This window comes from Agelaius phoeniceus, chromosome 1 (genome assembly GCF_051311805.1).
Source record: "Agelaius phoeniceus isolate bAgePho1 chromosome 1, bAgePho1.hap1, whole genome shotgun sequence".
In the NCBI taxonomy this organism is placed as follows: domain Eukaryota; kingdom Metazoa; phylum Chordata; class Aves; order Passeriformes; family Icteridae; genus Agelaius; species Agelaius phoeniceus.
Window position 1 is genome coordinate 5,527,298 of NC_135265.1, and position 66,131 is coordinate 5,593,428.

Consider the following 66,131-nt stretch of genomic DNA (forward strand, 5'->3'; position numbering starts at 1 on the left):
AAGATCTGTGTTATAACGAATTATTGCCCTATGAAAATCAGCTGTGAATTCCTTGTCTACATAAAGCAAGGTGGGGATGCAAAAACAAAGACCATTAGACACCAATGATTTTGAGTATTTGAGAAGGCCCCAGGTGCTCACAAGCTGTTTTGGTAGGAAATGATCCATCCTGTTAAATACTGGTGCCATTTTACTGGTCTGCATTGACTAGTTTTAACTTCAACTTGAAAAGCCATCCAATATTAAAGCTCTCATTCATCTGCAAGTCTTTATGATTTTCTGTTGAGAAATTCTGTCTGTCACAAAATCACTTGTTCAGGTTTACAGCATTTAAATAGTTCCTCCTCTTTAATGCAACTTTCTGATTTTTACCTCTTAAGTTACTTGGAAATATTTTTTCCTTGCATTTTGTAAGGAGACAAAAATAACAACTGATTTTTGTTAATAAAAGCTTTTTACTATGATTATGATTTTCATTATGCCCAAAAAAGACAACTTCTATTCCTGTGGTGGATCTATCTTTAACAAAACTCAGAATCTGCCTGTGCTCGCTCTGACTTGACTTCCATTCCCTGCTCTCCAGAGTCTGAGATTTTGCTTTCAGGAGACTATTTTGGTGTCTGTGTTCACACCTCTTTGCTTTTATGTGCACAGCTGAATTTTCTGTGTTTTGAGGGGTTTTCTGTGTGAAGAGTGATTTCCATTTGCTGATTCTAATGGAGATCATTGGCATCATTGTGTTTGTCTCAGACTCACTTGTGGTTGGTGCTGGCTAATGGACAGTGAACCATAACCATAAACTCATAACCATAAACTGTAATTAACAGTTGTGATTTGCCTCTGTGAGAATCTTGACCTAAATTAAAACACTCAAAATGATACTTTATATCAAATATAATAGCATTCTTTGTCAATGGATGACATGATCTAGTTATGGATTGTATGATTTTGTTTTGCAGGAGCCATTTCTTCAAAATATGAAATATGTTTCTCAGGCTTTATTAGTTTTCCTTCCAACTGTTATGGTCAGTTACTGGATGTTTTTAACTTGCAAGTGAAGGAATGTTGATTTCTCCATTAAATCTTTGGTAAATGTATTTATTTTGTCTCTGTAAAACACTTCTTTACTCAAACTTTCTGTGCTTGTATGAATCATACAAAGAGACTATTGGAAAGGTCAGTGCACACATTTCAGGATTAGGTTTACAGATACATCAACTGACGGCAATGATTTGTTTGTTTGAAATTCTTGTTCCATTCCCTCTTTTATCCATCTGGGATCTTGTGTCCAGCTTGTGATTTTAGCCAATTTGAGACAGAGTATCTTAATAATACAGATATATCTTGGAGGATAATGTAGTGATAAAGAGATTTTTGATGATCTGAATTTCAGGTGTCCCACAGCAGGGGTCCCATGGTCAGCAAGCTATTGAGGGAAAGTCTCAAACACACAGGAAAAATGATGGAGGTGGTTGGATGGAACCTGAGGATGAGAGGGTCATGAAGTGTGCATGAGCTGTCAGATGCCTTGAAATCTTTCATGACTGCATTTCTGATCCATAATTTAAAGTAGCAACTAATGTTTAGAGTTATGGCACAGTTACAAGATACATTTAATTATGCAAAAATCTGGTTTATTCAGCTCTTGACATCTGTACCCTCTTAGTCATTAAGCTAATGGTAGTGTGCTAATGCTACCAACAAGAAATATTTGTCTTGTGCTCTGGCAATAAAAAGGAACAAGAAAAGTGCTGTACTTTGCAGTTAATGGAGGAAACAGATCCACGTCAAGAGCATGGTGAATAAATTAACAGTAATTTCTGTAATGAATTTAATTTTAGTAACTTATATGACAAACATTATCTTTTTGTTGTTAAACGTCAGCTTTTTTATTTCCTCAATTTTCCTCCTCCTATTTCCACAGGAATAATGAATGAAAAAGGGAAGAACAGAGTGTTGTTACTCTGAGGCTGGTTTTCTGCCCTCTCCCACTGTAAGAAACTGTCTTCCTAATGGGAGAAAGGAAATTTTCCACTGTAGCACAAGAGAAGTAACTTGTCTGAGTGTTTTGTGGTTAGCTCCAAGTCCTAAGCTGCTGCAGATAAAAAATCTTCTTCTCTGAGCTCTCACTTTTTGGATTTTAAACATTACAGTGTCCAGAAGGAGTGGAATCCTTTTTGCTGTGCTGAGGTCTGTGTTGATCCCCTGTGCCCCATTTTTCACAGGGCCAGATGGATGGAGAAGATACAGCAGAATAAATACATGCAGGTAGGGATCTTTATTGCATTTAGTGGTACAGCATTGTAAATGTAGTACCTTTTATAGAGTGATGCTTGAGTGATCTTGAAAATTTTGCTCTCTTAATTGAACTTGTCTTGAGAACATAATCTTGCTTTCTAGAAAAACAACTTACACTGGCACTTAAAATGTCCTAATGCTGCTTGCACCACAGAACACTTGGAGTTTTATTTCTTTTAAAACTATCTGCAGTTGTACTTATCCAGAAAAGTGTTTAATCACTGTTTGTTTCTTTGCATGCATTAGTGCTGCCTGGCTTTTAAGGACAGCGTAGTTCCTCCAGTAGAATTCTTCATGCAAAACCCAGAGTAGCTCTCTAATCATCAGGAAAGATGATAGGAAAGATTTATATTCTACTTAATAAAGAAGAAAAGAAATTTCAGACAGTAATGGGTTCTGTTGATGTAATTAAGAGAAATAACTGTACTTACCATTAGGGCTTACCATGAATGTGGGTGTGTGTTACTGTCCAGTACTTGTTGCTAGCAGGCTTTATACATCACTTTTAAATAAATAAGTAATTTCAGATATGAGGATAAATGCTGTGATTTTTATTTTGCTCAGACAAGGTTTGTAGGTTTTATTGGAGGTTATGACATGATATTGAATGTATTTTGGGCTCTGGTCTTGTGTATTACAGATAGTATATTTGAATTTCAGATTTTGTCTGTACAAGATATAATGAACATATATCAGAGACTGCGAATAATAAAAAGTGGAAATTAATGAACAAAAAATAGTAATACATACTCTAATTTCTAAACAAAAGGTTTTAATGAAAGACAAGTTTTGTGCCAATATTTAATGCATGACTGCATGGTTAAAAGCTTAGAATGAAACGTGAGATAGGAAACCTTTTGCTTTCTTGCCATTTTACACATATATTTCCAACTGAACAAAAATCCATCTTTGCTTTTAATAAATGTAACTATGATTTCAGCAGAAAGAAAATAATTAATTAATATTTAAGTGATTATTCTTCAAAAGTATCACCCAAACGCTTTTCCCTTTCTTACAGTGTTGTCAGTGAGAGCACAAAATTTCATTTACTGTTTTCAGAAATGCAACCAAGCTCCTCCCTCCATCCCTCCCACAGGCATCCCGCTACAAAGAAAACTTTCTGCATGGGAGCTGGCTCAGGAGAAATGATGTTGTTGGGAATGGAAAGGTGAAGGTGAGAAAAACCAAGACTTTGTGTCTCCTTGGAGATAACAGCCAGCCAACATTACCTTCAGAAATCTGTGTGAAGGCTTGTCTAGTTTGAAGGGGATATTGTAAGTATTTTGTTCTTGCTAAGTATTTGTGTACTAGAGAAATCTCAATTGCTGATTATCTTAATTTAATTCTATGTCTGGTTGATCAAAATATTTGGGGATATATGTATACATGTGTGTGTCTGTATATAAATAAAATATGTGCAGACATGTTTCCAAGTATTAGATGTGGTTTTATTTTAGGTACAGGGAGCATCTATGTAAGAAAATCTGTCATGAATGTAAAACCACTACATTGCTGTGAACATGTAGCCCTTCCTATAATTAACATGTCTCAGTGAAACATTTTACTGAACATTGATATATTTGTCATATTAATTACTATTAATTAGTGTCATATTAATTATTATCATATTAATTACTGACTGCTCTGTGTTGTTATATCACCTCATGCAGAGTATTCCTGAAATTTGCTTTATTATTATCAAATCTTATTTACACTGAACTTGACATGCTAAAATTTCTTTACCTACTCAAGTCTGGAATGTTTTTCTCACAAAAATACTGGTGAGTGATTTTTTTTTCAGGATGTTTAAGTAATGCACAGTCTAGCCCATTGCATAGATTTCAGAATTTGGAAGTAATGAGTGAGTATATTATATTATATTATATTATATTATATTATATTATATTATATTATATTGATATTGTGAATAACTTTGTCTATTACACATGTTAAAAAATCAAACCAAACAACACCAAAAAAACCCCCAAACAACCCCCCAGAAAATAAAAAAAAAAAAACCCGCTGAAAACTGCACTGGTAGGAAAAAGATCCCCCAAAAACTGCATTGGTAGATATTTATCCAACCCATCCAAACATAAACTTTTCCTTGAGATGGGATGATGAGTGAGAAGTGGAGAATGGGGGACAAAGTGCTGGGTGGAAGAAATGGCCTTGTATTTTAGAAACAGCAGTTGTCTTCTAAATGTCCAAGTTGGATTTTACTAAGGACTAAAATCTGTTAGATCTCTTCACCATCACTGGCAGTTAAATAGAAGAAAATCGTGATCAGAAACAGAATTTTTTTTCTGCTTATTGAAACTGAGTAGATGATAGCAGAAGCTTTTGGCAAGGTACAGAATAGAAAACAGGGAATTCCTGTCCTTTTTCATAAGGTATTGCTGTGAGCTGCTTTCTCTTTTTTTTTTTCTTATTTCAGGTGAAGAGGTGAACACATCTTTATTCTTTATTCCTGTGTGAAAGACTATATTGAAGGCACACTAAAACCAAACTACAGTTGGTTTACTCTTTATTTTTTTACAAGATCCAGGTGCTCACAGGAAATATTCAATTGGTGGCCCTTGACAAGGGATTTGATTTGAATAATTTGACACTCAGAATTGGTTATAATCTATGCTAAAACTAGATTGAAACACTAATAGGGACATTTTTATATTTACATTCCTACTAATTTTCCTATTTTGAGAAACATCTCATAAATGCCTCTTACAGACTTTTATAGTATTTTACTGAGCAGTTTTATCAGTTTCAATTCTACTTTTGGGGATTGTTGATATCTTATGGTCAATAGTTTGGTGGCTGCATTTAAAAGGAACTCTGTGCTTTTAGGGAGCTGAAAAGAGTTCTGAAATTCATACAAATGGAGCCAAATCAAGGAGTTGTATATAAGGCTTGAATTTGTATTTTGCTTTTCAATCCAAAAGTCTAAATTTGTTAGTTATCATCTCTACTGATTAGTCAGTACCCCAGCAAGCATTTTGTAATTCATGTCTCTAAAACACTGTATTAATAGACTCATTTTATGGCATTGCTTTGCTATTCTAGAAAAACTCTTTATCTTAAGAAATTTTAGTAGCAAATTGTACTTTAGTATTGCCCAGTGTCTGTTTCACTTAATGACTATTTGTTCATCCCTTTCTAGTACCTTGCAGGTCATTTGTTCAGTAAATTTCATCAGTATATCTGGAATCCCTTGGGTTTTGACATAAAAATATTCTGTGTCATTTTCACAGCATCCTTAAACCAACTAGATTAACCTCAAACAATGCCTAACTTTGCACATTGAATGCAATTCCTCTCAAGATGAGAAAACCAAGTCATTTCCACTTTAATTAAAAATGAAAATGTCTTAATGCATCCCTGATCCTGTAGAAAGTGGTCCTTTAGTAACTGAAGGTACCAGTGCATTTGTATCTGTTATTGATGGACTGGTCTCTGCTACAGGACCAGAGATATCAAAACCTGTTGTAGGATTTCCAACTCTTTATTTAATTTAAATGCAATCTTCTTTCATTTGCTATACTGGAAATTAACAGATCAGTAGTCTTGCATGTGCCTCAGCAACATATTGACAGAGTGCATATTGACCTACAATTTCTTTGCACTAGCTTGTAGTCACACACCCAAGTTTCTTCTCTCAGTTTCTAGAATAAAGCTGGTGCTTATGCTACTACTAAGAAAACTTGTTCTGTATCTTCCCTCCTAGAATCAGTTACTAGGGAAGCTTTTGTGTCCCACACAAAAATTGAAATTATTTCTCAGAGTAATACTTTACCTCAGAGTCTTGCCTTAAAAATTCAATTGATTCAGCAGAATATGGTAGGTGGCTGAGTTTAGCTGAGCCTCAGGAATTCCAAGTTGTCACTCTGTCTTTTTAATATAATTTTAGTCCTTTGTATTAGAAGGATTTTTCAGTACATCTTCTTACCTTCCTTTTTCCTAACCCAAGTCACAATCTATAAATACTTGGCAGTTGATCAAAGGCCAGGAACTCTGTTGTTCCATGTGAGCACAGTGCATTTCTGGTACAGGTCTGCTGAAGAAATCCTCTCATGAATGTCCATGGAAGTTTATCCAATTATGACTTCTGGTCACAGTTACTGAAGGGAATGTGTTGCATCTTTTTGCTCTTGATCAATACTTCTGTCTCTTTTTTTTAATTTTTTTTTTTTAAATTAAGCTCTGAAATCCTTAGTACAAAACTGATATTTGCATTTGCTAAAACCATTTTCTTTGCTTAATTTATTTCAGCTGACGTAGTTCCCTAAAAGCCGAGTTTCTCTATTGTCCTTAAAACTACTTTGAAGATAAAATTGATCTTCTTAGAGTTATTGCAAATAATAAAAAAAAGAACATCTTGATTTTCAATTTATCTTTTGAGCTTTCAATTGGAAATGGGTCTGTGTGGTTTGGCAAAGTAACAGTTCTTTGGTTATGTACTTCCATTTTGTTACCATGGTGAATTCTGATCTCTGACTGCGGTTCTTGATCAGATCTGAACATGCTTGGAAGGTCCCAGAGGAGGAAAAAAAACCCTCCCAAGTCCCATAAACCCCAACAAAATCATTACACAATCATTTTTGCTTGCATATTCTTTTAAAATAAATATATCTGCATCTAAAGATGAGAGCTGTAATTGCAAGAGAATATTGATTCTCTAACATGGTCCACATGTGAGCTCACAAGCAGTAGCAGCACAGCTGGACCTCAGCAATCAAAAATGCAGAGTGTTTTAAAGACTTGGCAGTGACCAAAATTGTTTATTAAATGGAAGTAATTGGTTTTGACGAGAGTCACAAAGGACAAATCATTCTGTAATGGGTCAAAATTTTCTTCATCTTCTGTGGATGAGAACTGGTGTGATGTAAATTGCTGTCATCTACAGTTCTGTGGTAAATTTGGGCATTAGTAACTGAATACTTACAGTATTTGCCTTGTCACCTCAGTGCTTCTCACTGCCACCCTTCCCCTTTGTCAGGGGTTTAAACCTCAAGCAGAGTAATTGAAAATGCAACTGGACAAAACCTTGAGCTGATTTTGGTGTTGGCCTTGCTGTGGAAGGGATGGATCTGATGAGCCTTAAAGATGGGACATGTGGAACTAAATTCTGTTTTCAGGAAGTACAGAGGAGCAGTAGCTGAGGTGCAAGGCTGCTGATACTTTAATTTACAGTGAGAAACAATTAGATGATTGTCAGAGTTGTGATAGAGGTGTGATCCAAGCTGGAAAAGCAAAGGAAAAAAAGTATCTCTTCTGTAACCTGAATCATACGTGGTGGATCCAGATGAAGTAGTTGATTTTATTTGGTCTGGTTTTCATTACTCATTCTTCTGAATCCATATTCTAGTTGGTTTTGCCTTATATCTTGGGTGCCTCATATATATCCTGATTTGCCTTTCATCATGGGTGCCTCACATCAGGACCAGCTGCTCAGAAGAGGTGATTGTCCTGCTGTGTCCATTGTTGGTGTGGCCTCATCTGGAGCACTGTGGGCACTTCTGGGCCCTGCAATTTAGGAAGGATGAGAAGGTCCTTGAGTGTGTCCAGTGTTGGTGTGGCCTCATCTGGAGCACTGTGGGCACTTCTGGGCCCTGCAATTTAGGAAGGATGAGAAGGTCCTTGAGTGTGTCCAGTGTTGGTGTGGCCTTATCTGGAGCACTGTGGGAAGTTCTGGGCCCTGCAATTTAAGAAGGATGAGAAGGTCCCTGAGTGTGTCCAGAGGAGGGCACCAAAGCTGGTGGAAGGGCTGGAAGGAATGCCCTGCAAGGAGCTGGTGAGGGCTTTGGGCTTGTCTGCTTTTGGGAAAAGGAGGCTGAGGGGTGACCTCATGGCTGTCAGTGACTTCATCTACAGCTTCCTGAGAAGGGGAAGTGGAGAATGAAGTGCTGAGCTCTTCTCCCTGGGATCCAGTGATAGGACATGTGGGAATGGTCCAAAGCCACACTGCAGGGGGTTTACATAGGACATGGGGAAACATTTCTTTGTCAAAAGGGTGGTCAAACACTGGAACAGGCTTCCTGTCAGCGCCTTCTTAAACACTGACAAGCCTGGGGCATCAAAGGGTGGTCAAACACTGGAACAGGCTTCCTGTCAGCTCCTTCTTAAACACTGACAAGCCTGGGGCATCAACCATCCAGATGGTTGATGCCCCAGGCTTGTCAGTGTTTAAGAGGCACTTGGGCAGTGCCCAAGATCTTTCAATGGTCAGCCCTGAACTGGTCAGGCAGTTGGGCTGGATGGTCATTGTAGATTCTTTTCAATTTAAATAGTCTATTCATATTCTACTCTATTTTATTCTATTTTGACACGGAGTTTCAGACAAGTAAAAAATAATTTATCTAATAGATATTAAAGCAGTGTGTTATTTCTGGTATTCTGTAATTGTCAAGAGTTTCTTTCTTAAGTTACCTCTAGTACTGGAAACAAACAGTCAGAAGGAAAAATGGATCCCTTGTTTTGGCCGTCAGAAGCTAACAGGTTTCGACGATTCACCCCCGAGTCCTTGGCAGCAATCGAGGAAAGGATTGCCAACAAAAAAAAGGAGCAAGTCAAAGTTAAAGAGAAGACTAAGGAGACTAAGGAACAAGGAGTTGAAGAAGATAAACTTACTCCTCAGCTTGACCTGAAAATCTGCAAAACGTTGCCATCCCTGTATGGGGACATTCCTGCAGAGCTGGTTGGGGAACCCTTGGAGGATTTTGATCCATACTACAGTGATCACAAGGTTAAAACTTCCCAAAGCTTTTTTTTTTAAATTTTTGCCCACTGAGCTCTTAAGGGATAGTAAAAGCTCTGTTCAGGAGGTGCTGGGGTTTGATTGCTCTGTAGACAGAGCTTTGAACATTACTGACAGCTTTTGGGGGGGAGTTCTAAGATATGTTCTGCATCATGGAATGAAGTGGTATTTTAAATTCCAGTCAAGAATCAAAGTTAATTATGAAAACATGATATGTTAATGGTGCACTTTAATAGTAAATATATTCTGGGATTAGTGATGCTTTGTTTTCCAGAGCAGTTTCTCTGATGCCTGTGGGCTTGAGCTCCCTGTTGTGTCAACAGTGCCTGCCCAACAGTCGGTCACGCTGGAATTGCAGATGCTCTCACTGAATTACAAATACTATACAAATTAAGGGAGGCACATTTGAGATGTTTCCATTACTCTGTGTAGCAAACCTATGTACTTTCATTGTCTTAAATTAATTTTCTGTAACTTTATGTCTCACGAGTTTTGTTTATTGTTCCATCTTTATATTGCACATACTCCATGCTATTCCAAAGTGGTTGGTGATGCTGACTATAGCAGTGTATAAAGCAGATAGTCTAGGAATCCCTTCTAAATTAAATACTTAAATTATTACTACTGTCAAAGAAGACTTGATATGAAGAGCAGAAGGTTCCATCCAGTCCTAGTTGCTGTTTTAATGCATGCCAACAAGGTATTGGAGTGTAATAATTTTATCAGAGAACATGCTTTAGACTTTGATCTTCCAGATACCTTTTTCTTAAAGTAATCAAAGTGATACTATTGATGAAGAAGAACTAAGGTTGACTGAGTTGAAGAAATTTATATTAAAGTTAGGAAACTGTGTTTTTCATTCAAGAGATTTCATTTTTACTATATGGAATGTGCTGAGCTGCATGGACCTTAAGGTAGCTTAGAAGGAATTATAGTGTTATGTGACAATATAGAGATATTTCAAAATTAAAAATTTGCTTTGACTGTCCAGGATTTTGACAGTACTGCACAATCTGCATCTTGTAAATAATCTCTTGTAGCCTGTAACACTGTCCAAGAGTAAGGTATTAAGGCCATTGTTACAGTCCCAGAGTAGTAATTTAATTACTTTGACCAAATGAATGTGATTACTTGCTTTTCATATTCATTCCCATTATTGCTTCTTCCTCTCAGGCAATAATGAACTTCAATAGAGTTGCTTTCCTTCAAAATGTGAATAATCAGGTCACAGCTCCAAGTTAGAATAAAGGAAAGCTGTGCTCCTAACTGCAGTTAGATATAGCTCAAGATGCAGACTTGAAAAACTGAACATGTAATTTTTGCAGAAATTTTTAATTCATTCAAATGTTTCATGTACTATGAATCTTTTTTTTTTTTAATAGACTTTTATGGTGTTAAATAAAAGGAGGACTATTTTCCGGTTTACTGCCACACCTGCCTTGTTTATATTTGGTCCTTTTAATCCAGTCAGAAAAAAGGCAATTAAAATTCTGATCCATTCATATCCTTTCATTGGTTTCCATGATTTGAATATTAAAATATTCTGTGCCATTTTCTGTCATTCTGTCCCTCTGTTTCTGCTTCTTCTGCTTTTATTTGGAATTATTAATGAGTGGAAATTGGTCTTTTTAGGTGAACATACCTGAACATGTCAAACATGTTATGTCCCACTAGTGTCCTAACTTCCAAAACCGTCTTCATGTGCAGATAATTCATTTTTAAATTTAAAACATGAATTTTACCCAGCTGAGAAGATTTGATCTTGGTGGGAGGTTCTTGGGATGGTCCTTAGCAAGAATAGGAATTGGATTTTGGTAATCCTTGTGGGTCCCTTCCAACTCAGGATAATTTGTGATTCTGTTATAATTTTCTTTGGAAAACACATGATAAGTTCTGAATATATTCAAATGAAAAGTTATCTTTTGAATGCTTGTGTGGTGTTTGTGTGTGGAAATCAGCAACTTGCATGAACCTCATTTTGTATAATATAGAGGTTTTTCCCTTGACTTACTATTCACAGTTTTTCTTGGCATTATTACATTTACTGTGTTACTCAATTGTATGGCTATGACTATCCCTCACCTTCTTGTAGAAGCCTACTGGACTGAGTAAGTACCTCAATGGCCATGTGCTCACTATTTTTCCAAGGATACTAACATGTAGGACTGAAAATTTAAATAATGTGGTGGTCTAATTCTGGGGCTTGAAAATTCTTGGATAGACCCCTGAGGAAGGCTGAGGATTGTAGTATCACCCAGTCTTTTGTGGAGATTCAGTGCCTTTTCTTAGAGGTTCTCACCATATGCCCTTTTTTCTGTCTGGCCTAATTTTGCCATCTGGTGTAACATAGGAGGCTGGCCCATTTTTCCTTTTGAGGATTAAATCTTTCTGAGAGACTGTGCAGCAGGATTTTAACTTAGTATCTCTCATTCTAGAGCAATAACCTGAATGCCTGTTGTAGTTGCCTCATGCAAAAGGTATAAAGGAATAAATATTTATTCTGTTCTTTCCTCTGTTTCCTGGTGACACTCCTAAGTCTGTTGTTCCCACTAGGAAGCCACTTATTTGTAATGTCTTGCTTCCTTTGGTACTTGAGCACTGTATCCAGTGTAACTTGAGTTCATATTCCAGAATTAAATCTGGAAAATGTGCCTGGAGCCTCAGAAGTTCTGTAATTTTTAATTCCTTTTATTTTGGAGTAAGCATGGTAAGAACTTAATTTTCTGTAGGATTTCTTTCAGTTGTAGTGTATTTGTCAGAATAAATATATAAAATGTGCAAACTTTACGGGCTGAAATAAATCTTTATTGTTTTTGTTCTGCCAGAGGCTTTGAACTTTCCCAGTCTGCTTTAGAACTTAAACACAATCTTGAAAATGTTTCCTAAGGAAATGTGAGCTATCATTTCATCCAGAAATAGCATCATATGCTTATGTGAATATTTGTGTTTGTAGATTTATATGGAAAAATTACTAAAATTCAGGAAGACATCTTGTTCCCATGATTCTTCTGAAAGTAATGCAACCTGTCCTATTTTGCTTCACATTTTCTACTTTTATCTCCATGCAGGGACTAAATCAGAGAAAACATAGAAATGTGCCTGAATGTGTGTATCAGTCTCATTGATATTTTTATTTGTGTAACTTTAATATACACTTTCCTCCTCAGACATGTTTTCACTGCTGTCTATTCTACTGAAATATTGATTAAAGTAGTAGCAAGAGGATTTGTTTGGAATGAATTTACTTTTCTAAGAGATCCATGGAACTGCTTGGACTTTTCTATTATTATTGTAATGTAAGTAAAACTCAGTTTTTCTTTTACACTCAGGGGACAAATAAGAGAAAATAACATTTGGTGTTGCTAAAATTCCTTACAGTTGTTGGCCTCCTCTCTGCTAAACTGTGCTTGAATAACATTTTGCATGCCTGCAATGAGAAAAACAGACTTTAAAGTAAGACCTAAATTAAAAGCTCATCTTAGAACTGTGTGATTGTTCTCAATTTAGTCTTTATTTTAATTTTGTCAGGGGGTAATTGCATAAACAGCTCAAACCAAGCCAGCCCCTTTATGTTGTCTTAGCTGTACTCTGAATCAGATGAAACTCATTTGAGAAGGGTCCAAAATGGGTCACAAGGTGTTGAATGACTCGGTGGTAAATAACTGATGAAATCCCAGTGTCAAATGATGCTCAAGGAACAACACATATTGCTTTACATGCAAATTAATGGGCTCTGGAATAGCCTCCACTTGTTGGGAAGATGATGTTGGGGTTTAAACAGACAGTTTTGTAAAAGCACCACTCCAGCATGCAGTCATGGTCAGAGAAGGAGGTAGAAAATGAAGACATTGGGGGTAAGAAGTAAAGAAGCAGAACACACATTATTTCTCTGTGTAGCCTGTGTTTTAATTCAGGACCTTGTGTAGTTTTGTTCCTCACATGTCAAAAGATGTCAGAATTAAAAAAGCTGCAGTGAATATGTATATCTGCAATTCCACATACCAAAAAACTACATAGAGAAAAACTGGCATGAAGAGACAATCGCAGAGCAGGAACACACTTGAAGTGTACAGCACAGAGACAAAAAGAGAAAAAATAATATTTTTCTTCCTACAATGAGAGCTAAAGGCACCAAATGAAGTTGTCAGGTGGCAGAATAAAAAAGAAGGGAGTAGTTTGTAGCACTACAGGTAGGTTTTTCCTCATTTGTAAGTAATAGATGATATGTACCCTGGTGTCATCACACACATCAATATGTATATGAACAATTAATCTTATAGGTAAAAATGAACTGCTAAGGAACTTGAATACTGTTGATTGTCAGCATCTATCACTAGATAGTTACTGAGAGTTACAAATATCACAAGACAGCCCAACAGTTGCATGAAAAATTAAATTATGGTCCTTTTCCCCTACCTGCATCCCTAATTAATTAATGTTCAACTTTACAATATAGTACCTCCACCTGTTTTTTTCCATGTCTTATAGTACAACAATAAAAACTATTTAGAAATTAGCTCAACTGCTAACTCAAGTGTCATTATTGCTTAGGGTACTTAATAATTATTCAGTCTTACAGACTCATAGGCAAAGCCAATGTGCTCTGATCTGCTGCTGACAAAGTCATGCTTTGAGGGGGAGGTTGCCTTTTCAACCATTGTTGTCTCGGATTTTTTTATAGAAACGTAATATTTTAAGGAATTCTGTTACCAGTTATGAGCTTGTCATGAGATGAGTCACAATTCATGTCCTATCTGACATAAAGAAGTCTTAGAAAATTTAGGGTAACCTGTTAAAGTGCTGTATGGACTATGCAATGCTTTAAAATACTGATTTGATGAAATTTTCTAATTGTTGAAATGTTAAAATTGAAACAAGTTGCAATACTCAAGTTCTCAGTGACTGTTAAAGGTTAGAGAGCCCCTGTGGTACAGAATAAACACATTATAAATCCACTGTTGCTCAACTTCCTTCTCCTGAAGTGTGTATTTTGTTTTGAGATAGCAGCAACATGTATTTTCATGAGAGAAGTCTCAGTGTAAGAGTGTGGTTATGACATTGGCAGTTTTATATTTATTTGAAATTTTGCTGGATAAACTCTTTCAAAGTTAAAGCATCCACATCCACCCAAAGTAGGAACTTACTGTATTTTTTTTCAGAGGCACTGCTCCAAAGCCCCATTGCTTTATATCCATGCCTAGAAATTGACTTAGATTCCTAATTTTAGGCATGTATTTTAGGATATATTTTATGCAGTGAATTCATTACTGCCTGCTCCATAAGGAAATGCTTTGAAAAGCTCCATCTTTGTCATTCAGTTGAGTATGGGTTAATTTTGCAGGTACCTGGCTGCGTTTCATAGTGTTGGCAATGTTTCAATTCTTCGAACTTTCAGAGTACTGAGGACTTTGAAAGCAATTTCAGTAATACCAGGTAAGGAACAATACACCTTACTGATTTTCTCTCTGCTTCACCAGAATGCAAATTCTAATTCCACTCTTGTTCTTGTCTTCCAGTTCTCTGGTCACTTTTTGTGACCCCAAGGTGTGACAGTTTTGCACCCTCAGCAGCACCCTAACATAATTTTTTAAATCATCTTTCCTTCAAATGGTTTTGACAAAGGCAAATTTATATTCTGCATTATTATTTTATTTTTTTTTTTTATCCCATTACTGATGTACATTTTTATTTAGCCCAGTGCCTTTGTTTCTTTAATTTGTCTTCTTGGAGCAGCCCACTGTATGTAATATATTTTCTTAACATAATATATCTAAACCACCATATTTCTGGTTTCATGTTCTACCTCATTAGCTAATCCTTGTCTGGTTTATTTCCCAGAATGCTGATTTCACAATTTGAGAGACTTTCATTTGTTTCCTTACTGACCACAGCCACTGTCTAGATTGTGTGTAATACTTTCAACAGTGTGTTGCATATGCCATCCAGAGTTCAATATTTTTTGTAAGTTGTGTCCTTAATTAGGGTACCAAAGAATGATTTCAGAGTCCAACTGCAAAAATTGGCTTGAAAATCTATAAATTACAATATATCTCATGGTCATAATATTAACTTTATCATTTCCATGTAATTGCAAATATATTTTGATTTTTTATGAAATTATAGCATTAATGAAGCATTGAAGGTGTTTAATTTTAGTGCAAAAAGCCACATATCAATACTTTGTCTTTAACAAACCTGCAGCTGTCATGACTTGTCATATAGGAATATCACTACAATCTTTTTCTCACTTACTATGTTATTGGATCTTATCTTCCTAGGTCTGAAAGTCATTGTAAATTCACTTGTTGAGTCTGTTAAGAAGCTCTTGGATGTGCTGATCCTGACTGTATTTTGCTTGAGTATATTTGCACTAATAGGCCTTCAGCTCTTCATGGGCAATTTAAAATCCAAATGTATCCTCAATAAAACTCTGTACGATGACTCATTATGTAAGGATCCCAAGATATATGTACCAAATGATGAAGGTAAATGTTTTTCTTTTCTCCCTTTACATAATCTGTGTATCTTCCTATGTATGTATTGATTTTTCACAGACACATTAATGTATAGTTGAATGTATTTCTGCCAAGAAGGTTTGTATTGATTTTTCACAGACATGTTAATGTATAGTTGAATGTATTTCTGCCAAGAAGGTTTGTCCTTCCATATGCACAAGTAGTAGTATGAAGTCTCTAGGACAACTGAATATGAGATTAGTGAATCTTGGATTTGGAGAAAGATCAGCACTCTGTGGGATAGAGGGACTGAGTTTTCTATAAGCATTTTCTTCCTTATCTGTGCATTGCACAGGGATATTAATTTTAGTGTTACTGCACAGAGAATGATTTTTTCCAATTACTCTGTAATTAATGGATTTTGTCTACTTTTCATAGAGATTCTTATTTTTACCCAAGATCAAATAGAATCTTACATTGTTAGTTGTGCAGCAAATTGTTACTATTTATTTTAAATTGCCAGAGACAGATCTGCTGAGACTCAGTCCTGTTGGGAAAGGATCTTTCAAAGAGGTTTGATCCATCAGAGTGTTTATAAAGTGTAGTAATGTTTGGTTTACTGTCAGAAAGCTGTAGCAACTGAAAACTTTTAATTTTATGATTCTTTGAGTGTTTGGTTTGTTTTTTTTTTATTAGAGCAATGCTTCAGATTGAAAGACACTTCTGAAATATTGCTGTGTGAGTACAGTGAAGATTTCAAGTAAGTGAACAAAGCAGTTTTAGTACTTTCTTCATTTTTTCCTTCAGAACTATGGGTTTTTTTTGGTCTAAAGGAATGGTGATGATTTTTCAGGAGGAAGAAATGGATCAATTAAATTAAAAACCACATATTTCACACCAGAAAAGGAATGAAGAACAAGAATGCAGCCAATTTTTTATGTACTTTGTTGCTAACTGCTAGGAGTATAATGATAAGGTAGAATGATAAAAATGAGAAGGGGAACAGATCACTAAAGACTTTTTAGATATTAATAAATTCTGCTCTCTTCACCTTGGTGAATTATTTAAAAATAAAGGTATTTCCATTTCCCCCCACTCTCTGTATTTGTTAGGACATATCCTACATCAATGAGAGTTTTTGTCTAGTCCCAAACTAAGGTTTCTGTCTAGTTTTCTTTACTAGACAAATGGTTTTCTGGGATGGTCAGATATGAATCAGCCCTTCTGGCAGGAATATTTTGGGGAGTAATGAAACCTCTTTTCAGACAAACTGAACAAATCTTTACTTGTTGCCATGTATTGGATTCTTTCAAATTCAATTGAATCTCCACATAAGTATTGTTTAACATTTCTTTTGTGGTTAGAAGTGGGTGTCCAGAGAACTACACCTGTGAGAGGATTGGGAAAAATCCTGACTTTGGTTATACAAGTTTTGACCACTTTGGCTGGGCTTTCCTCTCTGTGTTCCGGCTGATGACCCAGGACTACTGGGAGCGTCTCTACAGACAAGTGGGTGCTTCTTTTACCTGCTGGAATGACTTTGGATGTGCAATTCAGAGCTTTATGTCCACTAGAAAAGTCTGTATTGGTTTTAACATTACTGACACCAATTTTCTCCTAAAATCAATGTAAGTAGAATCAAGTGACTGAGCTGTAGCACCTTCTGCAAGTGATCTTGGGTGGGAGCAACCCTGCTGTGAATGGTCATAGTTTTGTTGGAGAACACGCTCAGGTGGTTAAGAGCTAAATAAGAGTTAAATATTTGTATGTAACTACCCAAGGAGTGAGATATGGAGCAGATCCAGCCAGGGAGCTCCCTGCTACTGCAGGGAATGTGAGGATTTGTCACATTCTCTGTTTGTCTTCCTTTTAAGTGATGACTCCTCACCAAACCTTTTGGCTCAAAGTACACACTTTCATTTTTGACAACATGGTACTAAAAAAATTGGGGACTTTATATTTTAATTCTGAGAGTTGAATGTAACTTTTCAATTCTGTGTTTTTTAAAAAAATGATGTAAAAATACCTGTAGAGAACTTCCTGGATCCCCTACATCTATACAGTGCCTTTTCCAGACAGGAGCAATATTCTCTGCCTTGTTCTGTACCTTTCATATTGATCCATTTTAGCTCTTTTTTCCATCAGCCTTTATTAACTGGGACTTTTTAAATGGATGCAATGTCTTTTGCCATTTGCAGGTCATGTTACTTTTAGTTTTTAATGTTTCAGAGCTTAATTTTGAATCATCTCCTCTGCTACCATTAAAAAAAGAATAAGATAATCAGTCTAAATGTTGCCTCTGATTCTGTAATTAAAACATCTGTCATGATTATATAAAAAATCCTAGGTTTCATCTTTATTACTGAATTTTATTAATTTCTTCCACAGTCACCTATGTCTTTACAGATGAAGTTGTCTTCGCATAGCTTAAACTCTGATGGTCATTAGCCTGATTTTCTGGAAGATATTTGATTTATTTTAAGAATGAGATTTGTTAATTCTTTTCTCCAGTATGCGACATTTTCATGTACGACTTAGACCAGAAGCAGATCCTACTGTTGTTCATTGAAAACACTGTGGTGCATTAACCTTTTGTAATGCATAGAAAAATAAATTCTTTATAGTTATTTTGAAATTGCTTTGTAAATATTAGTTTATTTGGAATTTATTACCACCTTTACCTTTTCCTCACAGACCATCCGTACCTCTGGAGTGTCCTGCATCTTTTTTTTTATGGCAGTCATCTTCTTCTGCTCATTTTATCTCTTCAATCTGATCTTGGCTGTGGTAACTATGGCATATGAAGAGGAAAACAGAGCTACTCGTGCTGAAACAGAGGCAAAAGAAAAGCTGCTTCAGGATGCCAGACAAATTATAGAGAAGGAACAGGTTTGTAAATGATCATATATGATCTGTAGTTCCTTCTGTTTTCTTCTGTTTGTGAATTAGGGAAATAATGTTTTGAATTGAACATGGGCTTCTTAAAATACTTTCTGACACTGCATTTCTCTTTATGTCTTTCCAAATGCATATATGCATGTATATATATGTTTAAATACATAAACGTTCCTGTGATACAAAAACCCATCATAAATCCAACTTAAAATATACTAAGTTTTAGGATTTGCAGACCTGACATTGTACAGGAATGTCTTTCTGGCAAGAAAGTAATTTTTATGATATTGCTTGAATGCTGCACTCCATAGTTTGCCCTGTTCTTGTACAGTACCATTATTACTGTGCCCAACAATTCCTTTCTCTGGTTATCCCTTCCTGATATTACTGCAGGAAGGAAGCATGAGTAGATACATTTTATCTCCTACCTTAAATGAAAGATTTCCCTGGTTTACTGCTCACAGTCAGAAAGGTCAGACTTGTAAGAGGACAAACAAATATTCTCTAGCAACTATCAAATTTCATCATTTAAGTGTTAGGCATCACCATTTTACCAAGTTCCTCCTCTACAGTTGTTGACAGCTCTGTAATGTTTCTGTGCCTGACATTCCACCTTGACAGGCTTTTTTTCCTTCTGTTTTCCTTTTTTCTTCTTTCTATTTTTCTTTCAACAGGATTAGGATTTAGGAAAATTTAACATTTTAGGATTTAGTTTGAGCCCTTAGTCTTCTGCTGTCTTGGACTCAAGGTCCTTTTCAAAGCAAAAAAGGAGAGTGAAAGGATAAGCCCTCATACTTTGTAAATCAGATACAAAATACAATATTTAAAGTGACAAGGGCAGACTTTAATTAGAGTAGCTCACAGGTAACCCTGCTTTGTCTTTCAGAATTGTGAATAGCATTTTGTACTCCTGTCTTTTGGTGACAGTTTAACATTTGAAACCTAGGAATTGTCAGTGCAAATAATTCAGATATCATAATAATTACATGTATATGATCTTAGTCCATGCATTGGAATTTGCCTTGAATTAACAGACAGATGTTCTGCTTTTCCTGTTACAGATGTTGGCTGTGGAAGAAAGCAGTAAGGCCTTGCATGCTGCATCTGAAATTCCAGTTGCTGACTTGAAAAATTCAGAAGGAAAAGAGAGTAATAAAGAAACACCTACTTCAAGACAAAACTTAATTTCAGATGACCAGGAAAATGAGGAGCAAATTTTTCGTTCACAGCCTGATCGCTGCCACAAGAAGCTCGTAAGTACTTGAAATAGAAAATACATTCATTAGATTTGCAGGTGATATGACAATTCAAGGATGAGATTTTGGGAGCAGAGGGAGCCAGCATTACCTGCACCTGAAAGGGAATTGGAAGTGGCTGTCACTTATGGCACATCATAGACCTGTGCTCTGAGAGCTGTAGTAAAATCTCTCAATATCTCTGTTTGTGCTGCAGAAATAAATGTATAAAATTCTTAAGTTTAAGAGTTTTCCTAAAGACCTAACTATTTTTTTAAATTTTATTTTTTTAAATTATTATTCCTTTCTACAGACAGCTAATTCTCTGATCGAAATATTTGGGGTAGGGTTTAGTTCAGTATGAAGATTTCTGATCTTTGGGATGGGATTCACTTGCTGACTTTAGGCATCTGGTGCCAGTGTAGATGCTCTTGCATGTGGTGGATATTCTAGATATCTTTAATATCTGTGGCACATCTTCCAGCACTTTGTTGGTATCTCATAAACCTTACAGCATCCTAAATGTTGCTAAATATCTACATTTATGCAACTAGATTGTGAATTTTTGGGGTTTTTAAGGTTTCTCCGTGTGTTTTAGGTTCTAAACTCCCAGAGTCAAGTGGAGATTTAATTTTTCAGGTCACAAATTGATACCTAGTGACATTAGAGCTTTTCTAGTGTCTTACTTGGCTTTCACCTCCTCTGTGGAAGGGCACAGATGTTATGTGCCATGTCTGCTGCTGTGGATGCCTCAGCTACCAAATGTCTCAATAGTCCATCTCAAATGTCTTCAGAAACATTTATTTATGTGAATCAAACTTATCAGAAACTTGTGTCCCATATACTGGGATTTTAAATGCATTGCACACATGGATAAATTAAGCATGGATATCTAAAACATTAGGCTGAATCCCACACATATTGCTTCACATCTTGTTTACAGCAGTGATTCCTGGCTCCTCTGCTGACCACTCATTTTTAAGTCCATTAAGAAACTTCTAATAAGACTCATTATTCTTTCTTTGCTTAATTTTGGAGATTTTTTTTCCACAGTACCTTTGCCACTGACAAAATACTGTATCTTCTAGAAGACCATCCCAGCTTGATTCTTTCTCTGGCTCTTTGTCAACATCTTCATTTAGATACCTATATTTAGATATTTTAATCTTGAGCTGAATCTTTCAAAATAATTCTCAGGCAATTATCCATCTTAATTATTTTCAACAATATCTAAAAAGAAAGCTTCTAATACCCTTATACTGGTTTCATCCTGTGACAGATTCTCTTTTGCTTCTGAGAGAGCATCAGAAGTGTTCCACCCATCTTACTGAAAATGAAAATTTTCCAATAGCAGAGCTAAGAGAAATCATGTTCCAACTTTCATCTGTTTGAAAAGTATCCTTGAAGGGGAGTCTTTCTCAGGCATATAGTCCTAGCTAAAATTGATTAAAGTCTCATTCTGACTTTGTTCAGAATCATGTCAGTCATCATGTTCAGAATTTCTTCTAAATTCTATAATCCCAGCTATAATAAATTCTATATTTGAGCTGAACGAATCCAAATCACCCACTTGGCAACCACCTGTCAACTCCTTTAGTGAAGCATTTGCTTCTTGTAGTGTCAATAATGTTTCCCCTGCTGTGTTAAGAATATAATTCAATTTTGTGACCTGGTTTGGTTCTGCTGCACTTAAAGGAAATGCTGTGTCACAGCCCATGGTAGTGTTTATTGTACCTATTCAGAAAAAAAAAAAAATTCATAATAGGTGTCATATCTTCTGTAAGTATAAAAATCATTTTTATGGCTGTTTATTTCTATTTAACTTTATTCTTCTAAGTCTGTGACTGTGCTGCAGGAGATGTATGAGACAGGAGATAAATGTGGATTATTTGCTAGACCTTACTTCTGGCAAGGCTACAAAGTCTGCACAGATGGATGCCAAATGTAATTTGGATTTTTATATCTCAGAAATAACATCTTCAGACCTTTCCAAGGTCCTTTCCCCTCTCTGTGTCCAGGGAATGACAAAGTTCTAAAGATCTCTAGGAAAACTTAAAGCGTGATCCAAGCAGTGTGAGCTCCTCCAATGCAGATTTTTACCTTTAGTCAAATAAGAATAATTTATTCCATGTTATGACAACTACTGGTAATACAAGCTCTGCTGTTTGAGGACTCCTCAAACAATGTCTTCTCTACTTCCATCACAAAAAGAGGCTAAAGGTGCTAAGTCAAAGAGAGAAGCACATTGGGTAGAAGCTTTTTGGTAGGACAGAATGAGTTTATAAACATTATTTCTCTAGTGCACATCCCTATTTTAAATCCCAATTTGTCAGAGGACTTCTCATGCCCAGTTACTTCCTTCAGCTAAAGATCAATGAGCAGCAGTAACCAGTTCAGTGTGAGTGAATCTCCTTGTCCTTTCCAAAACCACAGCTCTGAAGGTTCCTTAACACCTGTGGATTTCAACAAGAAGACTGAGAACTTTAGTCAGGGTGGCACACAAATTATTCTGGGTTTCTGTTTTCTGGGACACCAAATCTTAGAGAAAAGGATGAAGGGTGACTTGCATGGGCCATGATTACAAGAGTCTTTGGAGCCTCTTGGATTCAGAACAAAAGAGGAGAAAATGAGCATTTTAGCACTGTACTATAAATTCATTTTAGAGGTTTGTTCTCTGGCAGCTCTATCAGCTAAGTTTTGCTTAGATTTTCATTAAAATATCAGAGTGAAAAAAGAAATAATTGTTATTGATCTTTTAAGGCCAAGGATATCAGTTTCATTCCTTGAATAACAGTTTTACAGAGTAAGTTAATAAAAATCATAATATCATAAGAGTTTGAGGTAACATTATGATGTATTTTTATTCATTTATCCTTCCCAAAAAAGAAAATTATGCAAATCCAGTTTTGCTGAGAGGGAATACTAAAATACAGTGCATTGTGATGTGGTCAGTCTGTCCACTCCCAGGCTGTCAGGTTCCTTGTCATCTGGTAGTTGTAATGAAAACAAAAGTAGTCACATTCCTGGTTTTAGGCAGTTCAATATTAGATCTTGAGTTCAAATGCAGTTCAAAGTTAGATCTTGATAGGCTTAATAGGGCTAAAAATCCCAATAATTTGTATTAACTAAGTGACTATTTTTCATATTAATACATGATTATTTATTAATAATCAGTAGTTCATAGTTAAATAGCCAATAGTTTATTCAAACTGATGGTCAGTGTTCTTTTTGTCTGTTGTTTTTATCATTCACTGGAAAAGACAGATTGATTATCTTCCCTTGCCCCCTGTTAAAGTTTCTGACATTCTTTTATAATGGAAATATAACTGCTAATTAAATATCTTCAGAAAGAAAAAAATTCTTGAAATATTGTACTGCTTGTGATGACATGTTCTTTGTCTCCAAAAGAAGAGACAAGTGTTTTGTTTTTTTTTGTTTTATGTTCTTTCAGCAAGTAAAAGCTTTGCTATAATGTATATTTGAAAAGGCATACTTATCTCATGCTGGATGTAATTTTTGTATTGCAAGTATTGCAATATTTGTATTGTAATTATTATATCTTCATGGTCCCCTGTTCTATTATCCTCTGCTGTCTTTCTGACCAAAGAGGCAGATCCTGCTGGACTATGAGGTCTCAATGGATGCTATCAATGATCCTGTCCGAAGACAGAGGTTAATGAGTGCAGCCACAATTCTTACAGATAATTCAAGTAGGTCATTCTTTCCTGTTTTTCCTGTGGTGATGGTGTAACTTGACCTGAGAGATCAAACTGTCACAAACACCGTTCTTTTCAAAGCCACTAGGGGAAATTGTGCTGCCAAATGTAAATTTCAGTAAAATAAATATTCTCATATCTCCTGTAACTCGCAATTATCAAGGGTAAATTTTGCCTGACCTTTATTAGTCTGTGATTAGTTTGTGCAGAATGAGCTAAACAATTTTTTCAATGATGCCATTCTGCTCATGTGAGATTGACTTTTCAATCCTTTTAATGAATTATCATCCCATTCTTCATTCTGTGATATTCTACAAATGATTATTCACGTGTCACTTTCCCTCTTTGTCTGACAGAGTCAAAACTGAACTGTCCTACATTTTGGAAAAATTTCCCTCAAAAGTATCTGATTTGGAATTGTTGTCCATTCTGGAGAGCAGTCAAAGAGAAGATGAAATTGGTAATTTTGAATCCATTTGTTGATCTCTTGATTGTGGTTTCCATTATCTTGAATACCTTGTTCCTGGCCATGGAGTACCCTGGCATGAAAGACGAATACCAACAACTGATTTCTCTGAGTGACAAGGTAAGTTAAGTCTATATTAGATTAAAAATTGAGTTATAACCCTGTATTCATACTGGGACACTCCCATGAGGAGACAGCCTTGTTCAGTGACTTTTTTTCTGAATTTCATTTTTGTCTTCCCAGGTCTTCACCCTGATTTTTACTGCAGAAATGATCTTGAAAATCATTGCTCTAGATCCTTACTACTATTTCCAGGAAAAGTGGAATGTTTTTGATAGCTTGGTCGTTTTAATTGGCCTAGCAAGCTTTGGAACAAATCTGTCACCTTTCAGGCTGGTAATTATTTATTTTTAAAAAATTATTTTTTTAAAAGTACATGTGTTATATAGCGAAATACCCTCATATTATTTTACTGATGAATATGTTAAATCTGTTTCTTTATTGGTAAAACAACATGAGCTTTTAACTGGAGTGATTTTAATTGCATCAAAACAATTAAAAGGCTTTCTTTGGGGAAAAAATAGTGATATTACTGCAGTAAAGACATCATGGTAAATGTGGGGTCTGGCTTTCTTGTGTGCTGTGCTATCTGGGCCGTTTTAACTTTTTTTTCCCCCTGTGTTTTATTTACAGCTCAGGATCTTCAAATTGGCAAAGTCCTGGCCAGCCTTGAACACTCTTATGAAAATAATTCTACACTCATTTGGTGCACTGAGTAACCTCACTCTGGTTTTGGCAATCACTGTATTTATTTTTGCTGTAGTAGGAATGCAGATTTTGGGTGGTGATTATGGCAAAAATGCCTGTAAAATAAGCTCCAGTGGCAAATTACGCTGGCATATGATAGATTTTAGTCATTCAATCCTCATTATATTCCGAATATTATGTGGAGAATGGATTGAAACGATGTGGGAATGCATGGAAGTGGCTGGAAAAAGGAAATGTGTCACCATTTTCTTGCTCGTCCTGGTGCTAGGAAACCTGGTGGTGAGTTTCAAGTCCATTTTCAGTCCCTACTGAATGCATCCAGTTACTTTTTTCTTTGGAGGAAAACTTAACTCTTTGAAAAGTATTCACTTTATTCTCTTTTCTGGGTGTCATTTGACATATGGTTTTGTTCTGTCTCCTTTTTTCCCTTTTCCCCTTTCGTTCTCTTTCTCACACAAGACATAGAAGCAAAATAAAATTATTCCTTCTAGTCAGAGTATAGGAGTGCAGAGCTTATCATAATTTGGTGTCAGATGTCTTCATCTTTTGTGTTGATGGGACCAAATCACCAAACTGAGTTCTTTTGATGAGTTCTGAGTTCTTTAAGTTCTTTCAATGCTTAACACATTGCCCCTATGTTATCAAAAGTTTACAGAAACCAGATTTTTGGGTTTTTACTAGATGAATTGTAAATTTGCTGGCAGACAAAATCTTTTTCATCTGCTTGGTTTGTTGGTCTATATCAGATCCTTTTTGATGGTGATGTAATTAAAATTCATCTTTGCATGCTGTTTTTCTACAACTGCCTCCTCCTACAATATGGACATCAAAGCATGTGAAAATATATTTGATATACACAAACTCTCACTTCCCTCCTTTTATTCTGCTGCCATTCCTTCCAGAAGGAGCCATATCATGCTATTACAATATTCTAGAGTAATAGTAAATAATTTCATTATTTATAAAGGGTTAATGAAAGCAAGTCTGAAGTGTCTCTTCTGTTAGCAATAGCATCTCCAACTTTATTTTAAGGTGCTCAACCTGTTCATTGCTTTGCTGCTGAGTTCATTCAACATTGATGGCCCAGAGGGACAAGAGGAGCCTGGAGAAGGGACTAAATACCAGATTGCCATTGCACAGATTCACAAGAGCCTGAAGGCTGTGAAAGACAGAATTTGGGATCACTGCTGCAAGAGAATGAGGGGAAGCCTCAGAAGAGCAGACAAAAAGAAGACTTTGGCAGAAGTTTCTGGGAAGGGCATAGAGGTTACTAATTGTCCCATGACAGATGTCAGGAAATACATAGACAACAGCTCCTTTGATATAGAGTGTGGCCATATGGAAGAGAGTTCCTCACTAGCAAGGAAATATGAAGAAATTCTGACCAGCCCCAGTACCTGTGTTCCCATTACAGCAGCAGAGGCTTACCTCAAGGAAGGTGATGATGGGCACATTTTGCACACAGCTGTAGAATACAGGAAACAGGTAAGGAATACTGATATTTGAAAAATTATTGTGACTTGCTATTGCATTTGCAGGGAATGCCCTGAGGAAGGAAGGAATGATGAATCTGACTCCATGTTCTCAGAAGGCTCATTTATTGCTTTATAATACTATATTATATTAAAGAATACTATACTAACTATACTAAAGAATAAGAAAGGATACCTACACAATGCTAAAAAGATAATAATGAACACCCCTGACTCTTTCCAGAGTCCCGACACAGCTTAGCCCTGATTGGCCAAAGAATCAAAACAACTCACAGCAGAATCCAATGAAACAATCACCTGTGGGTAAACAATCTCCAAACACATTCCACATGAGCACAACACAGGAGAAGCAAATGAGATAAGAATTGTTTTCCTTTTCTCTGAGGCCTCTCAGCTTCCCAGGAGAAAACTCCTGGGTGAAGGGATTTTTTTCAGAGAATGTGAATGCCACAACTTGCATCTGTAAATACAATCTCAAAGACTCAACAGTAAATATTATCCTTTCTGTCATCTCTGCACATTTACTTTCTTCTTACAGTAAAAGGGCTACCAAATAGTCTTGGTTATTCAGTGATATGTTGAAAATTCACTTTTTCATCATTCTCCTCAATGACAGCCAAAATTCTGCTTCTGACTGTTTTGTTTCCATTTATTTCTGTCAATTGATAAACAAAGCTTGATCAAGACATTCTTTCTTTTTGTCTCCTTTGCCTTACACCTGGATTTTTTGGAAGGCAGGCCTCTTGTGTTGATTATATGTTGCTTCTCAGTTGCATGGAATCCAAAGAGAATGTAAACAAAAGCTATACCTTAAAAAATAAATTCTTGGCATTATTTGGGGTTTTTTAAATCACCTGCTCACCTCCATGGTACTTTTGACTCCCCTTTATATCTCTTGATTTTGTTGTGTTGGGCAGGATAAAGCTCAAGTCTTTCTGCATGTGAGTGAGACATTTTTACTTCCATGACAGCTGTGCAGAGGCATTTAGGAATACTGGAGACATTTCAGGTGTCTGTCACATCCACACAGGTTTGTCAAATATGGAACAGAAGATACAGGAACTCTTTTCACAGAATCAAAGAATTGTAAGAGTTGGAGGGATCTTTTTTGGATGGATTTGTATGATTTTGGTCATATTAGGAAGCATTATCAGTGCAGTCTCTTTGGACAAAATGTCAAAGAAGCAAAAATCACTGATCACCCTAGAATCATCTGTGGCTGTTTCAAATGTCTTGCCCATAAGCATTTGATGTCACAGATTAATTCCCCGCTGCAGTGGAATCTGGTATTTCTTGGAATTTGTAGGGTCAGAAGGACTGAGGACTGATTCTGATCACTTAGATCTTCTGCCTATAACTGAAAGCATAAATCTTTTACAAGCATTTTAGGAAAATTATTTATTTATTTGTAAAAAGAAAAACTTGCTAGTGAAAGATTCTCTTCTCATTGAACCTACATGATCTTTAAGGCCCCTTCCAAAACAAACACCCAAATCATTCTTTGATTATATGTGTCTAAACTTCATGGATGTTTTACATTCTGTTAAATAATTTTGCCTTTCAAGAATCACTGTCAGGAAAAAAAAATACGTGGAAAATCAACTGATTTGCATCATTTGCATCATTTCATGCAGGGAGACAAATTAAGACACAGAGAACAGTGGCGGAATTCAAACAGCTTCAATCAGAGTTCTGGGACCTCTGAAACGGCAAATGCTTCCACAGTAACACACCCAAAGAAAGATCAAAAAGAGGTAATTATAAATTTTATCATTTTGTATTAATATGTTGGGCCTTCTCCTCTTCAAGCCTTTTGATACATGATTTGTATCTCTAAAGATGAACTGTCTTGAAGAAATCAGAATTTTCTCTACAACTGTAGCATAATATTTTCTAAACATTTACCTTCCTTCAAGTCCACTGTAGATAACTTAAAGAAACTAAGAAAATTATTATTATTTATTGTTAAAATAAAGTGATGGAAACAAAAAGTAGGGATTGGCTATTTCTGTCCTATTATTTCTAATTTATTTTGGCAGTTCAGCAACATAAAGATAATTTATACACTGCAAATTTCTTTTGGAGAGGGAGAGGAGATTATAATTTTCATTTATTTTAGGTTTGTTACCCTTATTAATGAAAAGCAAATAAATTCTTTTCTTGAATTCCTAAATTCTTTAATTCTTAAATTCTTCTCCTTTGCAGAAATATCATTCTGTTCGTAGCTTTTCTGAAGCCAGCACTGTGGATCCAGTTGTTCTTCTGGAGATGTTTTCCCAGACTAAAAACTCCCAGCTGCCTAAGGACTGCTTTGTAGAGAGTAGGAGTCTTTTTTTTTTTTTTTTGACATTGCACTAATGCCAAATGAACCAGTGTTCAAAAATATCCCTTTGGAGTATGTCCAGATTATCAGGAACTGTTTGTCTGCTCATCCCAGTGTGGATATCTGCCTTTGATCACCTGAGCTTCTCCTTGGACTCTGTTGGTTTAATCCTGCTGCCTTTACAGGTTAATGAAGAGTGTTTCTGGCACAGGGCAGTGAACAGAGTCCAGATGCAATGTCTCTGCAGTGCAATATAGTTAAATAATTAGTAAAAATAATAATTTACTGACCTGCTAGTAAGGCAATATTTCTTTTCAAAATAAAAAAGGGAAAAAATGCAGAAAATAAACACATTTTTAGATAGAAGCAAAGGCTTCTTTTGTGCCCACAAACCTTTCTGCAGAAGGACACAAAAAGATGTCTGGTATTCCATGGATGTGTTGCTTTATTAAAAGAGATTATTTTGGCATAATAACCTTTTCTTTGGCTTCAGATCATTTCAATAACAGCATCTCCTCATATATAAAAGAACATATTCTTCATATAATATGTAAAACGACTTTTTTAGATGTTTTATACTTTTTAAATCTGTATCTCAACATTTTCCCTTGAACCAATATGCTGTTCTCTCTCTTTTCAGGTTGTGTTGAGTGTTTCCCATGTTGTGTAGTGGATACCACCAAGTTTCCAGGCAGAACTTGGTGGAACTTTAGAAAAACCTGCTACAGAATCGTGAACCATAGTGGGTTTGAATATTTTATGGTTTTTATGATTGTGTTGAGCAGTGCAGCACTGGTAAATTTCATTTAATTTCTCCACTTTTGAATTAGTTGTTGTCAGTAAAGGAATAGTATTGAATTGATTTCTCCTACTCTGACATTCCTTTCCCCAGGGAGAGACAAGAGTGTAATAAATATAACCTTTAGAAGTTATAGTGCTTTCCTTCACTTGGATAAGATATTTAAATAGATGGATTTAAATATATGGAATCATAGTTGTTCATTGAACATAGTTCTTCACACTTTTGTGTTAATTACAAAGCTAAACCAGAGTCTGATATTACTTGGGATAGCTTGAAAAAACTAATAGGACTTCTAAATTTGTAAAGCAGACTAATTACTCTGAAAAAATGTAGATTGAAAATCATCCAAACATTATGATCAGAAGCCAAAAGTGAAGGTGGCTGTAAATTGGCAGGTGAGGTAGTGTTTTATTGCTACCCTGATCATATCCATTTCTACTGAAGAATAAGGGAAGAATTATTTTATTTGAAAGTATATTCACTGTCTACTGAGAGTAACTTGTTCAATAAAATATTATATAATGCAGAAGGAACATAACCAAATAGTCTGAAGGTGAACTATGTGGCAGATGTCAAAATTTCCAATTATAGTCAGTTCTGTGTACATTACATTGTAGTTGTTCCATGAACTGTAAATTTGAACTGTCTGCTTTAAAAGTCTCAAAACCTCCAGGGGAACTCCCTGGTGTCTTGGTTTGAAAAGACAGGTGACTGCTAAGGAAGCCTCCTTTGAAATGGAAAATGTAAACCCACTCCCTCTGAATTATTATAATTTTGAAATTAAAAGGCTCTCAGGCAAAGACATGGGAATAGGAATAACAGTTCTTTAATAGGAAAATTAAAATAAAAATGCAGTGATACAAAACAACCCTGCCAGGGTCAGAGCAGTCCCTGTCCCCTGTGTGTCAGGGGGTGGCACAGCCCCATCCCATGGGGGCTCAGCCCTCCTGCAGTGCCAGCTGTGGCTCTGCTGGAGCAGGGATCCTGCACAAGGGGGGAGTTTTCCTCTGCAGCTCCAGGGCTGCTGCAGATGGGCCTGGGCTCCCTCTGGCCATGCAGGGCAGCAGAAGCTGCTCCTCTGGCAATGCACTGGGCAAAGGCTGCTGGGCTGGGCCAGGCTCAGATTGGATCCAGGGAGGAATGCTTGGCTCCTCCCCTGGGCGGAGCATCTCCCCATGGGATGCTGGGATTGGCTCAGCCCTGCAGGGACACTCAGTGGCCATGGACAGCAGAGATCTCCTGCAGGGAGGATTGGCTGTGGGAGAGATAAAGAAAAAACTGCCCCATGAACAGCAGAGAACTGCCCACACCTCTGACAGATGGGAATAGAATACACACCAGCCACATCTTCTAACCTAAGACACCTGGAATTCCAGTGAGGGCTCCTTTGTGTTCATGGGGAACCAAAGTGAAGTAAGGAAGGAACCTGAGTTATTTTTAATGTCCTGTTGAACAAAAAATTAGTTGGTACCCAGGTGCAAAATAACAAAACAATAACAATTTCTTGTCATCAAAGATGATTTGCAGTCTTGAGAACTTTCCCATTTCTAAGATACACTTGATCTCTTTCAGAAAGGGACATGTTAATTTTACAAAGTTTACAAGTTTATAAAGTTTACTGATATGAAATTTTCTGAATGAGTATGAATGAGCACCAGACCACCACACATGTCCATGGCTTGTAGTCAAAATAAATGAGATGGTGATCATGGGAGAATGCTCAGAAAAGCAGGGGAGATGTGGATGAAAGGAAAATTACAGACATTGCCAAAGGCTTGGTGAGAAAATAATGCAAGGTTAATGTAATCAATTCAGGCTTTTTTGTGAAGAGTTTTAGATCAACCTTTTCAAAATTATCAACTACATTGGGAAGTCAAATTTTTTTAGCCACAACTGACCCTTGTTAGACATTTTTTGAAGTGTTGAACATAAAAACTTGAAAGTATGAGATTTTTCAATTAGTGTGAAAATGAGATTGTAGTAATTTAAAAATTTACCTTTTTACTTTTAAGTATAAAAATAAGTGGTGGTTGTCGATAATTTAATATGAAATGGTTATAATAAGCCAAACTATTTATTCTTGTGCAATTAAAAAATAATCTTCCATTCATAAAATTATTGACCTGTTTTAAAACTGAATTCTGAAATTCTAGGCATTTGAAGATGTTCACCTGCAGGAAAAGAAAAAAGTGAAAATTATCCTAGATTATGCTGATATCATATTTACCTACACCTTTTTTACGGAGATGCTTCTGAAATGGGTAGCTTTTGGTCTGCACAGTTATTTCACAAATTCTTGGTGTTTGCTTGACTTCATCATTGTGTGTGTAAGTATTATACTCAGCTTGTCATACATTTTAATTTTTGATATTATCTATATAGATAACTACCTGTAAATTGTGATTATGATTTAATACAAGTCTTAAAGACAGTTTCCAAAACATAAAAAACCTTCAATCCAAAAGAGGTTTTAGGACTTGAAATGGAAATTGTCAGCAATAATCAAGAAGTTGCTGAAGGAAATTTTATTCGGTATCACCATCATTGAGGAACATGATGGTTCTAAAAACCTTTTCAATTGTAGAGAGAGAGTTCAATTAGGGATCAGAAATAAAATTAAAATAAATTGATTAAGACAATAGAAAATGTGAAGCTATTGACAGTTTGGGACTAGATGACTTTAAAAGTTCCTTCTAACCCAAACCAAATCTGGGATGCTGGCATTTAGAAAGAGAAAAAAAGAAAGAGTTCCTTCCTTGAAGGAGAAGAAATTTAGATGGCAACGACAGTTGAAAAACATGGTTGGAAAAATAATTTACCAGGGAATTAAAGATAGGGAAGTATCTTTTGCTTTGTATAGCCCTAAAGACAAATGCTGGAATTACCAAGAGTGAGGTAAGTGCAGTGTTCAATACATTTGCTCTGAATGTAGAAAATGTTAAATATTATAATCTTGCTGTATAAAAATGAAACATTTTTCTTGTCAACATCACAGTGGGACTGTTCTGAAGTTAAATATTTTAGAATAAGAATGTCTAAACTGCTAACTTGTGACATCAGAGTAGCTTTTGATAGTCAGCATTGAAAGTTGTGAAGTACTAGAAATTTCAACAGAAAGATCTAATATTATGACTATTTGTAAAGAATGCTTGAGCTGTTACAGTTTTCTAATGTAAATAGCAGTCCAAAACAGAGGATAAGCATGGAAATATCCAATGGCTGAACATTGAGGCAGCAAATTCAAATAAGAAGGAAGAGACAAATCATGAACAATGAAAAAACCTAATTATTGAAATTATTTTAATGTCTTCATTTCTCTCTTCGAAATAACAAAAATGAACCAGATCTATTTTTTTAGAAAAAAAATTGTTTCCACATCCCCATCCTCTGTTATAATAATAAATTCCTGTATACACTTTTGAGAATAACTATGTAGAAAATGAGAGTATTTTATCTGAATAAACCTTTCTGGTCTGGTAGTGTATGGCAATATCATAGTTACCAATTTGATTGTTATACTAGTATTAAACAAAATTATATCAACTGTTTTTAAAAAAGTCAAATTAGAATTAATTCCATTTTTTTCATATGTTAGAAAAGAATGAGGTAAAATTATATCTATCTATATATTATATTATAATATATTATATTATATTATAAATTATATTGTTATATATATAGCAACTTTAAATGTGTATTTTCTTCATTTGACTTAGTGGTGAAATATACTGTAACTTTCATCTCAGGACTGTCTACTAATATAGACAAAATAAAATTTTGTATGCCATTTAATGATGCCAGTTCCAATTCAATGAACACAGCTGTCCTTTGTTTCCTGGGGACGAAATTCTGTTTCTGAAAATTCCTCACCTTGTTCTTCTGGGACCAGCCTGAAATCTCTCAGGACTTTTAGAGCACTGCGGCCTCTACGAGCTTTGTCAAGATTTGAAGGGATAAAGGTAAATATATAGGGGGAGGTCTGGGTTTTCATATGGATGAGAGTTTTTAATAGATACAGAAGAAGTAAAACTCAGTAGCTTCTTGGGAAAAGTGATCTATTGAATTCAATTAATGAATTATTTTCGTTAATTTCATTCAGGTTGTTGTGAATGCACTCTTTGGAGCCATCCCCTCCATCTTCAACGTTCTGCTCGTCTGTGTTGTCTTTTGGCTCCTCTTTAACGTTCTAGGAGTCAAATGGCTTGGAAGCAGATTTTGGAAATGCACACACAAAGAAGAAAGTACTGATCACATTCATGGCAGAAATGATTGTCTTTCCTTCAATGGGACATGGACAAATAGTGCTGTAAATTTTGACAATGTTGGCATGGGTTACTTGGCCCTTCTCCAAGTGGTAAGTTCTATAAAAACATGTTCATTTTTGTTTTTCTCAAGGAATGGTTTGAGCGGCCCAACCAAGACACACCAGTGTGGTTCTGTTTATCTCACTGAAATTGGAGATTTTTTAGCTCCCAATTATTTTCCTCATCTATGAGCTGCTCACCTCCTCCTAAAGAACACTTGGGCACATGCAGCCTTATGTTAAAACCAAGAACTCTTTCACAGCTTTTCAATTTTGTTTTAAATTTCACTTCCATTTTAATTTTGATTAACAAAATAAGCCTGAAATAGTCTGCCTGTTACTGTATTTAAAGTTATTCTTGTTTTCTCTAATTCATAGTGGAGAAGAAAGAAAGCTCATGGACCAATTTATTTAGAATTCTGTGTCTTCTTTTGTTGTAAAAATCCTGAAGTGTTAGGGTGCTAATTCACTGAGCTCCCTAATACCCAACAAAGGAGAGAAAGGCTTTGTTAAAAAGTTTCCATTATCCCTGTATCTTTTCTAGATTAAGTTCTTTGCCTGGATCCTTCAGAATGTTCTATGATTGATAAAAATTGCAGGATGGAACCATCTGTTGTTTTGTTAGAAATTGTTTTTTTCCTTTTAAGTTATATTTGCTAGTTGAGCTGAAACTTTTTACAAAAATTTCAATTTAACAGTAGTTAGCATTAAAGCATTTGACATGAATCATGACTTTTCTTTTGTTTTCTTTTCAGGATAATTTTTTCTCTGCAATAAACTCCAGTGAATCATACTTCCAAACATATCTTAGAATTGATGCATACTTTTTACAGCACACTTCTTATTTTTTCCACAACTATTAACACATTTATATTAGCAATAGCTTTTCTTTTTCTTAGTTGTAACAAACAATGCATTTTCTTTCAGGCAACTTTTAAAGGTTGGATGGATATTATGTATGCAGCAGTGGATTCACGTGAGGTATATCGCTGAAATGAAATTTTAGTTTTTTCCCTTTCCTTCTTCCCTTTTCTATCTATACAGTAAATTTTTCAGCTTTGTTTGCAACATCAGGTCAAAAATACAAGTGGATACAGCTGGATGAGTTTATCCAGCTGCACAGTGAAACAATAATCCTTGGAGTACCAAATATCTGAAACTTAGGTAAAAGAAACTGGTCTCAATAGAGTGATACCACACAAAAAGAGGGCAAGATAATATATAATATTTTACAAGTCTGATTTGGAAACAGAATATGACTGTGCCTCTGAAGCAAATTCTCTTCCTTCTTAAACATGTGCAGTAGAACTGAAACAGCCTTCAGCTTTATCAGTTATTTGAGGTTTTCTTCCCTACATTTGACACCCTCACTGTTTCTTCCCCATTTGCATGTCCTGTTTCTCACTCTCATACTAGCAGTGAGTTTTAACTTTTCTATATTTAGTTGACTTTGCCTTTTTTCTTGCTCATTCCATCACAGTACTCTTGACTATAGTTAAATAGCTGCTAAATAACAATATTGTTCTTTGTATGGCTGGTTTAAATTGTTTCTTGCCTAGGATGGCATCCCAAAGGAGGGAATTCACCATTAGGTTTAATCCTGTTTTTCTAATTAGAGCATTCACAGGATCCCTTCTAATTGGAACTGTTTATTTATTACTAAAAAAAAATTGCTAGAACAGGATTTGGCTTTGTTTTTCATTATCTCTACAAACAGTAACAAGATAGAGCAAGACAGTTCTACTTATACATCTAGATAAAGGCTTAAATGTGCAGAAATAATTTATCCTTCATGATAACAAAAAAATATGCTATAATAAATTGGAAATGCTAAAGCTGAGATTATTTCATTTTTATCAATATTTTTTTCTGGTTTGTTTTTTGTTTTTGTTTTTTTTTTTTTTTAATTTTAACAGATTGGTCAACAGCCACAGTTTGAAGCACACTTAAGCATGTACGTGTTCTTTGTGGTTTTCATTATTTTTGGATCTTTCTTCATGCTGAACCTTTTCATTGGAGTGGTTATCAGCAATTTTAACCAGCAAAGGAAAAAGATAAGTACTACATGGTCTAACCCATGGTGTCCTGTAATCCCAATTTGATTAAGTGAATGCTGGCTTGACATCTAGAGGTCTAACATTGTGAAATAAGTGTTTGACTAGATAAATTTAAAATAACATTTCAAACCAAGTTTTGAAAACAGGAATCCCCTCTTCCTCAAGGTTTTTACCTGTGAATTCTATTTTCCTGCCAAGTCCTGAATTTGTTCTAAGTAGAGGACAAAGAGGAAGGAGAGAACTTCAGTGTTGCCACTGAGTAGCATTAGAAATGAGAAATCCAAAAAGTTACCTAGACTCTGCTACAGGAGAGTGGAATTATTTTCTTCTGCTTTGAAGATTTGCTTTGGGGAACAGAAAACCCCTTTTTGCTGAGAGTGAACACCTCACAAATGTGAGTAGGGTAATCAGTCATGGAAGAAGCAGTCATTGAAGGAGTAACCTCTGCTTTCCTGATAAAGAACCTTGAAAAGGTCTTGTCGATAGAATTTCTTCTAAAACTAGCTACACTTTACAAAGTCATTCATCTACAAAATAAACCTACAGATTAATTTAGTGAAGTTTTAAAAAAATTCGTCATTGGGATCCAAGCCATGACCCCAGGAGGAAGCTGAGTAGAAATTTAAAGGCTGCTTAAAGCCTATGAAGCAATGACTGCTTCCACTTTTCTCCTCCTAGTTGTTATATTCCCTGTTCTTGTTATTCAGTAAGAACCGGAAGGCAAAACCTTAGAATGGAAAATGCAGCAAAGAAAAGCAATAATCATCTCTGCCTGGAATACTTCACCTTCCTTGTGCCAAGCTTATTTATCAATTGAGTCCTGACTCATTAATGGGTTTAAAGTGTCCAAAATATCGGGGGAAATTGGGTCAATTAATCCACTTGGAAGTCTTACAACAAATAAGCATCTTGCTCATTGAAAAAATACCAGAAAAGCAGACCCCAACAGGAGGTTTACAATTTCAAGGTTCCCATTGGAAGACAGAATTTGTACTGGAATAATTTATTGTTTCCATAGGCTGATTTATGCACCAAGTGTCAAAGCATCACTGCCTTTGGTAGAGAGAAATAGAAATAAAATCCACAGGAAATTCTTCTGTTCTCTGAATTTGGACAGAGAAAAGATGTGTAGGGATTGAGGAACAGCAGTCCAACTTCACTGTAAGAATATCCTTTTATAACAAAGTCCCAGTTACAATAATCCAAATAGATAAAAAGGTTAAGTAGTTGATTAGCTTGAACATTTGCTAGAAGTTTATGTGAATGTAACACTTTTTTTCTTAGCACATGCTGTAACTGACTTTTTTATTTTTTTATTTTTCTCTTTCATTTCTTTTCTGCTTCTTTGGGCTTTTCCGTGAGATTCCATGTAGAGAAGTTAAGCAGAGTTTTCAGAGGTTTAGCTGGAGTGATTCCAATTGCAGGTGCCCTGCTGAACATTGTTTTGTGTTTGTTGTACAAAGTGCTGATCGCTCAATGCTTTTATGATGAGTGATTTCTGATTACTGGGTTCCAAGTGGTTGCTCAGTAATACAGGTGGTGTGGATGATAATAAGAAATTCATTGCCAGGAACTCCCCACAGAACTTGGTCCCAAAATTCTTATTCATCATACTCTATTTACTTGCTAGTCCAGCAATCTACTTCTGCTTCTGCCTTTCCCAAAAATATAAAATATTCTTCTTCTTAATTAATCTTACATAATTTTTAAAATAGGAACTAGATTTGCAAAACTTTGAAAAGTCTCTCACACTTGAGGGAACTGACTTGTGATCACTGCCTGGACTTGACTTTCATGATCAACTCAGATCAGATCAAAGATCAAGGGGAAAAGGAGAGATGGTGAAGACACATTTGGTCTCTGTGCTCTCTTAGGTCCCACTCATGACAACTGTAACTTACTGTCTTTAACATAAATTTGTCAGTATTAATTTGACTTCATCTGAAAAACAATTTTTTTTTTTGTCTTTACTTAGGTGGGAAAGATCTGTTTTTGACTGAGGAACAGAAAAAGTACTATAGTGCCCTAAAAAAACTTGGATCCAAGAAACCCCAAAAACCCATCCCAAGACCAGCGGTGAGGCCACCTTAAGAAGAATATGACAGAGGATATAAAGAGGATGATATTTAAACTCAGTAGCCAGGAATTGGGAAATAAACCTTCCATTAGAGCCCCTCATCTTCCTCAGTCAATATAGTATTTAGATTTTACTCTCTTTTATTTAAAAATTCTATCCAACACAGTCATCTTTGAGGGTATTAATTAAGTGAATTTACAACCTATTTATCACCTACTCAAATGTACAAACTTTTAAAACCAGTTCTTATTAAATATTTGATATTCATAACATGATCTTGGTTATTTAATTTGCATGATGTTGCTTCTGTAACTAGATTGGATTATTGCAGGTTAGAATGAATAGAGAGCAGCACATGCCCCATGGCTGTTATTTGCTTTTAAATAATCTTATGCTTTATTTCTTACATTTTCTTAAATTGAATTCCAGGCCTGTCTTTGCACAGTAACTACTCAGAGTTTTTCCTGCTTATGACATTTTAATTAGAATTGCTTATCCTAAAATATCTGCTTCAATAAGTATTTCTATTAAAGGAGCAATCACAATGTACTCTGAATGTTTTCCTGCTACATATTTTTTCCTAAGCCAATGTGTTTGCACAATGCCTGACAAAACTGAAAATGTGGTGAGTTTTCTTTGAGGGTCTAAAGAAATCACCAAAAAATGCTTCTAGCAGCTTGTTGTTAATTTATATTATCTTAAATTCCTTTTCTAAGCACAAATTACTGATTAACATTTGAATGCAGGCTGGGTCTCAGAACTGGCATTTAGTAGTTCTCCTTCTCTCTCTCCACAGAATGCATTCCTAGGATTGCTGTTTGACATCGTAAATCACAAAGCTTTTGATGTCACCATTGTGATTTTCATCTGTCTCAATATGATCGTTATGATGGCAGAAAACAACGACAAAGGCACCAAGGAAGTTCTTAATAAAATCAACTATTTTTTTGTGGCTGTATTCACTGCAGAATGTGTCTTAAAAATACTGGCCTTAAGGCACTACTACTTTGGAAGTGGCTGGAACGTGTTTGATTTCAGTGTTGTGATCCTTTCAATAGTGAGTAAGTATCAACCACTAGGTCAGGTAAAGTATCTTACTATTAAGCAAATTCTACTTTGAAGTAACCACCTACATATGTTTGATAAACAAATTCCAGATCCATTGTACTATTTCAAACTATCTGCTAAGTGATTCCTTCTAAAAGGATGCATTTTTGTTTTCCCTTATATTTTTGCAGTGTACTAAAAGGTAAATGGAGTTTTTGAATTTTTTTAAGTATGATTTTTATTAAGGCATTAACAGAATATTAGTTTAATTCAGTAACATCTTTTTAAAGTTATCATACTTAAACTGTTGTCTAACGGTTTTATGCTTTCAATTTACACGTTGTCACAGGAAAAGAAAATTCAGATTAAAAATACATTTGCATCAAAAATGGGGTTTAATTTAATTTTCCAGGACTTCCCTTTAAGAAGGCAGAGTCCAGTTGCAGATTTGGAAAGGTTAGGAAAATTTGGCTGCTCAACACCATACTAAACCTGGGCCAATATTTGTGACTGAAAAAATTATTAAAACTGGCTTGTATTTTTTTGACTATTTAAATAAGACTAGAGGCTGATCATTGACTCTGCAAAGGGTCATATACAGCTCTAGTTTCTTGTAGAATTTATTTTGTCCTTCCTACTCAGGCCTAGGTCATATCATATAATAAAGGATGGGAAAGAAACTGCTCTGAGTTCTCTGCTTCTTGCCTAAGCATGGTAGCCTTTTGCCATCCTGTATAACCCAGAAAAATTATGACTTCTTAGGTCTTCTGTTTGTAATCATTTGCATTGCTACTGTGTCATAGAATGAGGTGTTATGGAGGATAAACACTGAGAGACAATTTTCCTTTTATTTCTTCTTGCTCTTCTCTGATCTCATCTGAGTGCCAAGCATTAGTCAAAGTCTCACATTTAGGCTTTGGCCTAAAGAAGAAGCAGCACTCAGACAGTGGCTCAGAGACAGTCCCAGAACTTCCAGCACAAGACCTGAATGGATTTTAAAGGATTTTTTTAGGTACTTGAGCAATGAATGCATAAATTCATTCCCCAAATTAGAGAAACTGGGAAGAGCACAGCTTCCAAACTATGCAGAAATCTTGATGCCTCTTTTATATTGAAAGCTATTACAATTTTTCTTTTTTTACCTAAGCTTTTATCTGAGCAGTTTCAGAATTGATTATATTGAGACCAGTGTAATGTGATCAGTGTTACTGCCAACACCTAAAGCACAGAATATAACAAAACAGACATTAATTTGACTAACTTGACCTGGCAACATTTTGTTTTCCTTCTCCTTTCAAAGGTCTTGGAGTTTCTGAAGTGTTCCGCTCTTTCTTCTCCCCAACGGTTTTGAGAACTCTTCGTTTGGCACGGGTCGGCCGAATCCTCAGAATAGTTCGCCAAGCCAGAGGGATTCGAACTCTTCTTTTTGCACTGCTGATGTCCCTTCCTGCCCTAGTCAACATTGGCCTTTTGCTTTTCCTGATTATGTTCATTTATGCCATCGTGGGCATGGCAAACTTTGCCTGTCTCCCTCAGGATGGTGGGATTGATGACATTTTCAACTTCCAAACATTTTGTGGCAGCATTCTCTGCCTCTTCCAAATTACCACATCAGCTGGCTGGGATAGTCTTCTGGCCCCTGTGCTAAAGGAATCTGATAAATGTGCTCTCCAATTAAATGTAAAAGGAACAGAGAAAAATAATTGTGTAAATAAGGGCTTTGGTATTTTATATTTTGTAAGCTATGTCATTATATCGTTCCTCATTGTTGTAAATATGTACATAGCTGTCATTTTAGAGAACTTCAATGTTGCCACTGAGGAGAGCACAGATCCTCTTTGTGAGGATGACTTTGATATGTTTTATGAGACGTGGGCAAAGTTTGACCCTCTGGCAACACAGTTTATAGATTATTCTGTTCTCTCAGACTTTGCAGATGCTCTGGCAGACCCCTTGCGCATCCCAAAGCCCAACAAAATCCAGCTCATAGCCATGGACATCCCCATAGTTAGTGGAGATAAGATCCACTGCTTGGATATCCTGCTGGCTTTCACTAAAAGGGTCTTGGGAGAAGCTGGAGATACAGAGGGTCTTGAATTAGACATGGAAGAAAAGATTACAGCTGGAAATCCATCTAAAAGTTCTTACAGCCCAATTTCTTCTACCCTTAAAAGAAAACAAGAGGAAGTGTCAGCTCTTGTTATTCAAAAGGCCTTCAGGAGGTATTTGAGACAACGTTCTCTTGAAAATACATCCTTGTACCATTGTAAACATAACAGTGCTGTCTTTGGACGAGAAATACAGGACAAGCAAAGTCTTCTTGAATCACTGCTTAATGAAAACCATGGTAGGAAGGCAGATAAATTACGTCCTGCTTCTTCCATATCCCTCCCTTTATTTTATGATGGCTTTGCTGAGACAGACAGCAATAAGCTTGACACATGAGGTCACCCCTGGCTGCAGCATTTCCAGTTAAACCAATGTCACTTATTTTCAGATGGAGATCATATTTTGATCCCACAAATACTCTAAATTTAGAATAATACTGGCAGCCTTCAAGTATTGTAATTGTTCAGATTTGCAAAATGCTCCTTAAAACACTTAAGATTTGAACAACTATGTCATAAATATTAGAGGAAAATCTCTAACCATGGAATTTTTTTCCTCAGCTACTGGAGTTGGTGAGTTAATTTTTTCAGCTGTCATTTTTATATGAGTTCGTGTGTTTACAGAAGAAGTCTGTAAAAGATCAGTTGTAAGCACTTATTTATAAATTCACAAGGATATAGGATAAGGTATATGTCTTTAGGGAGAACCAATTTTTCAAAACAGGCTTTATTGTAGCAAAATTAAGTAATAACTGCACTTCTGTAGAAGACTCACTCAAGACACTTGAGTATAATCAGCCTCTAATTTTGATGTTTTTGGGACAATCCTCCTCCTATTATCTTTGAATGGATTTATGTCTAAGAATGTTTGAGGTGTCTTTACACAACCACCTAGAGGGATTTAACAGATCATCCTCAGTTGCCTGTGCCTGAAAGTTGTATCTAATTTGTTCTTTGTATCTTTCAGTGTATGAAAATTGTTGTAATCATAATTAAAATCAAAGAATATTGTTTCCAGAATGGAATAATTGTAAATAAAATTCCATCATTATACTTTATCCCTAGAAAGCACTACTTACTAATCTTAAAAGAAGTTCCTGGTGTATCTTGTGAGGTAGCATTTATTAAATTTAGAGACAGCATTTATTTCATTGATTCTGAAAAAATATATATGAACAATGTGTAATAATATTTTACTGATTTTTTTTATTTTGCAGTTTGGAATATGACTGGTTTAAATTCTTCAATAAAGACTTCAGATGCTTAATATGTTTTTGTCTATTTTTTAAGAAGTATCTTCAATTTCATTTATTACAAGACAATCTATTATTGTAATAGAATTTCCCCGAAGCAGATACCTATTAGCACAAGAAAACTGAAAATATTTTGCTATTCACAGGGAGTCAGAAAAGATTTTGCATTTTTCAGGCCAAGAATATAAAGAACAATAAGGTAACGAACTTTAATTGTCATTTACCTTTTTAAATACTATTAAAATAGGACAGATTTAGTCAAGACTAAGCTATTTTCGGGACAAATAAAGGCACAGGCAAGCTTAGAGTTAAGGAGCTCAGACACAGTATAGTCTGAACTAGATTTATAATGGTCAAACATTGGAACAGCCACCCCAGGGAAATGGTGGAGTCCCTGTCCCTGGAAGAGTTCAAAAAATGAGTGGATGTGGCACTTGGTGCTGTGGCTTGGTGGGCATGGAGGTGTTCAATCAAAGGGTGTGATAGAACAAGGATAAATGTTTCTAAAATCATGGGATAGTCAGGGGAGTTAGAAAGGAAGGCTAGGCCTGGTAGGCCCTGGGAAAATGTTAGGCTGCACCTGTATGGTAATTTAATGACTATGATAACTGATATGATTGTTAGATGTGATGATTTTTTCATAATTGGATATAACTATTGTTTAATCCCAACAAGAATAACGAGGAACTGTGTTGGGGGGAGTTTGATGGAAATTACAAAATCTGTGCTTGGACGAAATCAATGTATACAATAGAACAATATAAGTTTAATAATTAATATGTAGTTATATAATGTTAAGGGTATAGAAACGTGTTCATCCTGAACCCATGTCAGAGTCAGATTTGGGTCTGTACCCCTGACACCCAGAGCTCTTCAACAGAAGCACCTGCATATAATCATTCTGTGACTGTGTGTTCCTGAATGCTAACAGAGGGACTTGATGATCTTGGGGGTCTTTTCTAACCTTAATTATTCTATGACTGTTTTCAGAACCAGCTTCTGTTCATAAAGACAGATCTGCAGAGATCTCAGGAGATGCAAAGATACCAGGTGGGTCTGTCTCCTGTCCAGCCTGGCTTGTTTCATGCACAGTGATGCTGCTCAGGTGAAACTATAAATTTTTTTCAGTGTGAGCTGGAATGAGCTCTGGAATGAGCCAACAGCTTTTGTTCAACGATCAGGCTCCATTAGATGGCAGCATTTACTGTGGTTTAAGATGTGGCCAGTCTTCGGTGAAACAGGTGAAACTCACACATTACAGCATAGAGGTACTAAATTAATTCTAAATTGTTCAGAAGAAGTGTCACAAGTCTCTTCTTTTCCTGTCCTGGGCTTTCAAGTTAGCCACAGGTCTCAGTAAGTGCTTGTTTGCTGACTGTTCTGGTGTCTGATAGACCTTAATTGTTGAGAAAGAAAATAAAAATTGTTCTCCTGTGCTTGGACTTTCCAGATGGGTAGTTCAAGCATTTCTCTATAGCACTGTAAAAGGAAATGTTTCTTAGAAAAGAGGTAAGACTGCTTTGTTCTTGCATATTGGAAAAAAAGGGAAGATTGGAAAAACTATGTAAGAGGATTTTAAACATTAATCACTCTGATCTTTGCAATTAAAAAATATTTGTTTGAATGCAACACTGGGTTCTCTGTCCATACCTAGAAATACTTCAAAGATGAACACTTCATTTCTGTTGCAGGGGCAGAAATTTTGGCAAAATCACACCTAGCCTGAACACATCGTTAGTGATTGTGTCACCTCAGCAACACACAAACCCACCTGAATTCACCATGGGGCTAATTTAAAAGTCTGACTAATTCTTTAGCATTGCTTAAGCATTAAAAATTGTCTTAGGAGAATGGAAGTTGGAAGGAGAATGGTGATATCCAGCTGCTGCAGCTTCTTCCTGCTGGATTTGTCCAAAAGCCAGTTCAGCTCCTGAAGGAATGTAGAGTTTCTTTAATAAGTCTGTAAATGGTGATGACTTAAAGCAGTGAACAGGTGGGAGCTTTTGACATTTCTGTTACTCTGGAAATGTGAATTCCTCCTGATAAAGCTGCCTGGATTTCTGTGAACTCTGTGAGAAATTCAGGAATGCTTGGAACACAGAGGAAGAATATTCCTTTCTGTTTGTAAAGTTTGATACTTAAATCAGAAAACAGCAGAAACAAAGGAATATCAGATCCCTCCAGTGAGGAAATACTGGGAATGTGGAGCTCCCAGGGAATTTCTGAGGGTCAGCAGTACAGTACAAACCAGCATTGCCTCCTTAGTGCTGATGCAGCTCTCTGTTTTACATTTCCATGTGTCACTGTTCCTTTGTCAAGATAGAATGAAACAGACCCCTGGGAAATAAGAGGTTTTTCCACTTCTGTGGTAGTACTGTATCCCTCAGAGCAGGATCCCCAAAGTTTTTGTGACAATTGTCCTTTTACTTTCTGGAGTTCCTCAATTACTGCTCACCTTGCAATGTTTGCACTATCCACTATTTCCTCAGGACTCAAAAGAAACCCCAGATGTAAAAAAATAAGTTATTTGAAAAGAAATATCCTCTAGTGGAAGGTTCCCTGCCCATGGCAGGGAGGTGGGAACTGGATGATCTTTAAAGTCCCTTTCAACACAAATCATTCTGTGATTCTATGAAAGGCACCAGAAAGAGAATCTCATCATTTCAGCTTATCCCTGAACCTACCAGAGGTTGTTGTTCTTGACAAGTGTGTCATCTGCAATGTCACTGTCCAAAGCCATCAGTGAGCTAAACATTCTCTCTCAACATGAGAAATCCTCACCACCTAGGTGGTGCAGGAAGACATCCCAAAATATGCTCTTGTAATTCATGTTTATAGGGAATATTCCCATAAGAAGAGCACACCAAACTACCTGAGCAGCTTTAGGCAGAGGTCAGGGTCATGGCTAGAAGTGGTGGGGAAGAGATCTGTTGTGTTGGAACCAAGCAGAACAAATTATTCCATATTTATGGTGAAAGTTTCAAAGATGCAGTAACTGTGTTTACCTACTTTTGTTAGCTACCACCAGCTAAAAGCAAGCCTGACAGCAGACAGATGCTTTTCAAACTTAAATATTATGGCTAAATAGACACTTTAATCAACAACCTGGGGGTCTATCAATTGATACTGATATTTGGATATTGATATTGATATTTGGACATGCACTTCTATTCTCTAGTCTAGGGCAAATTACCAAGAGATTTCTCACCTGCCCATCTCCAGAAACTAAATTATGAGTCCTCTGTGACATCTACAACATCATTTCAGATTTCTTTTTCCAAGTTTCTTCAGCACCCTCATCCATTAAATCTATTTGGATGAAGGCACTGAGCGGTGTCAGAGCTGAATATGGTGGCACAAGTTGTGACTCTTTTCTCTGCCAGTTCCAGGGAAAATGTGTGAAGGCATCAACTTAGTAAGTGGTTTTATTGATCTTCAGAGACTTTTGAAAGAGCAATAGAGATGTTTTGGCAACTCCTCAGGAAAAAATAGCTGTTTGGGCAAATCTGTTGCAGTTCTCTGCTTTATGGTTCCATGGAGTTAAGACAGGCCAAGCTGATTTTAATGACAGTCCTTACCTTAATGCAGAGCTGTTCTAGCTCTGGGCAGACTGAGAGCAATTGAAGTTTCCAGTTTCCAGGGAAGTTGGGTTTGTGCAGGAGCATTCCAAAGTTAGATAGCCTTAGGTTAGATTTCAGACAACAGCCACCCTACCTTGCTGCCCTAACATTGGGTAGAATTTGTCCTTAGGGACAATTTAAAGTGGTCACCAGGAAGAACAACTCTTGTTTAAGTTTTATTTTATATATTCATACCTTTTTTGAAATGAAGAGGGTAGAACTGGAAGTAGTATTTTAGTAATGCTACCAGTCTCAGCAATCTCTGCAGAATTCATCAGCAAATATTTCATAGCCTTACTCCAATTATCTATTTTTTGTGCTTGTGGCTGAGGTAATAACACAGACATGGTGAGGCAAATAAAAAGCCATCCTTGTGTTCTTCACTTGGTACATTTTTTTGCTGCTGCTACCAGTGAAGCCTGTAACTGCTGCAGCCAGAAACCTGTGTTTGCATGAGAAGACAGACTCTCCAACATCTGTGCACAGAAATTCATCAAAATATTTCCAGCTATTCCTTCCCCCCCAATCCCATCCTGAACAGAGAGAACAGGAAATTTCTCCCCCTTTCAATGAGATAAGAGTAAGCTTCAATAAAAACAACAACAGGATTCCACCACAGCATCTTTAGAGAATGACATTTCCTTCCTAAACATACATGGTGCCCATCACTCATTTATCAGGCTCTCTTGACATCCCATTCAATAAAACACTTGTGCTTATGTCCATTATGTCCATTGCACTTATCTTCAGCTTCCTCCTATGAATTGTTTTTTCTGCCAGCTCTGCACAAGACAAAGCCCATGGCTGCCAGAACATCAAATATGATGGGTGGTAGTTAATGTCCCATCCTTTCCTAAATGGGGGGCTCACCCCTTGACAAACAGCCAATAATACACACCCCCAAAAGTCCAGATAGGAAAGAGAGAATTAATGCACAAGACTGGGTAAAATCAGTGTAAGCTGCACTTTCTAATACACCTGGGAATCCACCAACAAGAGGGCAATGGAGCTCACACAGGTATTGTGATTGAAACCTTATGTTGCTGTATTTTGCTAAGTGTAAACTTATGTTTGGACTGTGATTTTGCCATAAATGAGTGTTTTAGGCTGCTCAAAGAATCACTGGCAAAAGCAGGTTCAATATGATAATGAAAGTGTGATGAAGTTCATTAGCAAGGTTCTCTCGACTACTTATTGGGTGGTTAAAACACACAGAGAAAAATCAGACTAAAACCCAAAATCAATCAGTCTAAAACTAAAATCAACCTAAAAGGACCTGTGTGGATAGAACAAGAGTAAGCTGGGAAAGCATAAGGATAAAAAGGAATAAGGGAAATTCTCCTATTGAGTCACAAGGTTCACAGTGGCTCATCCTGCCAAATTTAGCCCAGGACTTGTCCAACAGTTTAGGCCTAAAGGTTTCAACAATATTTGAATTTAGCAGGGTTTAATTGATAACCTAATTTAAACAATTTAACAAAAGATTCTATAGAATTTGCTCCAAGCACAACAGTAACTCACTTGTGGGCCTACTCAGGACTGTAATGAATGCAAGAGAGCGCCATTCCCGGTACATTCCTGGTTCATTTCTGCATCAGACTCACACTCACACACACACAAACCTAAAGGAGTCTGTGCAAGGAGAAAATTCCCACTCAGGTTCAGTGAAGTGCTCAGGGCAGATGCCTTTGCATCTTCTCAGAGGATGAAATGTAGAGTCTTGAGGAGTGGGAGTGTCAGCCCAGGCTCCATCATCAGCTTTCAGCAGTGATTCTCTGAGCACAGCAGCCTTGAGAGTCCACAAACTCCAGGGGGAGATTCTGGTCACAGCCATCTGTGACCAGGAGAGCTCAAAGGGTCTCACTTAGGGTGCTGCTTTGGTCACCATCATATTTTCTGAAAAATCCCCTTGCCAGGATTTCTCTCCTGGGAAGCTGAGAAACCTCAGAGAAAAAGGAAAACAATAATTATCTCATTTGCTTCTCCTGTGTTTTGCTGCTTTGGAATGTGGTTGGAGATTGTTTATCCAACGTGTGAATTGTTTTAACTTAATGACCAATCACAGTCCAGCTGTGTTGGGACTCTGGAGAGAGTCACAAGTTTTTCATCAGTATCTTGTTAAGCCTTCTGTCTGTATCCTTTCTCTATTTTTTAGTATAATTTAGTATAGTAACATAAAATAATAAATTAGCCTTCTAGTAACATGGAGTCAGATTCATCATTTCCTTCCTGCCACGGGGAACCCTGAAAATGCCACACTGCTTAGAGGGTTGCACGAGTTTTGCCTTCAGTCATAATGATTTTGTCCTGGACAAAATTTGGGTTGGTAACTTTTTTTGAAAGTTCAATAGCAAACATGTTGTTCCACTTGGGCTGTTTTCCAGGCAAGATAAAATAAGTTTCCAAGGCTGTTGGTTAAAAAGCAGGAGCTCATTAGGCAGCCCAAGTTCCTGGGAGCCCAACAGTGTTCCAGGAGCTCTTCATCAAGGCTGAGCCCTAACGAGCATTTCTGAGATCTCAGTGCAGCCTGAGGGAGTGGGAGGGGAACAGATTTCAGGATATTATGTATCATTCAGCTGAATCAAAATCCCAAGTAAAATTAAATATATTGAAATAAATCAATTTGACATTAAACATCTCATGCTCCATGCTTGGAACAGCTGAAAGAATTTGTTTGGATTATTTGTCTCTGAGAACCAGGCATGGCTGTTCTTCTTTCTAAAATGATCCAGGGTCAAGAGTACAAATGAGCAAACATTTAGAGCAAAGCTTCTCTATTTGTTAAAGACAGGGAAATGGTAAAAGCAAAAATTATTATTTTAGAACTTATTTCCTCATCTCAATGCTCATGAAAACAACAACTGTCTTCATTTGAGGTTTCAAATTTTGCATGTTTACCTATGTACACAGAAACAGGTATTTTAATTGCAGTGCAATTAAATTAACTCCATAATATTTCATAGCACGCCTTGAATAATATATAAGAAGAAAATTGAAATCTGTCTCCATATTTCCAGGTTTGGTGGTGAGAATTAATGGGTTTGAATGCCACACTCAGCTGTAGTAAAGGGAAAACAACGGGCTGGCTTGGCAGAGGCTTTCATTTCCAGGTGCCACCTCATGGCCCCACTCATCTCAGTGCCCAGTGGGCCATTCCTCACTGGAAAATCACATTTTCAAACCTGGCTTTGTGGCCACAGTGCCCATCCCTCATGGGTTAAAGCACAGGATCTCTGTAAATGGTAAGGGAGGGGTAATAAAATTTAAATTTAAATTAAAATGGTAAGTGAGGGGTAATTTTCTCACAAAACACTTTCTGGTTTTCTGAAGGTGATTTAGTAAACCTGCTTCCCTGCATAACCAAATGTTATTCCGTCCTGCTTGCAAGGCTTTTGTCTAATTCAATTTTTCTATGGTGTGGAAGAGCACAGAGGAATTTACTGAGTTTATAAGGCTGGTGGCCTTTTCCTGGTGCCAGTTCTGCTAAATTCAAAGTTGAATTTTCAAGTCCTTTACCCCAGTAGAGAGGAAAGGCTTTGCCTGGCCTCAGACTCCAGGCAGAAAAGTAAATCCCCAGGAATCTTGCAAAGTCTGCCCTTCCCAAGCACTTAGGAATCACATGATTATATATAATGTACCCCAAAAAATGAATAAAGAGATTCCTAAAGTTGTCCAGCACTGTAAATGAAAGGTGGGAGCATGCTTGCATGTTCCCATAAATTGCAATAATTTGGGGATTTTTGGATGTAATCAAACCCAGCTATTAAGACCATACCTTTAGCTTGTGCTTGAATTTTAAACCAAAAACTGTTGATGGCCCCAACATCTCACAAATAAAAGTTTTTATGTACTAACAATGTATTAACATTGCTGTAAGGGTTCCTATGGACCCTTCTGTGTGTGTGTGTGTGTGTGTGTATGAAAACCATCAGATTTTACTACCTTAAAAAGTAATCCCTGATGCACCAGCTCTGGTATTTTGAACTGATGATTTTTTTGGAAAGGAGAAGATCCTTTATGTCAAAAGTCAACCTCACACCCAGAGAAAAAGAAACTAAATCCAGTTTCAGCAGAACTGAGTAGGCTCAGTAACTGAGTGGGATGTTGTATGAAGCTTGTTGATAAATACAAGCATTTCCTTCCCTTTCCCTCTCACCTTTTACCATCTTTTTCCCTCTTTCCAGCCTTAATTTCTTTATATTTTATGTGTTGCAAGAAATTGCATGATGAAAACCTGATGGACAAGATATGAGAATCAAACCAACCTCTACAAATTTTTGTTGAATGTGTTTCATGTCTGGCACCCAGCAAATGCAAGTATATAAGAATAACAATATTCATAACATAAAAGTGTGCCCACAACTACACAGCCTTTGATTTATCTGAGAAGAAAACACCCAGTTTTGGCATTTATAGGTGTAAATAGTCTCGTGTGTCCATAGTATATTATACCAGGTATTGACAACAGGAGCCTTGAACTTTCTCCTATGGTGGACAGTGAAGTTCAAATCTTACAAGAAATATTAGGCTGACACAGCTGAGACACTGATGTTATTTCAGATCATTGCTTCCTCCTGCTTTTATATTATTTTGACACAAAGACTCTTGCAGCAGGTGATTTGAACATTACATATTTCATAGCAGGAGAAAATCCCTTTGACCCTCCAGCTGTGTGTTCCTGTTGCCACAGACTCAAAGCTCCAGTTTTAGCTTGAAAAGGTGAGAGTAAGATGAGTGATGAAACAAATTCTAGGCATTTTTTTCCCATTCTGTTTGCTGAATTTGATAGACTTTTAAAGCCTGGCTTCTGAGAGGCAATTTCAGACACTTCTCTTAGCATCATCCAATTATGCATTGGCTGCAGCTCACTGCATCTATCAAAGTGTCACGGATGCTTTCATGTAGGCAATATATTGCTTTTTCAGACCCAAGAGAGGGGAAAAAAATCAAGCACCCCAGCATCTTCTCCTTAAGTAGGTGTGGAGCAAATTAGCCCCATTACAATCCAGCCTGCATTAGTCCATTAAAGAGCTGCAGGAAGATTCCTTTGTGTAAATGACTGGATGGTTTCACTGTATATTTGTATTAGTCATTTCCTGCTGCTCTTTAAAGAAAGTTCTTGATCACTGATGTTTAAAAGGTCTTAATTTCCACATAAGCATAACTAAAAAAAAAAAAAGACAGGAAACATTCTCATATATTTTAAAAGGTAGTTAATTATTTTTAATATCATTAATTAAACTTTGTGGCTCAAAGGACATAACAATTTGCAGATACCCAGAGGATTATCCTTTGATTAGGGTGGCTTCTTGTACACAAAACTTTTCTCCTTTCCCAAACCATTTGTGCTGCTGTTCCCAGATTTAATGGTAGATTATGCACAGCAGGAATTTGGGCTCACATTTGGAGGATTTACACATCCCACCTGGAATGGACCTGCTGAATCCAAACCAGCAGCACTGGCTGGGCCTCTTCAGCTGCTTTGAGACACTGGATTGGAAAGATTTGTGGTAATGAATTGATGCCTTGCCCATGAATTTGGCCTCTTTCAACACTCCTGTTACACAAGAAGTGTAAAGACAGACTGAAAATGTACAAAAATTGGGGGAAAAAATCTTTAAAAAATACATACACTCAGTTCTGTTGTACCACAAACTACAAGACCCAGCAAGGTCACAACTGGACAGGAAACCATAAAACCAGAGGTGGAGATGCTGAAAAAAAAAGACCTCACAGAAACATGCCATAGGTGCAGAATTACAATATCAAAATTACTAAGGAAAAAGTAAAAATTCCTGCACAAAACTGTTGGAAAGAGCAGGCAGGGAGAAACTCCTCTGTTCCAGGTAAGGTGGAAAGAATAAAGGGTGTGGTTCCCAGTGCATCACCTGGCACACTGACCTGTTGGGGGTTGTGCAGTTTAGATCTTCCTTTACAATTGTTTTGTGTTGTAAAAGAGGGCAGGCACCTCATTTTCTAGACAGTGCCTGACACTCAGGAGTTTTTTTCAGCTCTTCCTGTCTGATAAATAATACAGACTCTAAAAAACCACACTCTGCCAAACAGATGCTTTAGTCAATCATCTTATTATGTATTAAATAGCTCATCCACTGTACTCTGTGTTTAGGTCCTTAAAATCTGCCTCTCCTGAAGGCTGTGGTTTATTCTGACCCATCTGGACCTTAATTCCAGGGTGTGATATCTACAAGTACCTAAAGCTGCCTCTGGTTTACCTCAGATAATCAAATTTTTGTGTTTTGCCTCTTCATTAATAATAAAAAAAATATATTGGATATAAAATAAAGAAGGATTTTCAACATGTAAATATCCAGTGTCTGGGACAGTGAGAGAAATTTCCAGATACACCTAATGCTGCTTGATGAAGCAATATTAGGAATATTAATATTACAACTTTATTTCCTTCACTACTCCAATTCTCTTATTTATTATTCTGATAGGCCACTGAGGAGAGAGAGAAGAGCAATCCATATTTTTCCATCTGAGTAGGTGATAAGCAAATTTTCCTGATGGAAACGTGCATCGGACCATTTAGCAAGCTGGAGACTACTGTGTGTAACAGAATGATTTTAATACATACTTACAGGGAAAGCAATTTCCTGTTACTCTGTAATAACTATCATCCATACAAAAGAGTCTGAATTTTACATCATCATGATTTTTTTTAAACATAATTTCATCCTCTGACAAAAGGAAATGAGATTCCTTTATCCTAGGTCTTTTATTTTGACAAAAATGTCAATTAGCTACTTTATACCATTAAAGACTTTACTATTATGTGGGTCAGAAAAGGGTTTCAGCTATTCTTTTAAAGCAAAGTAGCAGTGTAATGTATGATAAAAGCTATTCCAATCTCTGTGCAGTAAACAGCCTTCATAAATCACTGGGAGCTCTCTGCAGCAGCATTCCCTCAGTTTCACATTGGGCCACAAATCCCACATATGTTAATACTCATCCCATAAACAGCAATTTATGGGGATTTCCCCTCTTGGCCAGGAGGTCTCAGTTTCTCTTGTGTTATAAAAAAATCACAAAACACTGAAAAGCTTCAACATGCACAGGTGAACATAACTCCTGAGCTGACAGGCAGCATTTGGGAGGTGAGTTTTCATACCATGATTTCATTACCAAATAAAATCAACAATACATCTCAAAAAAATGGAAATTTATTATATAAACCTCATCCTAGTGAGGGAAAAAAGCATAAGGTTCTTTATCTTGTCTATGTTAAACTGTGTCAGTTAAGCAATTCTAAATTTACCATAATTTTTATACTGAAATATTACTTTCATTGAAGTTGCAAAATAATTCATTCCAGTCTGTGCTGGTTGGCACTGGAAATTACAATGCTCTCAATTCAAAAGCTATAATTTATTATTTTAGTTAGAGGGATGCTGTTCAGAATGTGGAAGCTTCCTTTTGATTAAGGACTCTGTAATTCTACACTGCATATCCCAAATAGCCAACAGTGAAGGAAAGGCATCACGACACTGATATTTTTTCCTTTTCCAGATGAAGAATTCAGATCTGTTTTTACAAACTGGACATTAACACTTCCTATTTGGTTTTCATCTCCTTTCTCCCATACCATGCAGCTGAAATGGTTCTGTTTGATGAATCCTTATGCCATGAAAAATGAGGATCAGTTACCAAACAAAACCCCACACTGTATCCTTAAAAGAAGGGGACTGTGAAATGTAAAAGGATTTTACAGCTGAGATTTCCAAATCATGTCTAACTTCTCAGGAAAAGCCAGAAATTAACCTTTACCAAATCTGGTGATGTTGTAAGAGTTCAGAAATAAATTTAATATATTTCAGTAATGAAAATTATCCTCTTTCTCCCAACGAAAGCTGCCATTGTATTCACCATTGTGTTTCTGTTACTATAGTGATGAAATCTATGTAGGAACCTGGAGAGATACAGATTTCATATTTTATTTTTCACAATCTACCTTCCATTCCTTACTTCCTAAATGGCCATAAAATAGCATTATTTATCATAACAGATGGGTGTGTACACACATATCAATTACAGCAGCATCAGGAATCACACAGAAATAAGTTGGTAGATATTTTTAAAAGGACCAAGAAATGAAATTATTTTGTATTGGTTTTAAGTAACCATTCCCTACCTCAAAGTTATTGCTAAGCTGTGGAGGGTAAAACTGAAGGACAATTTGACTCTCACTTGAAGCTGACCAGAGATTATTTATTTTAGATTAAACTGCTTTATATTAAATGAATATTCTTTTCTAATAGCAAGCACACATCACATGAATGTTTCACTTGTCTTTAAGTATTAATTTTTCTTAAGTTCAAATATCCATTACTATCAGATATTTGCCCCCTTCCATTAAGCCATTTCTGTATCATTTGTGAATGCAGACATCTCTCAGCTCTTTAAATACCTCTCCATATTTCCCCTCTAAACACCTTCATTTCTAATGGACTATTTCCATATTTATTCTTCACAAATGGGGGATGCATTTTGGTTTTCTTCTTCATTTAGCGAGGTTTAGATTTTGTGATGGCAGCATTCACATTTCTACTTTTTAAAGTTTCTTTTAGCTTGAGGTTTATTTCCCTCCAGCTGCTCTCTGGACTTGAATTTGCTGGGGGTGGAGGAGATTTTTCACTTTTCCTATTAATGGGGTGGAGAGGACTCAAACAGCTTTGCCCTGAGTCCAGTAGGAAAATATAAGGATTTAATTTTGGACAGGGAAGGAAAAGTCAATGCCAAAGGTTCCTCACCCTTCCCTGTCCAGCAGGGGTTGTCTCTTTTCTCCCCACACATTTAAGAGGAGGTGGGACACATCTAAATTCCAGTTTATTCCTAAGGCAGATTTCATCAGCACAGCCAGGAGAGCCCAGAATTCTGCTTCTCTCACCTTCAACTAAATTTTTTTCAGCTCCTGCAATTCAACAACTCTGCATTTTTTATGCATTTGCTGCCTTTTGCAGGGAGCTGTGACCCAAAGCTACTTTGCCTCACAGAGAACAGGAAATACCTGATTTTCCAGGCAGCCACTGGGATAAACCAGGCTGGCTGCCAGGGAGGATTTAGTGACCATGAGCAGCCAGTGGGCTTGGATAGCTCAGTGCACACAAGGATGTGCCTGGAAAGGAACCTGTAAAAGAAAATTCCTTTCAGAATCACCCTGGGATGGTTTTAATTTCTGAGAGCTGGTCTTATCTCTGATTCAGTCTGGGCCATCTCCTGGTTAGCACAAGGACCTGGGGGAGATAAACATGAGATGCCTTCCTGCTTTCTTCACCCAGGGGTGACAATAATTATTTATTGCCTCTTGAAAGTGCAGGTTCTATTTTCCCCTCAAGTACAGGAGATTTATTCATGGGGAGAAGTGTGGTATTTTTGGGGTCCCTAGAGAGAGGAGGAATTGAGAATCTGACTCCACGTTCTTGGAAGATTGATTTATTACTTTATGGTATTATATTATATTAAAGAATACTATACTAAACTATTCTAAAGAATAGAGAAAGGATACATACAGAAGACTTAACAAGATACTAAATGAAAAACTCCTGACTCTGTCCAGAGTCCTGACACAGCTGGACCATGATTGGTCATTAAGTCAAAACAATTCACATGTTGGATAAACAATCTCCAACCACATTCCAAAGCAGCAAAACACAGGAGGAGCAAATGAGATAATATTGTTTTTCTTTTTCTCTGAGGCTTCCCAGGAGAGAAATCCTGGCAAGGGGATTTTTCAGAAAATAGGACAGTGACAGAGGAGGCCAAGTCCAGCTGCTGCTTCAGGTCTGCTATTCATCTCTAACTTTGGATGAAATGTTATGAACTTGAACTTATGAACTTCAGGTGAAATCTCTAAATTTATGTTAAATGTAATTTGAAGTTAGCACTGGAGATGGACAGGAAAGCTGTCTGTGTAACTGGTGCTAGAGACCCTTTATGGTGTCATTCTCAAGAGTGTTCAGGAGCTTAAGTCACATTGATTGCAATGCCATTCTCACTGAAAATCCAATTTGGCATCTATGTATTTCTTTGGGGGGGCATAAACATATTTTAAAATCTACCCTTATTATTTGTCTGTTCATTTCCTATGAATAGAAGTGCAGATATTTGTACAAAGAAGGTGAACTTCACCCACCTTCATTGATACCTAAGCTTCAAACAGCTCACACTTCATAAAATGAATATCAGATGGTTTAAAGGCTATATTGGGGCTATGACAGAAAGATAGCTTGGAGGGAACAAGAGATTACATGAATTTAATTTGTTCTGTACCTGAACAGTGTACTTTGAAGTGGGATAGTGGTGACAATTTGGAAGTCAGAAGGATTAATAAATGTTTTATCTCTTTCACCTGCCATGAAATTTCCTAATTTAATTTGTAGATGGTCTTCCTCACCATCTCACATGTGCATTTTCCAGTGAACTCAAACTTTCTGTGCCCAAAGCCTCCAAGACAGAGTTGAACTTTCTACAGCAACACTCATTACATTTTGAGCCTAATGAAGCAAAGCTCTGCACAAAAGACAGCAGTTTTCCACCAGCACATCAAAGGCAGAGATCTGGTGTTCCACCATGGATTCTTTCCCCCATTCCTCACAGCCCTGCCTGTTTTGAAAGAAGGTAACTTTAAAGATTCGGCAAGAAACTGAAATTCAACAGAAGAAAAATGTCAGGATAGCCCTGCAATATCTCAGGATATTGCAGGGCTACTTCTTCCCTTGGAAGTTGCTCTCCTACCTTAACCTCTGCTTCAAAGCCGCCAAGGATTAAATAAGGAAGAATCAACAAATTATTTTATTGATTCTTAGAGTACTTGTTATAGGGAAGGATCCAGCACCATGATCTTCTTTGTCACAACTGTGCTCACATTTTTAATGCATTCTCTTGCTGGAGAATCTCAAATTCCACCCAGATGTCAGTTGGCTTTTCTTAGATACATCTCATTTTAACCAGTGCTGATATCCTGAAAGTGAAATATTATCTGCAATAATTGTATCATTCTTAGCTTCTCTCTTTAGCATCTAATAATTAATCTATTGTATTTGCAAGGATCCCTGTGGCAGGGAGGAATGATGAATCTGACTCCATGTTCTCTGAAGGCTAATTTATTATTTAATGATACTATATTATATTAAAGAATGCTATACTAAACTATACTAAAGAATACAGAAAAGATACTTACAGAAGGCTAAAAAGATAATAATGAAAACTTGTGACTCTTTCCAGAGTCCCGACACAGCTTGGCCCTGATTGGCCAATGAGTGAAAAGAACTCCCAGCAGAATCCAATGAAACAATCACCTGTGGGTGAACAATCTCCAAACACATTCCACATGAGCACAACACAGGAGAAGCAAATGAGATAAGAATTGTATTCCTTTTTTTTTCAGAGGTTTTTCAGCTTCCCAGGAGAAAACTCCTGGGTGAAGGGATTTTATCAGAGAATTTGAATGCCCCATTAATCCGATACCTTCTTTCTGTCTTAAAAGTTCATCAGCCAGTGTAATTCAGAAATACTGATCCTTTGGACCAGACTAATCATGATATCACACTCCCTGTCCCTAAGCAAACCACATGGAGAAATGATAAGAGAAACCCTGGTTCCCTTGCAGGAGAGGGAGGACCCTCTAAAATTGCTGGAGTTCCTCCTCAGAGAGGTGGCCTCTTGCTTTCCCTCCCTGTTTTTGAAGGATAAGAAAACTTAGTTTTATGGGCAGAAGCTTACCATGCTATTAACTTCAGGGCCAGAGAATGAGCCCCATCCCATTTTTCTTGGAGAGCAGGCACAGCCGTAAAGACAAAGATCTCTCCCATCCCACCCAACATGGGCTTCAGCCAGGGAGGAGTTGCAGGTCTCAGGAGTGAGTGAATTTTCCCAGGCTTCTGACTCACTTCTTGTTAATATCATCATCTGTATAAAATTAATATGACTCTCAGAATCCTAGAATGATTTGGGTTGGAAGGGACCTTAGAGATCGCTCAATTCCAAGCCCCTGCCATGGGCAAGGACACTTTCTACTATCCCAGGTTGCTCAGAGCCCCATCCAGCTGGCCTGGAACACTTCCAGGGATGGGGCAGCCACAGCTTCTCTGGATAATCTGTTCCAGTTCCTTATCACCCTCACAGTAAAGAATTTCATCCTAATATCTCACCTAAACCTGCCCCTTCTCAGTGTGAAGCCATTTCCCCTTGTCCCATCCATGCCCTTGTCCCAAGTCCCTCTCAAGCTCTCTTTAGGCACTGAGAGAGGCTTTAAATCTCCCTGGAGTCGTCTCTTCTCCAGGCTGAGCAACCCCAGAACAACCATATATACCCTGAACAACCCATATATATGAATCTTACATATACACTGACATTTTGGTTATGTATGTGTAAATGTTCATGCACACACACATAAATTTACACACACAGACACAGAAAGATAACAGCCACCAGTTTTCCCAGTCTTCCACTCAGCTTCAGTCATAGTTGTTTAGTTCACTTTATGTGAACCCAGGGCACTGGGAATGTTTCTCTGTCTGCTCTGGGGTGCCCTGGCCCTCAGGGGAGCACTGACTTTGACCCTCATTCATGGAGAAAGTTTCCCAGACTTCAAGATAGACTGGAACCCACAAAAGTGTGCAATAGATTATAGAGAGCAGTGCAGGTGTGTCACTGGGTGAGAAATTGAGGTTTTGGGGTTTTTAGTGTGTTGTGGATGGAAGCAGATGGAGGGCACAGGGTGTCACCCTGGGTTTCTGCTTCATGCTTCTTCTTCCTCCTTCTCCATGGGTTTGGGTGGCATTTTGTAATTGGGCAGAAAAGTCCCCACTGGGGGCTCTGTGGGATCAGTGATTGGGTTAAAAGGGAAAATAATCCAGGTGTCAGTTCTTAATTGGATAGTTTAGTCTGAAAAGCCCTTGGAACAAGAGATTGTTGGCCATTTTGTGCCTTCTAATGAAAAGCTGCCCAACTCACAGCAGTGAGACTGTGTTACTGATAAGAAATAATAAACACTTGAGTCTGAACATGAACCAGCATCTCAAGTGCCTTCAATCCAGACCCAGAAAAACTGACAAACGGTACCCCCACAACTTCATAGATCCACCCTTGTATTTTTTGCGCTGTACCAAAGCAGAAAATTGAAACTGAGATAATAAAAGGAAACATAAAGGCCAGCACCTTTTTCAGACTGTTACAGTGCAGACATCCCCCACTGTGAGGTTGACAAACACATTTTCCTCCGTGTTTCCCGCCCCCTTTGCCCAGCCTCGCTCCCGATTTTCTGCGAAAGCCTCTCAGAAACCCAGGGATGAAACAGGATCACAGAGAAATGCTCAGCTTGGAGCCTCCCCAGCTGAGGCTCCTGCCTCTCCCAGGAGATCCTGTGTAATCACTTCAGCTCCTTCCATGGCTCTCACAGACACCTCCCTCAACACCCCCATGTACAAATAGCACAGTTCCTGCAGGAACAGCATCTCCAGAGTGCTTCAAGGGGACACAGGGATGGTAAAGGCAGTGGGGAGGTTTTTCCAACTATTTCTGGGGATTCAACTGGGCTGAGATAATGCTGCTCTTGCACAGAAAGAAGTGACTCCTTGAACCTTCACTTAGAGGGATGGAAAATAATGTAAGTCCTGTGGTTTACTGCACTTTCTTTTCTTAGGAAAAAAAAAAGGTGGTTTGTGGTAGACTCTTCTATAGGATTCAGTCACCTTTTATTTGCCTAAAAATCATTAAAAAACTTGAGCAGCAAATTTTTCTTCCTGAGTGGCATGAAAAAAATTGGAATTGGGGAGGAGTGGATATTTAGTTATTCCTTTACACAGGAGTTTACCCAGTGTTTTTGACTTGTTATTTGGCTGAAATAAGTTAACTAGGATCAAAAATAGCATCCTGGAAAGGTGAATAGGCATATAAGGAAGTTTTTTTTTTTCTGAGCATGGAATATATATATTTTTATATATATATATCTTATCTACAAACTTCAGATTTTCTAGTTATAATATTTATTTCAAAGCAAAGACAGAAAAATTTCAATAACCTTAAGTTTTGTAACATTACTCTCCTTTACATAGGTTTATGCTTAGTAATATTGTTCTGATACAGACTCACATTCGGTTTTGAGACTTAAGAATGGATCTCATTTTAAATACTTTTTGTGTGTGTGAATAAGGCAGAATTGCATCAGTTTTATTTGTGGAATATGCTGTACTGTGCCTGGTGATTGCTTTTATCATGATAAACTGAGGGGTAAAATAAATTAAAAAGTGAAACCTGGGAAAACTAGATGCTCTGGAGGTTCCCCCTGTGGTACAGGTGCTGCTCCTTTTCCATGTCTCAAAGGTTTTAAATTTTTTTGTTGTATTACATTTTGGATTTCTTTGTAATTAATTGACTATCTTGTAATTATTTGACTGAGATTATTTTTTATATCCACAAAAAAAAAGTTTTTTGAAATGTGAGTTTTCAAAATTTCAAAAGGGAAAATAGTGAATTTAATAAAGAAAAGTGAGGAACCTAATGACATTATGCATGTCCTTATTAAGTGACACTATTAAATGACATACCTAGTGCAAATGGTTTGTTCAGAATTAACTTCTGATTAGATACATTTTAATATATTTAGAAAACTGTCAGACAAAAAACCATGTAATTTGAAAATTTCATTAAATTATGGAACTACTAAACCTTTGGCAATCCAAGTTAAAATTGAGATTGTGCATTCAAAATCATTTTTATCAAAACTTATAGTTAAAAGCATTTTTCACTGTGTTTTAGTGACAGATGAGGGGTGTTCTTTCATGGACCCAGCTAAATTTTGTAATGGTCTTTGGAGAAATATTTCTCTTGCATTTTGTCCTAAGATTTTTCCTCCATATATTTAGCTGCTGAGAGACCTTTTTGTATCAAAATGTACACAATTAAAGGAATCTTCAAAATGACAAAATTACAAGTCTGTGATACTTTTGGTGCATTTACTAATTTCTGTTAATGGCAACAGTCCAAAATCCAAACCATGACTATCTACAGCTTTTGTTTGTTGTAATCAAGTCATGTTAATATAAGTTTATAGAAATATTAATCACATTAACCACTTTTGAAACACTGTTTACCTGTGGAAAGACAAAAAATCTGACTTACTGTTAATGTAACCTGTAAAAACCTAAATCTTAAATGCTAAAAAACTTAAGTTAACAACTGCAATTCTTACATGGATGTCCTTTAGCTCTTGGATGTTAGAGGCAATGAGAGCATGGCTCTCATTCCTCAGGGTTGAAGACAACTCAGATTCCCTGTTTGCTTCAGAGCTTGAGTATCCATAAAATCTGCAGATGGTTCAGTACAGCACTGTAGAAAATTTATGGTTAAGGATCACAGTTTGCCTCCCTCCCTGCAGCCCAGTGTCACCTGCAGCACGTTCTCCTTCCTTCCACTGTCCTCCTTGGGCAGCACCCTTTCAAGCTGGGTGAAATGAATGAATTTCCCTTTCTCCTTTTCCTCCTCCTCTTCCCCACTTCAGACTGATGAAAGTGAATGATTCACACTGTCTGGTCACACTTCTTAAATCTGCCCCCAGGCCTGCTGATGTTTCTTGGTATGGCACTTCTAAATCAAGATAGATTCAATTTCTTATTCAAGTTAGGAGAGGGCTGGGTCCTGTCCTGTTTCTTCTCTTTGTTTTGTAAAACCTCACACCTGAGGTTTATTTTCCTGTCATCTGACCAGCACCTGACCAGTTTGCTTGATAACAGCAGAGGAGAGTATCTCAATTAATCTCAATAAGAGATGATCTCAATTCTTTGTGCAGTTGCCACCATGTAAAGCCACAGTGTGGAGGATCAGTGGATTCAGATATTATCACACTTTAACCACAAATCCATGCAATCTTATGAGTTAACTTTCCTGTAAAGCAGTTCCAACCATAGTCCTGAGCTGTGGGGGCTCCTTGGGGTCTTCTCCGCTCCCTGGGCTCCTCAGAGGTTGGAGAGATAATTCCAAATCCTGTTGTTGGCTCATGGACTTTCCAAGCAATCTTTTCTTGTCTTCTGGTTACACCCACTCTCCTTAGGGACAGGGAATGCCTGGATGATGATGACTCAGTGCAAACCACATTGCCACATTTGCTGTTGGCTTTTACAATCTTGTTCTGGCCACTTTTGGAGGCTTTTGTGCTTCTTGATGACCAACAGGTTGATTCCATGCTTTGGCTATTTCCTTGGGGACACCAAAGCCACCAGTTAAAGTCCATGGGCTGATGTTGGTGGCCAGGTAATTACACCTAACTCATCCTAACTCCAGCAGCAATGGTCATGAACAGCTTTTCAGCTCTTTTCTCTCAGGTTCACTCCTGTGCTGCCACAGAGTTCCTGTGCTTCCTCAGTGCTTGCAACTGGCCATTTGACAACTTGTCAATTGACTGCTCAAGCACTTACAGAAAGTGATCTCTGCACAGATTTAAATTATTTATGATGGCAAAGTAGCTGAAAATTAGTGCCCCCTTACCAGGCAAAAGAAAATGTGACTTAACGCTTCACTAATTGCTAAGAAGGCTCGTGCTGGAAGTAGTCATTAATGAGACAATTCAGAATTAGGCAATCATGGAATTTTTATGTGTTCACAGTCTGCTGGTGAATAATGATGTTTGCCCAGTCCCACCACTGACTGTAGAATCACCAATCTTTGGAAGTTTAGCAGGTGCCCATTAGCAGGGGCAGTGAGAAGAGTAGGTGTAATGGGTGTAAAGAGTTGAATTTATCTCATTGAGACATCTCAGGTCATCAGTTGTAGTCAAATGGCATTTCTTTCCTGAAGTAAATGTGAAAAGGGGTCTCACCAGGCAGTGTGGGAGCTCGTGGAGGTGTAGCTGTGTAACTCCAAGGTGTCTGCTCTGAGGTGAAATGAATCCCACCCAGAGGGGCTTTCTGGATGAATGCTAACTGGCTTTATCAGGTGAATTATTTTGTGAAGCTCCACACTGTTTGCTACCTTCATTCCCCAGCCCAGAACAGTAAATCCCAGTTTAAAGAGTGGGGATTTATCTCACACTAGTGAGAAAAATTTGTTGCATTTTTTTTGGTACTCTCCATGTGTGTATGTTAATCTCTGTGTTTACCCTTCATTAGCTGCCCTGAATTCACAGTTTTGCTGATTTCAAGGAGGGTGTAGGGTCTGCTTCCCTTGGCAATCTCAGTGGGGCTGCACACACAGGATGGTGGAAATTTATGGAATTAGATGAAATTAGACCTGGGAGAAGTTCCTTGTAGGCTGCAATGGAGGAGCAGCCAAATGGGCTGAAGAAGGGGTAATGTGTGCTCTCCTTATAGAAAAGCATTTTGGGGGCTGCCTTTTACCTTTCAAATAAAAGACAGACTGAGAGAGCTGATGCTGTTCAGCCCAGAGAAGAGAAGGCTCCAGGGAGACCTCAGAGCTCCTTCCAGTGCCTAAAGGGGCTCCAGGAGAGCTTGAGAAGGACTTTGGACAAGAGAATGGAGTGACAGGACAATGGATTTAAACTAACAGAGATTTAAACTGGATATTAGGGAGAAGTTTTCCCTGGGAGGGTGGGGAGGCCCTGGCACAGGTTCCCAGAGCAGCTGTGGCTGCCCCATCCCTGGGAGTGTCCAAGGCCAGGCTGGACAGGGCTTGGAGCAACTTGGGACAGTGGAACATGTCCCAGCCCATGGCAGGGGATTGGAATTGGATGGTCTGAAGGATCCCTTCCAACCCAAACCATTCAATTATTCTATAAATGCAGTATTTTCTTTCTTTTTTATTGTGACAGTTTTGTGTAGAGGGAAGACAAGAGGCAAGAGGGATAAATTAAAACAAGGGGCATCCAAATGGGTTGAGACAGTCAAGTGTTGGAACAGGTCAAAGAGGTTGTGCCAACTCTGTTCCTGGAGATTTGTCTGGGTAAAGCCCTGACCTCATGATTTATCCATTTTGAGGATAAATCCTCCTAAGTTCCCTTTCAACCCAAATTATTCTCTGATTAAAAAGTTACACATGTTAAGATGCAAGTGTTATTTTAATATGTTAAATATCTTAAGAGCCATTAAGAAAATGTCAGTTTGGTTTGATTAAATCACCTGCCTCAAAGCACAGAAACGTTTTTAGGGAAAGAGTAGAACAGTTCTACAGAAACTTTGATCTCCTGTTACTTATGTTTTTTATTTATTTAGTTCTAGAAAAATTTGACTTGTCCTCTGGAAATTCAGGGGCAGAAAGATGCAATACAGCCCAAGTCAAGCATAGTAACAATCTGCCAAGTTAAAAAAATCAAACAAATGAAAAGAAATAGGGTAATCCTGGCCACTCTGATCACACTAATTATTTTTGTCATGCTGAACACAGGAATAATCAACATTTTTCACCTCTTTTTTTATAACAGTTGACAAAGCCATAAAAGCAAAAAATTGAGAACAATTTTATTCATTAACTGGGATTGAACTGGGGTGATTGTTATCACAATTAAAGGAGAGAAAATATCTTTGACAATAATCTTCTTTCCCAGTCTATTCACAAAGAGTATTCCTAAAGAGGAAAACAAATTTGGAAGAAGGCATCCTTACTAACTTGGAAAATATATCCAGCTACACATTTTGGTATTTGAGAAATAATTCATAGAAAGTATGTTTGACAGCTGATAGAAAAAATTATAAATGCTTTTTTGTTTGTTTCTTTGTGTTTTATCATTTAAATAATTATTCTTTTATCATGGTGATTTCATTATCAGTGTTTGGTCTTGAGGAATTCCAAGGATAAGAAAAAATTTAATTTTCAAGAGATATTAAATATCACATTGTTTTGTAGGTATTTCAAGTCTTGAGAAAAGGCCAAAATGGCAAAAAAGGCCAAAATGGCCTTGTTTCTTCTGTGACCTGAAGGGGAAGAATGGTTTTGAATTAACATTTTTTTCTACTTTAGGTCAAATTGCTCCATTGATACCTGCTCACATAAAAACTAAATACATCTCAATTGTCTTTTGTGTGCCATCCTGCTTGAGACTATGACTAACAGAAATTATTTTGGGGATATTTTTAAAGATGCTTGAATGAATCAGGGACATTTTGTCCCCAGTTACTCAATTTCTAACAATTGTTAGATTTTATTCAGCATTAGGCTGATTTGCTCAGAATTGCCCATGGATGAAAAGTGCAGTTTTAGCCTTTTGCTCCATGGCTTGCAGCTGTTCTCATGGAAATTTTGCTGCTGACATGTGAGACAACAAGCTCAAGGCTTGATTTCCTTCCCTTAATGTTTGAAAAATTAATTTTTCCATAATTGTTTGAAGCAATTTATAAAACCACCAGGAAAGATCTCCCTGCCTGCTCTCCAGCTCTGGCAAAGGACTCCAGGCTCTATGTGCCTTCTTGCTTCCTTCTAATTCCCCATCCTTGGCTTTAGCCAGCAACCTCTTGTTTTCCTAGAATCTCCTCTGCCCTGGAATAGTCTTGAGGGAAAATGGTGTGAGCATCAAAGTTTATTTTCTGGAAGGTTACGAGATGGTTTCTTGGAAGGGAAGACATAAAACCACAATGAAATCTGCAACAAACACAGAATTTTAATGGTGAACTTCTGAGATCAGGTAAACTTTTATGGAAGTGGAGGGATGGGTATGTTTGGGAAATTTGGCACAAAGCCTAATAAAGTAATTACTGTATTCCCTCTGTGCACTGCACAGAAATTGCATCTTTTCATGCATCATTCACAGTGCCCATTACTGCTACCACAACATCTGAATTACTCTGAACATCAACAAAACAAACATCACTTTGTCCAGATGAAGGCTTGAAATCTTGTGAGTGGATGTTGCAGTTTTTGTTTTTGCTGTAATACTACACACAGCTTCCAGACTGTTAACCTGATATTGAGAAGTACGGAATAATGAGTATTCTTGCCTCACTGTCCTATTTCTCTTCCAGAAATGATGTTAATTTGTGCTGGGAGCAAGGGTTACTTCTCATATTCATAATTTTGTGTGCTGCTTTAATGGGAGAGGCAGGCAGACTGAAAAAATGGAGCAATTTCACTGCAGTTAGTTTGGCACTGGCCTCCAGCTGTTGTTCTCACAGCAATGGTTTCCTACAGCTCAGCAATGTGAGGTCAGCTGAAATCATGTTGTATCTGGGGAGAAATGAAAAGGCATTGCATGACAGGGGAAGGTACAGGCAGTCAGCACATGCAGAAAAATTGTTTACAAAGTAAAACAAAGCCTCTTGGTCCAGGCTGTGCTTTCCTGGGGTGTTCCATGTAGTGTCTGGAAAGGAAAGGTGGAAGAACAGGTTGTCTGGCAGGAGGACTTAAATTTCAAGATTAAGCTGTCACTGCTGCTGTGGAGTGAAATTTGCAGCACTCTTGAAGGGCTGGTGGCAGCTTCTGAATGAAAAATCCTGGCTGTGTGCCTCTAAGGTGAACTTCTGTGCCTGCTCAGCACAGGGAGAGCCCTGGGATCATTGCA

General features: G+C 37.1%; 1 protein-coding gene across 1 annotated transcript; it reads left to right on the forward strand.

Annotated features, from left to right (window-relative positions):
* The first annotated feature begins 3,499 nt into the window (after nucleotides 1-3,499).
* LOC129127965 (sodium channel protein type 5 subunit alpha-like) lies at nucleotides 3,500-41,927 on the forward strand. The gene is made up of 26 exons (XM_077190497.1): nucleotides 3,500-3,572; nucleotides 8,721-9,040; nucleotides 10,435-10,553; nucleotides 11,071-11,160; nucleotides 12,220-12,348; nucleotides 14,394-14,485; nucleotides 15,331-15,537; nucleotides 16,204-16,267; nucleotides 16,872-17,016; nucleotides 18,202-18,396; nucleotides 19,464-19,655; nucleotides 23,245-23,347; nucleotides 23,710-23,939; nucleotides 24,063-24,215; nucleotides 24,513-24,866; nucleotides 25,620-26,072; nucleotides 28,286-28,400; nucleotides 29,044-29,198; nucleotides 31,359-31,532; nucleotides 33,027-33,164; nucleotides 33,305-33,559; nucleotides 34,436-34,489; nucleotides 35,425-35,566; nucleotides 37,541-37,641; nucleotides 38,439-38,703; nucleotides 39,990-41,927. The coding sequence occupies exons 2-26, from the start codon at nucleotides 8,759-8,761 to the stop codon at nucleotides 41,132-41,134; spliced, it is 5,352 nt and encodes a 1,783-aa protein (XP_077046612.1). The 5' UTR covers nucleotides 3,500-3,572; nucleotides 8,721-8,758; the 3' UTR covers nucleotides 41,135-41,927.
* Nucleotides 41,928-66,131: the final 24,204 nt, after the last annotated feature.

Bases quoted from the DNA above. Each gene is read 5' to 3' on its own strand.
- LOC129127965 (XM_077190497.1), top strand. From the start codon at position 8,759: ATGGATCCCTTGTTTTGGCCGTCAGAAGCTAACAGGTTTCGACGATTC. The intron at 11,161-12,219 runs GTAAGTACCTCA...TTTCCTCCTCAG, and splicing joins GTAGAAGCCTACTGGACTGA to ACATGTTTTCACTGCTGTCT. The intron at 24,216-24,512 runs GTAATTATTTAT...TTTTATTTACAG, and splicing joins ATCTGTCACCTTTCAGGCTG to CTCAGGATCTTCAAATTGGC.